Here is a 71,234-nt window from a genome sequence, read left to right as displayed (position 1 = left end):
ACTTACACCACTAGGACATCAATTAGACTTCAAAATTTTAAAACATTGATCGGTTGGAGAATCTCTCTCCTTCTATTATGTTCCGAAGAGTAATAGGATCAATTCTATATGTTTTAAAAGAAATAGAAAATTAAAACATCAAAAGAAATAGAAAAGAGGTAATACATGTCAGTATTGTACTCATAAATAACCTTTACTCTTGAAATATTAAAATAAATAAATTGACATATATAGACTGAATAACTAATAATTGTAATATCACTAACAAAAATCTTACTCTTGAAACAATGGTTACATGTTGGCTATTTCGCAGTCGTCCGTATTGTAGATAAATTCATCACTGGGTGGGGGCAGAATCCAGTCTCTAAACTAAGATCTAGCCATATAAGATTGCAAATCCTCATCGAATTATTCTCCTACAGATGCTATTTAGTGGAAAAACTAATAATTTATAATATTGTATAGAAAAAAATTATTATTCTTTTAAAAATACATAATGTCATGTGACAAAAAAGATTTAAAATACCTATCTTTTGACAAATTATAATTGTTTTTTTACATTTTTTTAAAAAAAATATGATTTTTTTTCACCGTCAATACTCTCAAAAACTAAATAAAGTTATAAAATTAATATTCAATATTTTTTTATCTCTTATTACTTTTTAAATTTATTTAAAAAGGAATTGTTTTATGGGAACAACACTAACTTTTTTATGGAGACAAAAATAAAAATTATTAGACATATTCATGTAAAAAAATTGTGGGCACAATTGTCTCCATACTCATCAATGTGAATCTTTTAGTTGTAATACATTATTAATAATTATGTCAATCATTTATCTATTATTTTTTATTATCCTTTTTTAGGTGTCTATATCCTTTGAATGCTTATTTCAATTTTTTTAAATGATATAGATTATGATAATTTGTACAAATATTTTTATCTTTTTTTCAAATAAGATAAATCATTATATATAGCAAGTCATGTTATCACATTTGTGGTGTCATAAGGATTGATTTTAGCTCCATAATTAATTTATTTTAAGTAATTTTGGTGTTAGATAAAAATAAATTATACGAACTTTTACCACTAATATGTTTTTAAAATAAAACATGTAAATACACATCACATTATTTCAAAATTACTTTTAACTAAATTTAATTCAAAATAATTTTGTAAACTCAAACACAGTATATTCTTATAGTCAATACATTACAAGTCACAGTTCACAGAACTTCAATCAACGGATAGCACTCTGAGGAAGAAGAAGAAAAAAGTAGTAGTAGAAGAAGAAGCAGCAATTGGGCCATTAGTTTATCCCCTTGTGAGAATGTAGACAATGCATCTGTGGTGGTTAACTTGTAAAACGTGCAGTTGTGGAAGACACAAACGTTAACTGATTGAACAGTCACTATCCTTGGAATTATGGCACCAATGTGCTTCAAATTTTGGAAGAGACAGAGACATGAGGAAGAACATCCACTGCGAGTTTGATCAATGTTTCGTCTGCAGAAGGGTCAAATGAATATTCTCTGCAGATTGATGAGTAGAATGAGCCTTCACTTTCACTGCTATTATAATAATAAGGCTCTGGCGAACAAGGCTCATCAGGTGAGTAAAATATGACATTATGAGAGAGTTTAAAGCTCACTTTCTTCTGTGATTTCCCAATCGATGTGGAACTTAACAATTCTTCAGCTTCTTCATTACGGTTCATGTTCATGGGTCTGTCCAAGCATAAACTGTCTTTGGCTTCAGCTATCAATGATCCGGGGACTTGAACTTTACTCACACAAGGGTGCACCTTTTTCTGAGACTTAGATGAACATGAAGATGAGAATTCGCCTGGTCTTATAACGTAGTCTGGCTTCAAACCAGGAGAAGGTAATATCCAATCTTCTAGAGTCTGATTTGGAACCTTCTTTTCTGTCTCCATCTCCTTCTTTCTTTTCAATATCTTGCAAAACCTTCCTTGCATCTTCTCTCTCTTCAAGTTGTTGTCATCTGGTATTTGGTAACACAGCAGAACGCAGAGCCTATTACCCATTGAGATTAGTGAACTGATTCAGCATATCTTTGAGAGTTTATAAAGGGATAATGAGACGGAGAGGCCTAAAGCAAGAAATGGATCTTCACGATCATAATTGCTTCCTGGTTATTATCGGCGTTGTATTTTTCTAAGTACTTCATAGGTTGGGTTATTGGCCAATTACTTCATTCTTGGAATCTGACTTCTTTTTTTTATGGATTTGAATTTTATTTTGGGGCTTAGTATAGCCATATGAGGACAGCAGAAACGTTAGTTCCTATTATTTATATCCAGGATTACAAGAAGACAATTTCTAGGTTCATCCCCCCATCTAAGAAGATAGATGAATTCTAATTTTGACAAAATTTGGTGGTAAAAATGATGGTGCTAAACACAAAAAAGGACAGAATTACCAATAAGAAATGGGTGATTCATTTATGTTGTTGTTCTGTGGCATTGCTGGATAACCTAGATTTTAATCCCTTTCTTATGGGCAGATTAATTCAATTATTATGACATATTGCTGTTAAAAAAATTATTATAATGACATTGTTCATTGCAACGTGCAAACATTATGCGTTCACATTGTTCTGTAACAAATCACTAAACTTCTTTGCTCGAGTGAAAGAAACTTCTTTTCATAACTAAAGTTTACATGGTTCATCAAAATTAAAAGAGACAAATTAGTTTACTTGCTTTTTGAAATATGTATTAATGAATATTAAATAATTATGTTAACAGATTCTTATATCTGATAGAGATAAATTACGAATTATTATTATCTATACTTTGTACCACCATATATATCATAAAATTATATAACAATCGATTAGAAATTACAGCTAATTTTCTAAGAGATAGATGCCCAGTGAGAAGCAACAGCAAACTGTGCATGACATTTAAAAGCGCTTCAAAACAAGTTAGTAATATACTCAAATGAACGTGAAGAGGTTACACAAGACATTACAAGTAGAATGTGGGGACTGATTCAACTAGGAGCCTAACAACAAGCAGGACGGCAAAATTATGTTTTTGGGTTGTCATAACAATTTTAGAGCTAAGGTCTAGGCTCAAGAAAGTAACCAACGGGATAATTATGGTACATGTCCTACTTCTACATCGAAATACATAAATAATCAATCATCATTTTCAAGCCAATAATCTAAACAACAAAACTGAAAAAGAAAAAGAGAAAAAAAAAAAAACCTAAGAGGGACACATGGTTTTCTAACAACTTATCTTGCCAAAATGTATCATCAAAGAGAAGCTTCCTTCTTTCCCCAAGAATTTCAGTCACTGGCTTTTTGGTTTCTCAATCTTGACGTAAGGTACACCCATTAAATGAACAACTTTTGGAGACCACCCACGCTGTTGAGCCCGGCAAAACATCAAGAATGTGTTGGCAAAGTAGGAATTGAAACCCATGAACACATGCCACAAGGCATGACCCTGAGGGTTAATAGGCCAACGGGAAATCTCCTTGCAGAAAACACGATCACAGAACCCAAACAAACTGCCTAATACAAAAGTACCTAAAAATAGCTTTGCAAGCCGCTTGGCAGAAACATCTTGTGTGTAAATGTAATACTTGTACATTCTCGGAACGCAGAGAAGAATGAGAATGATATAATGCACTTTGAAGCCAATACCAAAATGAAACACTGAATGGGCAACTGCAAAAAGAGCACCATACACGAAGAGGAAGATGGGCATTGTACTGCGGTAATGCCAATCTGGAGAGTAGAGGATGTACATGTACAGCAGCACCTCCCATACCATAGGAGTTTCATCGCTTTGCTGTTGCCTGAATTAAAGTGCAACGTCTGAACAATAAATAGTCATCCAAAACAGAAAGACATGGAATTATTGACAAACAAAATAAGCAATTAAACAACCCATTTTTACAAGAGACACAAACTCAAACCTAGTAGCACTTATTTAACAGAAGAAAAATGTTACCAAAGATTAACTCCTAGGGAAAACTGATGCATTTATCAGCAAAACCGTCATTTTTTAATTACTAGGCAACTGGTCCCTGGAATTATTAATTATCTAGTCCTTGAATTATTTAAGTATTAAGTTAGCCCTTAATTTCATAAGATTTGTGTTGCATTAGCCTTTCTTGTATCTCACTTTAGTTCTTAAGAATGAATTAATTGACATTAGTTTTGTGAATTTAGGAACTAACTCAAATACATTAATAAATTAAAAACTAAAGTGCAACTGAAAGATAATTTCAGGACTAAGTCGGGGGGTTGACAACCCAACTTAAATCCCGTTATAAACCCTACCCTTGTTGTATCTAAACCAAATTAAGAAACTAATTATCCAATCTGAATGTCCCAGAATTCAACACCTTATGTATAAGGAAACCTGACAATCTCACTGACGGTAACTAGCTTAGTAGTACTAAAATAAAATGGTTCAACATTCAACATAGCCATCAGCTATTTTATAGCACAGCTTCATATTTATTATTCAAGAACCCCATTGGAAAGTATAGACTTTCTCCAAGCAACAGAAAGGGTATAAAATCTCATCCACATATGCAATCACACAAATATGTGAGAAAAAAAACTATCTCATGCTAGAAAACAATTGTTTCTGAGGAAATAATTTTTTCTCCCTCAAAAGCTCAAGTTAGTTGTGTGTGTGTATTTGACTCCAAAGTTAACCTAATCCAAACATGCAGTCAGTGCATGAGCGGAGTATTTTCTTTCGGTTTAAATTTTGTTAATTATGTTTCACCCTCTCCTGTATCTTCGTATCCCACTTTCTATGTTATCTCTTTACATTCGTAAAATAGAAGGCCAAAAAACCTTCAAGGATTGGATTTGCGTGCTAACAATATTTGTTATATCATACATTTCTTTAAAATTAATTAATAAAGAAAAGGGAGATAGAGTGGGCTGTTGAGTGTTCTAGTATTGTCAAATAGCTGCCATGGCGGCAGCACCAACCTTGGTGTGGATGAAATTGAGCAAACCACTGTCAGACATGCATTTATAAGACCAATCTGTTTGTGTTGTCATAGCATAGGTTCTGAATCTGAACCTGTTATGACACTATTCCTAGAATATGTTTCAAAGTTGTTCTTCTTAATATGTGTCTTTAGAATATTTTTGTTAATGTATTGTTTTATTATAGTTACCATGCTTCCACCTTAGGCCAGAATCAGAATGTCATTCACCATAATTATATTGGTGAACTTTTGGCTTTCAGCCATCTACCATTAGTAACAGTGGGGTGTTCAAGTTCCCTTTATGGTAGTATGGAATATAGATAAGATTTAGTTGCAAGAAAAGGGATTAAATAAATAAAAAAGTGATTTTTGTGAGATCGGACTGTGGGAGAAAGCAACACTAGTTGGTCAAAAATATGAAAAACAATTGAACCATATGCAAATGAAAAGATTTTGATGTATGTCCATATCAATGGTGATAAACAAAAAAAACACCAAAACAAAACACATTCACTTCTGGTTCAATATCTCCAAATGCTGTTAAAACCATGGCAGAAAGGCGTGGCGGATTTCTTGCCAACCACCATAGGCAATTTGTGAAAGGAGACCCACTATGGCAGAATTTTGGCCTTTCACCATTGATAACACTGATATTTCCTCATGACAATGTGTGGCTAGAGTGAGGGGATATATCCCTTGCAAACAGTTCTATAAAATGCCAACCACATTTTGTTTTGTATCATGCAAAATAAACTTGAAACAAAATGAAACCTATCATAAAAGCAAACATTAATTTATGTAAACTACTGCAAAAAGAAAATGATGGAGATACTTACACATGTTGCAGCGTAGCATGGTACAACATGCTTCCAATGGCAAGTGTCATATTTGAAACATGAAGAACACTAAATCTTTTCTCAAACCGTTGTCTTAATGCATTTATAAGACCAATCAGAGCCAAAAGTATTGTTGGAATGTTGGATATTGTATTAAAAAATTCAGCAATGTAAGACGAATAAGCATAATTTATTTCACAACACTCTTTGGTGGACGTGACTGGACCCCAGAAGCTAGATATAGATTCTGCCATTCTCCTCTACAGCCTGATGATTGGTTTATCTATATTTCGGAGCTGCAGAATTAAAAAAATCCTGCAAAGCCATGTAACAACATAAGACAAGCAGTTTTCAAATATCACGTATATGAACATGTTAATTCACGATGAAAGATGAAAGCCAGATAGATCAGCATTAGTGTTATCAATTGCGGATTGTGGAAAATGGCAGAAAGCTAATAATCTGCTATATCATATATCAGAAGTTGCATTACGATTGAAATAGAAGTATGAGTGTAAAATTAGTTCCAAGTGAAGATACGGATGCCATTCTATGACAAAATATCAATAGAAAACCTACAAGGATCTACAGTTAGGTCACTGAATTTACTTGATAACAGTAACTGTGTAGATAAAAAAACAAGAGAGAAACCTCAAAACCGCTATCGAAATATGGAAATGCGATTTATATTACAAACACACACACCGGAAGTCTGAATCTGAAGAGATATTCAGTTTTTAATTAAGGCGTGCACCCTTGACTATAGATCACGCATTAAAATGTTTTTAATTCTAATAGACAACGACGGTGGAGAAAAATAAAAACTCTTAAATGCCAATGCCGAATCCGATTCTCTAGAGATGAACACGGAATCAACAGGAAGCAAGATTAGCTCCTCGGGCAATAAGCAGAGCGAATCTCCTATCGTAAGCGTTCAGAGAGGGAAATGGAATATTAATTGGGGAAAAGCGGCGAAAAGATAATTAGAGTGTATCAAGTGACAAAAGTGAAGAGAGTAATTAGGTCTAGGGTTAGGGAAATTGAGCGAGACAGAGAGAAAAACCAGAAATAGAAGCAAGAGTGATTAATTATGTTATGGTGATAGTTTAGAATGAAAATGAAGCGAGAAATGGTACCTGAAGCCACGAACAGAAAAGAGGCAATGACCGCGAAAGAAACACAGTAAGGATTTTGATAATGCGTGTGCCGTCAAATCTCCACCAATCACAAATCCATACAACCCATCGGAAAGGAACGACACCAACCCAAACCTTACCCTATGCGATGCAATGCTCTACGGATTTTGATAGTTTAGTTATTTTCTCTGCCATGCCGTATTTAATAGTTAGTATCATATAATATATCATATATGTATGTATGTATGTTATATTCTAGCTCCTATGGCCCATTCTATCAGGCCTCCAAATTTCAAAACGGGCCCAAAATAGTCCAACTCGTCTAACACGCTCTGCCGACGACGCATGCTCTCACGTTTCAAACCGCGTTGCCTGAACAGATTCTGGATCTTCTCAATAGTGTGAGTAATCGTATATGTTTTTTACTCTTTTTTTTTTAAAATAAAATAATAAGGAGTATATTTATTGTTAATTTAAATTAGAATATTTTATAATTTGAATTAACATTCAATCAGTAATGATTATATTCATTATTTTTTCACCCTATTTATTTCCAGAAATCCAATTGAAGGAATCGATAAATACTAGAATAGTAATGCTCACTTTTTTTCTAAAATGGAGCAAGACAACATACACCCAAAATCAAATTTAATTGCAAGTTTTCGAATAATATTGTGTAATAAAAATAATTTTATAATATTTATTATCTAAACAAAAATCTCATTACTACATACTCATGTATATGTAAACACACGACATAATCTTCTCAAAATGTTTTACTTGAAATCTTTATTATCTTCATTGCTTTGACCTCAATAATTTTCTTCACTTATATTGGTTATTTGATCTTCATCTTCAACTCCCATAATTGGCCTTCCTTGAATACTTGGTATCTTGAACATAACTTAGAAACTTGGTGATTTTCAACATCATGACTTCTACGAATAATTGAAATTTGACCAACTCAAAAGTTATGTTTCCAAGACTTAGAAAAATCATAAGTGGTTACCAATAATGTGATAGGTGATAAGATGCAATGAGAAGAGAGGGAAAGAGAAATTTTTCTTTAAGACAAGAGTGTAAATTTCATCACAAGTTAACCATGGGCCTTAAGCCTTCTCTCACTTATTAACAAGTGGTGTTTTTTTAATTGATTGTTGACTTTGTAGAGGTTGAGATTAAGTTTAGGTAAGAGAGAATTTTTGTTAAAAGGGTTGTAATTTTTTTTCTTTTTATACTACTATTTAATTTAATTTGATGTGTTTAAGCTATGATTTTAGTTATTTGGGTTTATGGGTTTAGATGTGTTTCCTCGGACAACTAAATCAGTGCAGAAGTTTGTTTAATTTATTTAGGTTGAAACATTCTAACTTGCATTTGTATATCAAAATGTGATCCACTAAATAAAGTAGCTAATGATGTACTATCTAGTAAATTGAATCTAGTCAACAATGCATGTTGATTTTAATATATTCATGACAAAACCTTTTTGTTGTAGATTATTTAATTTTGATATTGGGTCATCATATGACTCTCCGAACTGATTATTTACAATTTCTGCATACTCTTTCTAACTAGATAAAGAATTAGTCAATTGTGACTTAGCAAAAGCATGGCACCATTGTGAGAATTTGCCTTCAAGCCTCAAGCTATTTTTTTTATCAATTAATATTAGTTATTAATTTTTTATTCTTTATTAATGAGAGAAATTTGAACCCACAACTTCTTCTTTCTCTTTTTCTTTCAACCACCAAACAATCTTATAAGTTAGTCTATCCTTATTATTATTAGAGTATAGTCAATGAAAATGAGTCAGTCGCATTTATAAGTTCATTCCTTTACATTCTTACCTCAAATTTTGGAAAAATCTAAGCTTACGAAATAAGAGGCTGAGGCACCAAAGTTTGAATGGTTGCCATTATCCCCATTGCAAAGATTAGATGAATTGATTGAATTGTCACCTTATATACATATGTTGTTCAACAATAATGCTTCATACATGTCTGGCATCTTTTCACCCATAGCTAATATATATATATATATATATATATATTCTTGTTAAAGAGTTTTTCCAATTCTTTGAGAACTGCAGGTTGTCGTGTACCTTCTATATATAATCTTTCTTCAAGAACTTGCAACTAGAAGAAGAAAGAACAATAAGGACCCTGGTTCAAGAATAGTAGCAATTAAACTCTAGCTAGTTGTATCAGTTAATAATTCCAAAAATCCTGATATAAGGGGTTGGGTTTTGTAAATTGGTTTGGGTCTTAACAGCATTTTTCGCTGTGTCTCTTCTGTATGTAGCTTGCATCATTAACGAATTTCATTTTTTATTTTTAAAAAAAATCCAATTAAAAGAATTAAGGAACAACAATGGCAAATATAGGAAATTATATATGAGAGAAAAAGAAAGACCTTCGAATATTTTGTATATTCGGGTTCATAAAAAAGAAAATAAAATGGTGAAATTACGAAGAAAAATAAAGTCATGGCTAAAGCTACTTATTATTTAATCTCGTCAACAATTTATATTTGTATATTCATGTCATCGCAATCTAGCTGTAATGATTATTTTAACTATTTTTTCGTAGTTATCCAATCCTATTTATGTATCCCATGCGCCTTTTATGTGGTATATTTTATGAGTTTAATAGATAAACGTGATTGATGCAAAAGAGTTGAAACAATCTTGTCTCAATTGAACACAATAGTGATAATTATAATATATTCATATCATATATCATATACTTTTTTTCTATGTATATAATTTAAAATAAAATATAATACTATATGCTATTACTTGAAGGATTCAAACTCCTTTAAACTAACATATGTAGGCTATTGCTTCAATATTGTTTTAATTTGATGCTTTTAATTTTGAATAATACTATTTCAATTAATTAATTTTACTGGAGAACAAAAAATAATCACTGAGAGGATGTTGCACACATCATCTGTAGTTCCAAGCCGGAAAAATCACACACACACACAAAAAGAAAGAATGTGGATTCTTATGACAACGCTTTAATTAATGTATTTTCAAAGATTGACAGTAGTATTACAAATTGTTTGTGTAAATTTGTTCGTATCCCAGTCAACCAAATTAAAGTAATCAAGGTTGAAGTACATATGTGACATTACTTGTACATGAAGGTTCTACCAACCAATTATGTTATACATACGAGTGCCACAAAAGTTTTACCAAATCTAAGATTCAATGCATGGGGACACCAATTTGAGATTCATTGAACCTAGTCTCATTTCCATATAACAAAACTGGATCGGTACTTAGTAGTAGTAGCTCTCGGGTTTTATGTGAAGTCACCCACAGCCGCCAATTTTCTGCATCCCATGAGAGAAAGAAACACGCGATGAACATGGATTTGGATGTAAAGTAGTATGAGACGTCCCAATTTGGGTTTCTCTTTTCTCTTGTGATAATTAGGAAGGTTGCCAATTCGATAGCCAGGGGCCAATCATTTTCATTTTTTAATTATTTAAATTTTGGTTTAATGACATATTTTATCATTTAATTTTCTTTGTTTTATAAATTTTATCATCTAAGTTTTTTCTCTCCAAATTTTACCACAATTTTTTTTTTAATTTTTGTATATTTACCAATGTTAACATATCACTAATTAAGTTACCAATTTTTGCAATATATGATATGGTTTTGTTATCAATATAGTGATAAAATGCATAAAAAAGTTTAAAACTTGATGATAAAATTTGCGAAAAATAATCTTAAGTAGTAAAATTGAAAAAATGTAAACTTGAGTGATAATAATTTTTTAAAAAAAAATGGATGATAAATTTTGTAAAATAGCCGGATGGTAAAATATGCAATATTTAAGCCTTAAATTTTAAATGCTTTGATTTAAAGTTAAAATTGAGTTAATCCAATTGAACTTATTTTAATTTGTTTTCAGTTTTTAGATAAGAGTATACAAATATTAAAAAGGTCGTTTTTCTATAATGCTTATACATGATGATGGCTAGTGATTATATATGACATTGAAAAGAGAAAAAAAAAAAAAAAAAACTTTACACTCTCGGTGTATATTATGTTTTCTATAACTTTTTTTTTCCTTACAAGATACTTATATCTCACGTATACTCTTATACTATATATTAGAATCTCTAATTTGTAGAGTGAAGTTATCACTTTTTTCTGTCTCTTAATTAGAAATTATCAACACTTTTTTAACACACTTCCACAACTAGTCAAAAAATACCTCTTTCAATTATCTTATATTACCCTATTTTATTTTTATATGTATAATTGATTTTCTTATCGTCTATCTTTATCAATTTAAAATTAATCTCATATGTTAATACCAAACATAAAATAAAAATAAAACTTATATATATATATATATATATATATATATATATATATATATATATATACTTTTACATTATATATAAATTTCAATTCTCATTTTTAAATAAAAACATATTTAGGAGTTATTCTGTTATCATTATTGAGCCACATGTTTTATTATAGTACTAAATATTGAGAGTGTAATTTTATTTTTTAATCTTTTTATTGTTTCAATTTTTTAAAATTTAGTTTCAAATGTAATTTGATCTAACAACCAGCCTAAAAAAGTCCTTTATCAATCATCTCAGACCACTCTTCTTTTATTTCTATTTGTATACTTAATTTTTTTTATCTCATTCAATATATCATTTTCATCTTTATTTTTAATTTAAATTTTAATATATTTTTTGGAAAAAAATTCGCAATAACTAAAATAATTTTACATCACATTATAAGTTATTTTTCATAAATCCAATAAGTGGTATGTTCAAAAGTATTTTTTTATTCCAGCAAAAAATATTTTTTATTACTAATATTAATTGTAATACAATTTATGTATATATTTATTCTAAAGTTTAATTATTAAATAATTATTTACATATTCATTTTCCATATATATAATAAAAGAAGTAACATATTTTCATATTTTGTACAATAAATTTACACTCCTCACAATTCACCATACATCAAAGGGGTTCGTGATCTAGTTATAAAAATGACTGCACAGTAGCAAATATTCGTAAGATTTATTAACATATATCTATTTTTTCTTTTTATAAAAAAGTATTTTAATGGGACATAGCTCTAATTTTTTAAAATACAAGTAATTTTGCCAATAAAATTGTTCTAAAATAAATGAAAATACGTTACCAAATTAACCAAATAACTTATTTGATTTTTTATCTTTTTTTGTATTTTGGTTATTTATCTTTTAGAAAAGGCATATTAGTCTTTTATCTCTTTAAACTTATTCAAAAGGCTCCTTTTGTTAGTTTAAGAATAACACTTTAATAATAATTAGATACGAATTTTTAGCTATCACAAAATGAAAAATTCAGAAATTGAAAACCTCAAACCCTAATTTTCTTTTTTCCAATTTTGAAACTCAAATCTCAATCAATCTGGACACTTCTTCTCTTACTCTCACTCATTTAATTCAATTATCTTCTATGATACGAGTTTATTTTAGGAATTGAGACAATGTGAAGAAGATCAAAGAGAGAAAAGATGGTTTTGTACATGAACATCTTGTTGTATGTTGTGGAGGTGATGATGTTCAAAACGCATAGGTGGTGGAGGTGAGGATGCTCACAATGCATAGGTGATAATGGTGATGTTTGCAACAATGGAAGAAATCAACACAAAGAAGATCAAGATGAAGATTTGAGAAATTTGAGATTAAAAAGTTTGGAATCATGATTAAAGGTGATGGCGACAAATTTTTTAATAACCAGACAAATGTGTAGAGGGAACTAGAAAGATTGAGACAAGGAGGTTGGGGACAAATGATGCATGTCATAATTGTCAAGAAATATATTGATTTAATTCATGAAAGATGAAGAAGAGACAAACCAAAAAATATATATTTTGTGATATTGTCCAGACGCTCATATTTTTATATTTCTAACGTTTAGTTTTAAATGAACTGGAAGATTATTTTGAATCAAATATAAAAGATAAATGATTAAAGTAAAAATTTTAAAAATAGTATGAAATTAAAATAAAAAATGAAATAAGTCATTTTAGCAAACAAATTTGGAATATATATGTGAGGAAATAAACTATTTTTATGCGGCGAGAATAAGATTAGAATGACAGGTAGTTACGTTGAACAGATTGACAGCGCTTAAGCTTATTGCTGTACGTAACTTGGTGAATAGAAGCCAATGAATGAAACGCCGCCATGTGGCAAAAATGAAAATGAACTTGGACGCTTTGGCCGTTGGGTTCAGCCAATAATGTCGTCATTTGGACTACATTCATGCTGCAATTTGAGACTGGTAGGCACGTGTATAAATAGCGCGTCGTTTCCCTCTTGTCATTCTTACTCCATTCGTCCTTTTCCTTTTATTTACACCACATAGCCCCACCCTCACCCTCTTACAGAATGGGAAGGACTCCGGTCAGGTTTGAGAGGGTAGCGGCGGCCTTTGACGCTGACGTGGCGCGTGTGAGGCTCTGCAATAGCAGCGAGAATGAGCAGCACTCGCCGGAGGACTCGGCTGATTTGTCAGATCTGGTGAAATCGTTCATGGAGAGAGGGGGAGAGGGAGAAGATGCGGTTGGTGTTCGTTCGGATGATGGGGTTGAGAATTTTGATTCTGAGAAGAGGGAGATTTTGGAGGGAATATTTGATGATGACGACGGGGATGCCAAAGAAAAGATTAGAAGAGAAGTTCAACTTGCATGGGGGCTTGTTGCCGAAAAGGATAACTCATCACCCCAATTCAAACAACAGTTGATGTCTCTCCTACGGTACAGAGGTTTTGATGCTGGTCAGTACTATACAATATATCTTAATTACTCGTACCAATTATCATATTCAATTTTTCATTTTGTCTGTTTCATATGCCAAACCACTAATTCTATGGTTTCGTTAAAGCTTTTGTATGCCAAATTACTAACATTTCCTAGTTATTGATTTTTTTTTTTTACATAGGGCTCTGCAAATGCAAGTGGGAAAAAAATACAAGATTCCCAGCTGGTGACTATGAGTACATCGACGTAAATTTTGCAGGAAATCGCTACATTGTTGAAATTTCCCTTGTCACAGAATTCGAAATAGCTCGTTCCACAGACCAATATGCCGCGTTACTTGATGTTTTCCCTCTAATATTTGTTGGTAAAATGGAAGAACTCAAGCAGGTTGTGAGGCTAATGTGCACTGCTATTAAGGGTTCTATGAAAAGCATGAATATGTATATACCTCCGTGGAGAAGAATTGGGTACATGCAAGCTAAGTGGTTTAGTTCTTACAAAAGAATAACGGACGAGGTTGCAACTAACAGGGCATCATCAGCTTTTTTCACTACAAGGTCCATTGGATTTGATGCAAGGCCAGTGAAATCCTACAATTGCAGGGATGATTATGGGACTAAACCTGCATTCAGAGTTTGCCATTTGACTACTGCATTTTATGTGGACAGCCCTGGGATGCAATTATAGTCAAATGCTGCGGCATGTGCATTCATCTAATTGCTTTTTGGTGAATTAATGGTGTTGATAAATGAGTGAGTGGAAGTGCCTTAGCTCGGGCATAAAAAGCGCTTAAGCAAAGATTTTGGTGCAGTGTTCTGGCGGAATTTTGTTTTTATTACTAGGGATAGTATCATAGCAAGGATGATTGGTAGGAGATAATAATTAGTGAAATCAATGTAAAGTAGATAATTGGTTGGTTGGTTGCTCCAAAATGTAATTTCTCTTCAAATTATATATATTAGTGATGGTTGTGTTTCATACATGCAAAGCGGTATGTGGCAAACTAATCTGATTGCGAGAGTTTGTAAAATGTCTGTCTCAAATTAAACTTGCCAAAGCCACCGTGAAAATTTGCCTAGGTATTGCATCTCATGCAAAATAAAAATGTATCTTTAGGATAAAAGGAATATGAGATAACTCTATATCTTAAAACAATAAAAATTTAGATGGTGCGATTTGACAAATCAAATTGTTCGTCCCGATGCCAGTGAATGAACAATTTCAATGTTATAGTTGTGCCATCAATTTGAACTACCTTTACGAAAAAAACTATTTGAAATACCTTTAATTCTGCCATTGTTGAATAAGGTGAGAACTGAGAATACAAGCCACACATTATTTCACTTTCACTTTACATCAGGTAAAACTTGATCTGGTTGCACCAATATGTAGCTTAGCAAATAATTGAGTGTTTGGTATTTTTGTTTGGAGGAAGCTTTCCCGAACCAAGATTTTGACACCCTGTCCTATATATATATATACAAAAAAAATGTTAAGATATGTAATCAAATATTATGTTAGCTGTATTACAGTTTAGGTAATTTGTGTAGCTGTTATTCCTTTAATAGATGAGGAATTATAAAATCCTTATATATATATAACATTATTCTATGAATAAAATACATTAGACTTATTTTTTAAACCTTTCTATATGATATCAGAGTCGAACACTGACATCCTCTTTAATATAGAAATCGGTGCTTCTTTATTTCTTTGAATATTTCTGATGGCTCTTTTTGATAAAAATCAATCAGTTTATGCAACTGTATGTGTCGAGGCAAACCGCCAAGAAGTTATGCTTGATAGTGAGTCTACTATGGGAACTGCTTTTGCTGTTAAGAAGTATTCTAAGAAAGGAATCTGCAAGTGTACCCATTGCAATAGGGATAATCATGTCGTGGAGACATGTTTTAAACTCCATGGTTATCCGGATTGGCATCCAAAAGGCAAAACTACTCCAAGTACCAAGGTAGACGCTACTTCCAAGAGCCATATTTCTACTGCTGTTGGATTTGTGACCAAGTCAGGTATATCCAACTATGCTTTTAATCTTTCTGTTGTTACTAGGGGTAGTGAGTGGATAATTGATTTAGGTGCTACTGATGATATGACTTGTGATCCTCACAAATTTACTAGTTTTTCTCCTAATTGTTCTAAAACTTTTATTATTAATGCCAATGGGGTCTCATTACCTAATGAAGGTGTAGGTAAAATATGCCTCTCACCCTCCTTATTGATTCCTGATGTTTTATTTGTTCTTACATTAAACTGTAATCTTCTCTTTGTTAGCAAATTAACCAAATCACATTCTTGTGTTGCCTCATTTTATCCAACCCATTGTCTTTTTCAGATCATCCATTCCAAGGAGAAGATTGGCAGTGGTAGAGGGAGTGAAGGACTGTATTATCCAGAAAATGTCTCACAACAAACCCATAAAGGAGCATTGGCTTGTCTTGCGAATGAACACATACAAGCTAAAAACAAAAAGGAAATATGGCTATGGCATAAACGATTGGGACATCCCTCTTTTGGTTATCTAAAAAAATTGTTTCCATCGCTATTTCATAAATGCAATATTTCTGATTTTCTTTGTGAAACTTGTGTAAAGGCAAAAAGTCATCATGTTGTGTTTCCTTTAAGCAATAAAAAAAATGATTTTCTTTTGTCATTAATTCACACAGATGTTTGGGGCCCTACCCCACAATCTACGCATAATGGGAAAAAATGGTTTATCATTTTTGTTGATGATTGTACTCGGGTAACCTGGGTGTATTTGCTTAAACATAAAAGTGATGTGTGTGATGTGTTTCGTTCCTTTCATCAGATGATAGCTAAACAATTTAACACATATATTAAGGTCATTAGATCAGACAGTGGAGGGAAATATTTTAAGACTAAATTAATAGACTTAATGAACTCTAATGGAATCTTGCATCAAACCACATGTCCTTATTCACTACAACAAAATGGAGTGACTGAGAGGAAAAATAGACATATATTAGAGGTGACAAGATCACTTTTGATAGATGGTAATGTCTCATCTCATTTATGAGGTGAGGCTATGAGATTTGCAGTTTATTTGATTAATCGAACCTCTTCTAGTGTGCTTAACTTTAGAAGGCCTCTAGATGTGCTGTCTGATCATTGTATCCTTCCTTCCATGCTTTATTTACCACCTCATGTTTTTGGATGTGTTATATTTGTTCACTTACACCCACATCAACGTACAAAGCTTGAAGAATGAGCTATCAAATGTGTTTTTGTTGGGTATGGATCAACTCAAAAAGGTTATCGTGCTTACCATCCACCATCAAAGAAATTTTTATATCTATATGGATGTGACATTTAATGAGCATAATTTTTTTTATGTTGATTCTACACTTCAGGGAGGAAATGAAAGTGAAGTGCACAATCATGATATTAGTATGTTTGATATCTCAGATATAAAATTATATTGTAAAAATAAATTATCGTATGAGGATCATTCCGCAGGAAGTAAGCCAATCCCAAAGATGGACAATTCTTTTTTGGATAATACAGTGTCTTCTGATCATAACCAATTGGCCCAATCTTCTCCACAAGTTCGGCTTGACTCTTCAGAGGTACCTTCTGATCCTATCCTTGATAATACTAATTTAGATGAAATCGATCATGAAATTGATCCTTGTCTGTGTGAGACCACAAACACACCAAACACTAAGTCTACTATTGTCCAATATAATCTTCCGCCCCGCTCTAATCGTGACCAACCTCCAACTAAATATGAACCAAGCCTCCAAGCCAAAGTTAAATATCCCATTAGTAAATATGTGTCATATCACAAGTTATCCCAGTCATATGCATCATTTGTATCTCAATTATCTTCAATTTCTATTCCTAGTAATATACAGGAAACTTTGGCAAATCCTATATGGACCGAAGCAATGGTTGATGAGATGGCAGCTTTAGAAAAAAAACAACACTTGGAATCTTGTGTCCTTACTAAGAGGGAAGAAAATTGTGGACTACAAATGGATATTTTCAATCAAACACAAAGCTGATGGAACTATTGAAAGGTATAAAGCACGACTTATGGCTAAAGGTTACACAGTCTTATGATGTAGATTACCAAGAGATGTTTGCACCGGTAGCCAAGCTCAACACTCTTTGAGAATACTTTTGTCGCTAGCAGCAAACCAAGATTGGTCTCTTCTACAATTTGATGTGAAAAATGCTTTCCTACATGGAGAAATTTTAGAAGAAATTTATATGGATTCCCCCGGCATGACAAAATTCAAATGGAATGAAGGTTTGTAAATTAAAGAAGGCTCTATATGGATTAAAACAATCCCCAAGAGCATGGTTTGAAAGGTTTAACAAGTCTATGGAGGCTTTTGGCTATAGAGCAAGTAACTCTGATCACACCTTATTTTTTAAGAGAGGAAAAGGAAAAAATTACAGCTTTGATTATATATGTAAATGACATGATTGTTATAGGAAATGACCCAGCTGAGATTTCTAGTCTGCAACAATACCTTGCATTTGAATTTGAGATGAAACAACTTGGAAAAACCAGTTAATACACCAATTGAACAAAATCATAAATTCTTTCAATGCTCAAATTCAGCAAGCATAGATAGAGGGAGATACCAAAGGCCGGTAGGAAAACTAATTTATTTGTCCCATACACATCCATATATTACCTATGCAATGTCGTTAGTCAATTTATACATGACCCACGAAAGCTTCATATGAGGATTTTGAGATATTTGAAGTCCATTCCTGTAAAAGGAATTTTGTTCTCAAATCATGGAAACTTAGAGGGAGAAGGGTACACGGATACTTTACTTTTGTAGGAAGGAACCTTGTAACTTCGAGGAGTAAAAAACAGACCGTAGTAGCAAGATCTAGTGCTGAAGCAGAATTCAGATCAGATTTGGGCTTTAAATCAAATGAAACTATTAGTTTGTACCGTGACAATATGTCCGCTACAACACTTGCTCACAATCCCTGTCCAACATGATAGAACAAAACATGTGGATATTGATAGACATTTCACCAAAGAGAAGCTTGAAGCTGGAATAATTTTCTTTCCCTTTGTAAAATCTGAATTGTAGTTGTCTATAATGTTCTCACCAAATGAGTGTCAAGCAGAGTGTTTAATGAATCTCTATTCAAGTTAGGAATGTGTCATATGTCAAATATTCTATTAGCTAATATCAGGCTTCTTGAATTTGAGATTTAAAAATAAATGTAAAAATTGAGGAAATTGAGAAAAGAGGTGGTGAACGGCAGTGTTGTGTTAACAATGACGTTAAGTAGCGCCATTCTGTATCTGTGGCTTCAAGGCCTGGGTGACTCTGGCCCCGCCAACGAACCCATCAAAAGCTTATTCACTTCTTCCCAATTCAAAGACACCAAATGGTCCTTCCCTTCCGCCCCTTCCTCCCCGTCACTTGCAACTGTATGTCTCTACATCCTTCCCTCTCTATAATCATCTTTATTCCCCGCTACCCTTTCCATGTTTAACATTACTCAATTTCTCTATAGTTTCAAATTAATTTTCATTTTGCATCCCGGTTCGTAGATCGGCAATGCTGTGCACAAAATTGAGCTTCTGATTTACTCAATTGTTATTTTCACTCTTGCTCTAATTTTATTTTCTAGTTCCATACCAATTTAAATTTATATGATCACCACTCAAATCTCAACCACCAAATGTTTACCTAATTCCACAGTATTTTTTTTTTTTTTTGGACTTTTGCTCTTTATTCTCAGGTCCATCCCTATGTAATTGAGGTGTTTGGGAGATCATAGCGTACGTAAGTTTAAGGAAATCATTAGGAACTGTTAATTAGAATTTCCGTTCTGACTGATGGTCCTTGCTTAATATTGAATCCGTTTTCTGCTCGGTATCTTTTATTGTACATGCATTCAAATTTTCTATAGCATATTATCATCATCTAAGATGGCATTTGTTGACATCATTACAATCCTGTTTTCTTTTAGATACAATGCTATGAAAATGCCTTAAAGCTTTCCCACTTTAAAAGATAATTAACATATTATTCTGATTTGCTATTTTTGTAGATGGTTCTGTAATGCCTTCAAGGTTTGACATTCTTGAGATTCCTGTGACAGCTGTAAGCATAGCTTTCTATTCTCTCTTGGATTATTTCTTGGATAAGCACTCTTTTTTTGTTTGTTTTTGTTTAATATTAATGTTGTATCATGAACAATCTTGTAGGGAAAATAATAAACGCTATAACAAGCTATAGCTTTTCCTATTTTTTAGAATGCTAGGGGCTTCTATATCTCCTTTTTTTCTCGTTTCCTGTGTTGCAAACTGTTGTCAGAATGTAATTTGGAGTACATATATTACGTTTGAAGCAAATTATAATTTTTTCATTTACAAAATGTGAGACAGTGAGCATAATTCGGTTGAAAGCTTCGCTCTGTTTTTATCATGGCAGTGTTAACTGTTCACCAATTAAAAAAATCATGAAATCTGTAGACTGTTCTTCTGTGTTGCCTCAATAATACAATAACTTAAGTTCTCATTGTGCTCAAATGAAATATATGACTTAAATTGATAAGAATCTTCTAGACTTGGCAGCACAATATTGGTCCAAACTTGAAGCTGCCTTCTTTGTCATATGTACATTTAGAATTTTACATTGATATGTCAGAACTTTTTACATCTGGTCATAGTTATTCTTACAGTCTTTAATTTTATCAATTGTAATGTTCTTTTTGAAAAAAAATCTCCTTATTTGTGGTCCTAATTTAATTGTCAATTTCTGCATTATGCTAGCTACACCCTTCTCTTAACCATGTAATTTTCAGGTCAACTGTCAACAATTGGGTGATTATGAGCATGACCAATTTTTATAATGAATTTTGTTGAAACCATATGTCACTGCATCTTGTAAATGTCATGTAACAAGCTTAAAGAGTGTCTCTTTTCTTTTTTCATTTTTTACTTCAACTGCTTTGGTTACTAAAAAGCTTAGTGCACTAGCTGAGCAACTTGAGTTAGGAAGTTACTCTTATCCTGTTCAGGATGATGTTGATATAATCAATCTATGCTGAAAAACGTTTTGCTTATTTTTGTCAGGATTCTCCAAATGACGAGAGTAGTTTACTTAAAGCTGTTCAAAATGTGCATGCTACTATAGACAAGGAAATAGCTGCTGGCATAAACCCTAACAATATATTTATCTGTGGATTCAGTCAAGGAGGTCTCTCTTTTATTTCCTAACAAACTACACCAGAGGCAAAGCAGGTACTTATCTTCTATAGTAGTAGTATATGTGCCACCTTAATATTTTTTCTCTCGTGTTTCTTTTTTTGTCAAGCTTAGCTATTTTCCGTCCATTTTCTTCAAGAGTAATTAATAATTATTATCATTTTGGATGGGAAAATAAAAGGGTTGCTGCAACCAATTTGGTTCCATACTAACCACCCTTTGGATCCAAGGTTTTCATGGAAATATTGAATTTGACTTTATCTTTGTTCTTTGGGTTTTGGAACAAGATATTTGATGTATGTCCCAACAAAAGTGCACCGACCCAACTTAGGAAACAACATGCATGGCCTTAAATACACTAAACAATTTAGGGGATGTTTGGTTTGACTGTTTTTTATTTTCATTTTCACTGAAAACAGGAAATGGTAATAAAAATATGTTTGGTTGGATTTTTGAAAACATTTTCAGTGAAAATGAAAATAGAAAACAACCAGAAAATGAAAATAATAAAATTTCGTTTTCAGTATTTTCAATTGAAAACAGTAACCTCATTTTGAGTAAAATATAAATGTGATGATAAGGAATGTAATTTTAAGCAAATATAAAAATACAAAAAAGAAAAGAAGTCAATATATCATAAATTTTCAGTATTTTTAATTCCTAAAAAAAAAACAAGAAGTCAAATCAAATATATTTTCAGAATTTTAATCTTTTGAAAATGAAAACAGTTTTTAGAAAATGAAAACAGAAAATGAAAATGCAAACCAAACCCACCCTTAAATTTCTATCTTCATTCACTATCAAGCATGGATGCCAGCTATGTTGGTTTTCCTGATTGGGGCATGTGGTTGTTGATATTTAATTTTCCTTGGAAGAATGACACTTCAGTCTTTAACTGTTCTTTTCATTAGAATTTAGAATCACTTTCATGATGCCCTGAGCCTGACACTAGAATAACTTAGTATCAAAATGGGGTATTTTTAATATGTAAATACATTTGTATAGCCTGTCCTTATAATTTTTTACTCAACTGAATTTTGCGGTATGGAGTTGTCATCTGTTCTATTTTTATTGACCTATTGTATTATATGTAAATAAATATCCACAGACACCCATACTATGGTCCCATGGGCTGGTTGATAGAACGGTAATGTTTGAGGCCGGACAAGCAGGCCCCCCGTTCCTTGAATAAATTGGTGTGGGATGTGAGTTTAAGGTGAATTCTAAGTTTTCAACAATTTGATTATTTGTCCAATAACCCCCCTTCTGGCCATCATCCACACTGACATTTGTTGTGATGGCAGGCTTATTCTGGTCTAGGCCACTCGATAAACAATGAGGAGCTGCGGTATCTTGAGTCATGGATCAAGTCACTCCTACAGATTTCTTTCCAATAATTATTTCAGCCTGGAATAGTATAATCTAAACATAAGCTTGCACCTGTGGAGACCCCAGATCAATTTGTTTATTTTCGTTTTATTCATATGTTTAACGGGAATGGAAATTACCTTAATGTGTATTTCGTATAACGTTGCATACTTATGTCTGAAAATTTTCACGTCAATTTGCAAGTTCACGCTGAAGCTACAATACATGTGCCTATTTGGATTCACGTTCTACTAGCAAGAATGCACAGTGAAACTTTAGACTATTACGTATAGCTTCCTGCTTGACGCAGTCATCAGGTGCAATTTTACTGTGATGCAATGCGATAACATACAAGTACATAGCTTCCATCTTAATGTGTGTCTCCTGTTGGCTGACGCCAAACCAAAACCCCCCTATCTATATGTATTTGGTTGTGTTTTAAACACACATAAAACACAATAAATCTACGCCAACGGAGGTTGGAGAAGTTTCTCTCTTCAGTTTCTGTAATTCATGTTAAATATGCTCTCCCATACCAAATGCACGAGTGCACAACCACATGCTTCAGACCCTGTTTGGTTTCGCATTAGTTCAGAATAAATTTACGTCAACCCTAGATCAGTTTGTGTTTGGTTTGTCGTTAGAGACTTGATTATGGGTCTATAATCGATTTTAAATGTTTTTATATATTTAGTTTTATGTTATAAAAGATTTCAAAATTAATTTTAAGTTGAAACAATTTTGAGTATTTTTTGTGTTGAATAAAAAAATTTGTGTTGAGTTTAACTCTTAACTTGATTCTATAATAAATGTCACTTATGAATCAATTTTAACCAAAATAATTTTGCAAAATCAATTTTATTAATGTTCATCAAAATATGCACCCAGTCTACTGTAGCTTATGCGTATACTGAAATGGAAGTGAAAAAAAAAATCATGAAATGGGTGTAATATTAATATAAACCGCTAGCAAACATGCTATTAGTTTCCTTTAGATTCATATTAGGTCATCTAAAATTATGTTAGAAATATAAATTAATAAGAAATTCATTATAAGTTCAAAATTGATTTCAAATTAAAAAAACCTTTACGGTATGTTTGGCTCAACGTCGTCAACGTGCATGTAGCCTGTTTTTCACGTCAAATTAGAAAGAAAAAAAAACCATGAAATTTACTCTTAGTAACTTTGAATATGACCTGAGTCCAGGAAAAAAAATGAAAAACCAAACACATAATTAGTAAATTTTGCATTAAATGAATATTTTATAGTATTAACTATTAAGTTTTACCACTACCTTTTTTAAAAAAAAAAATCTTTGAACATAAATCGTTCTATTTCAAAATCAGTTTTTAACTCAAATTAATTTTAGAATCTCTTACCCAAAATCCAAATGCTTATTACTATCTTCTTTTCATTGGTGGGATATACTGTTAGCTTTTATTATCTTCTCACCTTTTTTTTCTTTTTTTATCGTCTTTAGTTTTTGGATTAATTTACTTTAAGTTAGAGAGATCTTTGCTTTTTACACAATTATTATTTATGAAAACATGGGTAATAATGATCATGGCCATGAATGGGGACAGATTATCTGAGTTTAACGCAAATGTTGGAATATATGGAACTTTTCTGACTTTAGACGGGTGTGGCGGTGAATAATTCACTCAAATTCACCAAACCATGTAGGAGTAGTAAAAATAGTCAAGATGTCAGTGATGCGGTTCCCTGATATATGCCTATTTCCTTTTTGAGCTTTGCAAACAGCCCCACATGTACATAAGATAAAGCACCTAGTGTTTACTCACTGCATCCGGTGGCCAAATGATTTTTTCCTCACGTAGCAACTATGTAACTAATGCATTGCAGCATTTTATGCGTATTCTCTCTGGTGGGACCAATTCGCATGCCAATTATATCGTCATTGGTTGGACCAAACTATCTTTTATTAAGTTGACTTATTACATAAGATGCTTATCTCTCTTGAGCATACTATTGTTTTAATTTATTTTTTTTATAAATAAAAAAACAACCTTGGAACTTAGTCTTCTTTAAGCCAAGATTTATAGCATAATTGAAGATAGGATATAGTACTAGCTAACCCAATAACCAAACTCCAAGTGCCAAATTTTACGGTATACTATCTACAATTGGTAACTTGAGCATGCAGTTGAGAACATAATTTTGATTTTCTTAGCTCTCGTGAGTGGTAGTGGGTTTTTGTTAGCTTCCTTCATTTGCGTCTTTTCTTATGTTTGGTTGGGCCAACGCCAGTTTAGTTTTAGGAGAGTACGTAGCCAATTGGGCAGCAGAGGGGGTCTCACTACTCTCTGGGATAAATGATAATGAAGACAGATGAAATACCTGACATTGATACATACAAACATCCAAATTTAACGTCAGTACTCAGAAGTGCATCTTTTGGCAATAATGTTGCAAGCATCCAATGCCTTTTAAGCACACTGGACTGGACTGGAGCCACCGTTTTGCACCTTCCACATAGGTTTCATTTCATAATTTACAGTAGTCTCTGTCTCACTCATATAACTCCATGGTTAATACTTGCTTTTGCTTGATAGTTGTGGACTTGTTCGGCCCCGTCCCCACTTTTTATTTTATATTTTAAAAGTGCCAGATGAATCATCACTATATATGGAACCCTTTTGGAGCTTTACAAGATAATCGATAATGTTAACACCTTTTAAATTCGTGGAAAATTCTTAGTAAAGGACTTATAAGAGGAAGCAATCTTAAGTTTCTTGTGTCAACTAATAACAAAAAGTTCTTAATTGACAGGTTGAGTTCAAAAAGACTCGTAGACAGAATTGTTTGGTAGACTAAAAAAACAAACGCACTAATTTTTTCAACTATTTTTTCAGCTATATAGTTAAATTAATTTCTCATAGATAACACGTACGCCGGTCATATTATGTTCGAAGTCGCATAATGTAAATTTCGTCCACTAATTTGGTCATATTACTTGAATGATTTCATGTATAATGATAATAGGTTGGGTGTTTAAAATACTCTTCAAAAACCCTCCTTTTTCTGCTTGAACTATAACTTTTTAACCCAGGCCAAGCATTAACAGATTTTGAAATTTAAAGCAATAGGAGTAATATTTTTTATTTTATTTTATTTTACAGAATAAAAATCAACATAATTGAAATAAAGTTAGGGTGTGTTCGATGAAACTTAAAAGTAATTAAAAGTTATTTGAAATTTGAAAAGTTAGTTGGTAATTTAAAATGATTAGTTAAAAGTTGAGTACACATCATATATATTTTTAATAAGTTAATTAGTGTAATGGTTAAAATATTTTGAAGTGTAGTATTAAAAATAATAAAATAAATTAACAATGTAAATAGTGTAAAGGTTAACATAAATAGTATAATATAAAACATTCAATAAAAATAAAATAAACCTATCATCTATCATTATTAATATCTTGAAGCAAGATAATAAAAATAACAAATAGTATAATGATTAGAATAAACAAGATAATATAAAACATATTTTGGAATATGTAAATTATTCATAATTAAAATTTATAAAAAAAAATATTTAAATATATAAATCTAGAATAATACTTTAATTTTTTATATAAATTTTTTTAATTATTAATATTTTTAAAAAAGATAAATTAAAACACACGGCTGACTAAAAAGATCAAATATATAAATATACAGTAATGCACAATCACCCAGGAGTCAACGAATCTGTCGCTGCGTATTGGAAAGGTTAATTTTATTTCAATTCAACTGAACATATTCCTGCCTATTTTACGCTTACTTGTTCGAATTGAGACTTGAGAGAGAGTGTAAGAGGGAAAAAAAAACAGAAAAGACAGAGAGTTTAAAGAAAATTAATTTATTTTTTCATTTTCTTTTATTCATAAAAGGAAATTTTATGTTCCAAATTTATTTTCTTTTTTTAATTGAAACGCATGTATATCATTCTGATTTTGAATTTTGAATTTTCATGCATGCTGCATAGTCATAGTCAACTGCAATATATTCTCTTCTAAATTAACACTTGCGTTTATTTAACGGTGTAGTTATTCTGAGACTTCTGAGTCTCGGCAACTAGTGTTTTTAGAATATTAATAAAAAAAAATAAATAAATATTTTAATTAAAATTTAAGAAAAAAATATTTTAGCAATATTTTTATTTTTTTATTATTTTAATTACTTAATTAAGAACATTCATTAATATTTTTCTTATTCTCTGTATTGAAAATCAACTTTTCAACGGAAAAGTTTGCGCGTGAATGTACAAACATCAAATTCGACAAATAGAATTTGATATTTTGTTGCTATTGAAATCAATGAGAAATTCCAACGACGGAACTTTTCTTCCCAACCCATCGCAATTTCTGAAGATACGATGATGTCTAAAGTGGTATTATATGTGGCCATTTACTTATCTTGTTTTTAACAATATCGTATTTTTTTTACATAAACATTGTTTTTGTGATACATTATTTATTTCTCATTATAAATCTACATCTTCATTTTTTTATAACAAAACTTTCAGGTGAATTAAATACCGAAAGTTAAGTTGCTTAAGGACTTTAAAGTTCAAATATTTATAAAAATACTTATAAATTATTCATAGTTGATATATCAACAACCAAAATCAAATACACACTCCTTTAAGATAAAATTTTGTTCTTTACTTAGTAATCTGGGTTTTCATTTTTAAATGAGAATATTCTTTTAGAGATATTTTTATTTTCTATGAAAATGTAACCTTTTTTCAAATTAAGTTTTAATTATAATTTTTTTTATTTTTAATTTAAATTCAAAATCTCTATATATATAAAGAATTAATTTATAAAGAGAAAATATTTTTAAAATGTTAAAATATCATATAATAAAGATAATAATAACAGTATTTTAAAAATTGCACCGATAATTAAACTAGTGAAAATACAGGTCCATGGCTTATTAGTTTAACGTGATTAAATCGTATTGGATCTAGTAATAATTAAATTTTATTTTTAATATGATATAATATTTTAAATTTTAAGTAGTAAATAAATATAAATTATGGTAAATTAAGATAGAAATTTATCAATTAATATATATAACTAAAATATATGTTTTATAGGATAAAAAATAATAATAATTAGAAAATTCATTTATATTTATACGAAATTATTAAATATATATTTATTTATCTTAAAAAATTATATATATATATATATATATATATATATATTAATTTAAAATTTAAGAATACTTCTTAAAATATCAATACAAACCTTCTTTTTTTTTTACCAATTTTGTAATTTTGGATCAGTTTAAGTTGTTCTAAAATACTTTGATTTTGTTTTTAAATTCAATAAATCAATCCCTATACTATTTCTCAATTACATCAATCAAATCAACCAATTTTGATTCATTGTTTAGAATAACTCTCAAATAGGTTTTTTCCTACATAGAAAAATGCCTACTCTAAAGCATTTAAGTTTGAGTCAAGTATTTGATTATATTCATTTAATCGCATTCAATTGGATAGCGACAATTAGGAGGTGATTTATTGTAACTGATATAGCGACTATCCCGAGTATATCATGGGCGGTCACATAGAAATTATCTAATGTATCCTCGAACATTTATTCACTGCGGGTATCTTATCGAAGGAATACATGGGGTACTCAAAGCTTGATCAATGTAAGATTGATGGAGTGTATAACCCCTTGACATTGTGTGTGTAACACAAAGAGACTTATGTTATTATAATTAATTAATTGGTGAATGGATAATGAGGTACACAAGTCCTTAATCTCAAGTGCGTAAATGCGAAGAAACTTAAAATTAAGGATCACAACCTAAGTCGGTTTAGGTACTTAGTTGCAAGCTCATCAATGCAAAAAGACTTAAAAATGAAGATCATAACCTCAATTGACTTAAGACCAGAGGACATGATAATTTATTGTTAGATAATAATATAAAAAATATTCAAATTTTCAATACATATAATATAGTTTAAATATGTATAAAAATTATTTATTTATATTGTTTTTTTATAAAAATTGACATAAATAATAATAAAACAAACAGTTTAATCTATCACTTAAATAAAAAATATATATAAAAATTACAATGCAAGAGTCTATATATCCTTCATTATTATAATGGGGGCGAAAAACCCTAATGAAAGTATGTACTTGGGGTTGGGGTAGCTGCAGCCGATAACAACACAGAGAAAGAGAAAGAGAAAATGTGTAAAAATGTTAAAGGCGTTTCAACAAATGTGGAAGCATAGACACTAGACAGGGACAAATGAGAGGCGAGGGACCCAACGCTGCACAAATCAGAAGCGTCGAATCTCGCATACGGCAGGGTAGCAGCGAGAGCAGCATGTACCCGCGTCGCACCCGAACACTCCCATAAAAAAATGTACGAACACACAGCATTTTCATTTCTCTCTCTTAATAGAGAATCAGAATAATAATAATAAAAGCACATCAAGCCTTCTAAGGCCAAACTTTTGTTCTCTTCTCTTCGTTTTCTCCTTAACCATGAAGAAGCTCTACCGTAAAGGAACCGTCCACCCCTCTCCCTCGCCGTCTCCGCCAACCATCTCCGACCACCTCTCCTTCCTCCCCGCCGCCATCCTCACCCTCACTCTTTCCCTCTCTTCGGAGGACAGAGAAGTCCTTGCATACCTCATCTCATGCTCATCCAACAACAACTTTTCCGGCAACCCTCGCCGGAAACCTAAGGTTGTCGCGGACGGCGATCACCCTCCTCTCTTCAACTGCAGTTGCTTCCGGTGCTACATGAGCTACTGGGTCCGCTGGAACTCCTCTCCCAACCACCAACTCATACACGAAATCATCGACGCCTTCGAAGACTCTCTCACCCACACCGCAAAGCCTTCTAGAAAGGACAAGAGAAACAAGAGGGGTTCAAAACCCAAGCCTCCCGAGATGACTCGCTCCGAGTTTCCCTCTTCGCCGCCGGAATCGTTGCCGGAGAGTAGCAGTAGCGGCGCTGGTGCCGGCGAGGTTGAGGCTGGTCAAGGCGGTGACGATGAGGAGAAAGGGTCGGTGAGAAGGTTTGTGAGTTTCATTGGAGAAAGGATTTGGGGCGCTTGGGGTCAGTGAATGAATTTTCAAGGGGAAAGGTGGGTTTAATCTTCACCCTTTCTTTCTCTCTTTTGTTTCTTCTTTTCTTTTATTATTTATAAACTTTTTTTTTTTGCTTTTTGTACATTAATCACTTCTCTGCAATGTATAAAAGGAAAGTGGCAGCTTCGTTTTTTTGTGTTGTTTTTTGCGTTCTATTAGGTTTTCTTATGGTTTGGTATAGTTTCAATTATATCATAGGCATTGACTAACCGGCTTTTTTTAAGTTTTTAATTTCACTCATCAACTTATAGCTAAATGTTCTCTTATTATTACATTGTTTGAGCTGAAGAACAGAAAAAAGAAATCAAACTGTTTCTTTTAATTGCCTAATGGACTTCGTCCGAGGTATGGTGATATTAGTATGCAGGGTTAACCGCTTAGGTTTTTGCAAGTTCCAGAACTTTTTACCCATATACTTGATGTTGTTTGTTGAATGGCTTCATTTAATTTTTTCAAAGGAGGAGGTTTGTAGGTTTGCATAGGTCTTGATTTTTCTTTTGACTTGGTATGCAGAAACATAACTAAAGCAACACACAAAAGATGTCTGGGAAATTTAAGCTATTATTAATGTCTTTTTATTTTCTAGTTTCCTAATGGTGGGCCTTATTGTATATATGATTTACGATTTCTTATGAAAATGATCATTAGATTTCCCGTGTCACGAAGATTTTGTTAATGGAAGTTATAGAACATTTAGGAAGGGACATAACTTGAAAGTTTTTATTACAAAAAATATTACATGCCAATGGGAAAGGTTGTTGCCATTTGGTAAGTGATGCCAATGAAATGATTTACTCCTTGTAGTGGAAGAGGTAAAAAAAACTCAAATTATATAAAGGCTTAATAATGTTTAGTCCATCGAATTAAGAGGTCTATTTCTGAAGTCCTCAAATAAAAAGCTTTTTCTGTTCTTTTTTTTAAAAAAAAATAAAAATCTACAGAGTGGTAGAAATTGAACATATTTATCATGGTAGAGTAGGCAAGTGAGAGTGAAAGATGACACGAGGTGGAATTCTTGCGGAAAAGGGAGCGGCCTGAGATGAGATTTGAAACCAGCGGCGCTTGTGTTGTGTGGTGGGGCGATTATGGCAACGTTGCAGTGCCGGTGTTCACGAAAGCCGCTCATTCGATTACCAAAACTGCCCCGTGGCTGTTGAATCTGTTCGTCGACATATGAGGGTAATGTCGGGAAAACGATTTAAGGTTAAAACAAAAATGAATAATTAAGGTCCTAATAGCGAAACAGGTGTGAAAATGAAAGAGATGGGGACGGGTAGGTGTCGCGAAGAACGAGGTCGGCGAAAGCAAAGGGCTTCGGTTAAAGCAAAATACTCTTTTCTATGGCACTCCACTACAGTCCAAATTTATTCTTTGATTAAAGCCATCTTATGCAAACGTCCTATTTGTTTAAAAATTTGAGAAATATTAATACTTTTTTCATTCTAAAATAGTACTGTAGTACTATTATTTAAGGTTTTTTTTTTAATAAATACTGTGCATTACTAATAATTATTAGTGATTAATGATATGATTGAAAATTGATATTTCAACACTAAAGGTTATTAAATTTGATGCAGTTTGGTTGAAGTAAATTTAGAATAAAAATTACAACATTTCCTTTAAAACTAAAAATAGAGTTTACAAGACCTATATTATCATCATAAAAGTTTACATACTATCCATAATAAAGGAAATGTCTTTGATGTATACATTTTACTATATCAATTTGGTCTTTGTTAATTTAAAAAAAAAATATTTTTTTTCTATCCTAATGACTATCCACTACTTTTTAACTTCTAAATTTTACTTTATTTTTATTTTAAATTAAAATAGGTAAAGAAATACAAAATATCTCTTTTCACTTGTCATCATAAAAGATCTATATTATTTAATAAGAAATTATTTTTATGATTTACGCATAACTAAATAATTATATATTATTTGTTATTCAAACATAAAAATATTATTTTTTTATGTAAAGGGATTTTTGAAAAGTTTAATTAAAAGTATTATTTTGGTAATTTGTAAATCATATCATTAAAAATAATTATAATAAATTTTAAGATTATTATAATAATTATAGAAGTTAATGAGTTTTTTATGTGTGAATGTGATCTGTAATTTTGAATGATATGTCTGCTTTAATTTTTCTAATATTTGATACGTTAATGTTTTAATTTTACAATAATGTTCTTTCATCGTTTAGTTAAGAGCTTTAAGCAAGATTTTTAATTCTGTATTTATGTACACTAAGGGTTGTCTGCTTGTTGTGATTTTAGTAAATGGATTAGTTGTTGAAAAGATTATTATACAACTCATGTCACAGCAAAGATTGTTTACTATTGTATGTCACATTTTGATGAGGGCATGATACAAAAGATTTTCTTTTTAAAAAAATTCAATTCAGAAGTACCATATGTTACTGTTCAGAGGTTCAAAATGAAAAAAAATTGAGAGGTTTTTCTTGACTTTATCCTCGTCAACAAACAATTGGAAAGGCCTTCTTCACGCATTTTGCAACTTTTTTATGAACGTTTTTTTATTTTTAATTATTATAAATGATTAGAGTATTTTATTTTAATTTTCAATAACAGTTATATATTTGAAAATAAGTTACACTCGATTATATTTAAAAGAGACACAAACGATTTTCTTACAACAGTTGTAATAAGACGAAAGGAATAATTAGTTGAGACACTTGGTTAGGGATATCTGAGGGGAATGCGCATCTCCATGTTTTGTGTTCATCCAATAAATAATTAATTGAAGTCTCTAAAGTCCCTTCTCCTTCGCCCACGCCTCTCTATAATCAATGTTTTTCCATCAACCCACTTTGCCACTGTACACGTTTCGCTAAAACTGCATGCATGTCTTTAATTCCATACCCAAAAAGCATTCTCTTTTCCCATCAAACCATTAATTAAATCCTTTATGGTTTTATTACCACCTTTTCATTTAAGTCAACAAGTGGCTGATTTGCCCCTCGACAGACTCACAACATGACAACTGAGGTCTTAGATTGAAAAAATACTTGTTAAATTATAATTGTGGTTTTTTATTTTTAAATTAAGAAATTTAATTTTTATTTTATTTTTAAAATAAATAATTTTGATTTTTTCATTAATTAATTGTTAATGGATATTAACTTTAATACTAACGTTGACATGATTTTTATGTGACAAAAAATTAAATAAAAGTAAAAAGATTTTAATTCTCTTATTTCTACATCAAAATATTTTTTTTTTTTATTTTTTAAAATAAATTATTTTGATTATTCTTATATTTGATCCTCTAATGTCATGCATCATTCTATCGGTTGTTTATCTAAAATCAAACATTGACTTTGATGGGATGTATCGATGTTGATTATATATTTATGTTGATTGTTGACATAATATTTATATGACAAAATATTAAATAAAATAAAAAATAAAAAAATAATTTGATAAGAGTTTAACTTATAAACTTTTATTTAAAGATAAAATAATAAATTATTGAGACACTTACTTTTTTTGGTTAATTTTATAAATAAAATTTTACATGAATAATTAGTGAAGAGTTATTAATTTTTTTGAATTATAAAATTTATAAATTAAAATAAAAAATCCACATTTAAATATATTTAATATGTAATTTTATGTGTATTTATTTTTATTATAAAAAATTATTTTAATATAAATTAATTAAATGTTATATATAATTTTTTTCTTATTTTATTATACTTTTAAAAAAAGTTACCTCAACTAATATATAGATTATTTTTAAAAAATTATTTTATGTAATTTATACAAATTACGTCAATTTTAAATAATATTTTATAATTAAAAATTTATTACTTTTTATAATTAAAATAATTTTTTTATTATTTATATATAAAATAAATTTTTATAATTTACATAAAATAATTTATATAAATAATTTACATATTAGTTTATGTAACTTTCCTGATTTATATAATTGGTATTAAAAAATTATTTATTAAATAATTTTTTGTAGTTAAAATAAAAATGTTAACATGTAAGTTTTATAAAAAGAAATTAAATATTAAAATTTTATCAATTTATATAATTAGAATACAAATAATTTACATAATAAAGTAAATTTAAGTAATTTTTATAATTTTCATATTAAATGATGAAACTACGTTGATTTATATAACTAGAGTAAAAATAATTTATATATTAAAATAATTTATGTAAATAACTTATATATTAATTTATGAAAATTAATCATAAGTTGGTAAAATGAAAATAAAAATAAAATGGTTATTTATTAAATATTTTTTAATTTATAAATTTTAATAATTAAAAATAATAATAATTCTTGACTAATCACACATATAAAATAGTATTTATAAAATTATTTAAACAAAACAAGTGTATGATTTATTTGTTTTAAATAAAAGATCATAAATTTAACTCCTATTAAAATTATTTTTATTTTTACTTTATTTAACTTTTTATCAGATAAACATTATGTTAACAGTTTATGTAAGTGATAGATCAATGACGGAAGAATCAAACTTATTTATTTTAAAAAATAAGAACTAAATGTTTTTATTTAAAACAAGATGACCAAAATTAAAAATTAAAAATTATAGAAAAATCTAAATTACAATTTAACCAAAATTATAATAATAAGTGAATCTTATATTATTTATGAAAATGCATATTTAAAATATTTATATAATAAAATAAAAAAAAGAAGAAAAATGTGAGATAAAATAATGAATACAATTAATAAATAAAGAGAAAAATACTAATATAAAAAAATAAAGAAAATATTATTTATTTTTAATACTACTCTTATTTATTACTACATTTTAACCTAAATATTTAATTAAATTATAACATCTTAATAAAAATTAGTAACTCGATTCTTTATGATAAATTCATTTAATCTTTGTCTGTCTTTTCCTTTTCCTTGTTCAAATTTAGTCTCTTAGTGAAGTGACATTGGATATGACATTTATTAGAGATAAGATATTAGTATCACTAGGATTGGCTATATAAGCCACATTTCTTCTCTAATTTTGATGTTATCAAAGTTTTCTCATGATGATGATTCTGCTTCGGTGATTCCGTTACGAAAGATGAGAAAGAAGATGTATTAGTGTCACAAATAGCGTTTCCAATATTATATGCTACTACTGTCGACATAAAAGGAGAAGAAAAATAAGTAGGAAAAGCTTTAATTTAATATGAGCACACAGTAAAGCTAGATAAGTTGATAAAAATCTAAGGGGTTACATTCGTTGCCCATAATTTGAACTACAATACTACTGTACTTCCTCCGTTCGATTTCATAAGAAAAAAAAAAGATTTCACACTTAATAATAAAGTCAATTTGTTTCAAACTGTGTTATATTTAATTATAAAACAAATATTTTTCTTAAACTACCATTCATTATTAAACACAAACTCTCGTTTAAATGAATAATATTTTGAACATATTCTAATTTTGCTTATATCTGAGAATAAAAAAATTGTTTTTTTTTTCTTATAAAAGAGGAGGGAGTACTAAAATGTTTTGACCGTGTAACCTATAATTAAAGCGTGGTGCATGTCTTAATTGTCTGTTAGTAATTATTGCAGTAATTTGAGTATAAGCAACACCCAATGTGGCAGGAATGAGTGAGATGTCATGATTTTCCAGTGTTGGCATAGTCGTCAAGATTACCCTCAAAGAAGACAAAACTCTTGCTGTTTTCTATCCTAAATTTTGGTTGAGTAATCTTTGACTTCCTTATCAACTTATCATGCTCAATTTTGTTTGTAATAATTTTTTCAAAGCTCTAGTCTCTATTCTTTCACGGCATGCATGACTCTGAATTATTGCCCATCCATTTTTGACTTGGTCAACATTTTCTTTAGACTTTTGCTTAGTCATTAAGGAGTATTAAATTTCCATCTTACAGAATCATGTACTTATTAAAGAGAGAAATAAATGTGTAACATTAAACGAGCGGAATGCTTTAATAATTATGAAATTATATGCACAGGGGCGGTGCTGATATTTTATAGGTGCTAGATACATATAAAATCCTTCCTTTATTGCTTAATTTTTTTTCCTCCCAACAATTTAATGGACAATTAGGCAATTTCCATTGCATAAAAACAGTAACAAAAATCTAAAATTTAAAATATAATTTAAAGTAGCAAAATTTAAAATACAATTAAATGATTAATTTGAATCTCAGTTAATTATTAATCTAATTTAAAATATCACGCTGAAATTAATCATAATAATTACATTCATTTTCAATTTCATGAAGTATTATCACACTAAATGTTTATTATTATTGTTATTAAATGTTGATTGAAAATATTGATTTTAAGTGAATTAAAACCAAATAAATTGTTATTAAGGATACCTAATAATTCACGTACGTTCAGCAACATTATTGTCTCTTCTTGAGAAAAAACCAAAAATATTGACTCATTATGATATATTATTATTCCCGGCACTCATTTTTTATATTATGCATTTATTGATTGGTTGATTATATAAAGGAAAGAAATTTCTATAAATATTTATCAAGGTGGTAGTTCAGTTAGCTAAACAGGTACGTAAGTTGTTATAATTCCGATATAGTTTTTTATTCCTAATAATTTTTTATTATAAATATTTGTATTTATTTTTTATTTCTATTGTTTAGATTTATATTTATTGATTGGTTGATCATTAACACAATTATTTTCTTGTATTTCTATCGACATTATGCTCCGTTGGCTAAGATTTTGAAAATTATTGTAGAGAGTTATAAGCAGAAAATTTTGTCTCTTAATAAAAAATTGGAATAAGCCGAAAGTAGTTGTTACCAGTAGTTTAGTATTTGTGTTTCTTAATAAAGAATTAGAATTTGATACCTGATTTAGAAATGTAGTAACGATTAGAGGTATCGTTTTACTTTTAAATGGCCAACTTGATAGGAAGAGATTAATTAAATGTCAAATGAAAGTTCCATATAAAAAATGTTTACCCAATGAATTATATTTTTTTTATAAATCCCAACGAATTATCTTACATATTAAAAAAATGGTCATGCAATATTTTTCCAAAATGCTAAATATAAACCTAGTTACAATCAAGCTTGCTGAGTGAGCAAAGAAACTTTCTTATTACGGCCTTCGGCCTCAGATTTGATATTTGTTCAGTGGGATGGGAGTGATACAATGAGGCTTTCAATTCATTTTTTTAATGACGATAAGGTGATAACGTAAAAAGACATGGTAGTGGACTCAACTATGATTCTGATGCGCAGATAAAGCCATGTTATTACAAAATAATACAACAATGATGGAAGTTTCTTTTTAGATTTGGTAAATAAACATATAAATAATTTTAATCTTTAAAAAATCAAAATCATGTTATATTTAAAATCAATTAAAATTAAATATAAATTTAACTACAGTAAAAGTAAAATCAATTTTAAATATTTGTTCATCATATGATGTATGCATTATAAAAATATAATTCTATTGGCCATTAGAGAACACAGCGTACATTTATAATTTTTAGATGCGATAACGAATAAGGTTTAGTTAAAATGATATTAAAACCAACATGTGCGCTTATATTTACAGTAAAATGATTCATATTAATACTCATCTGCACAGTACTAGTAATAAAGTCTTATATTCATCCGCATTTTTTTAACAGGCGAATTCTCTTTAATAAAATCTTGCCTTAAATATTTTTTTTCGTTTTTGTATTTTTTCATTTTCTTCCTTATATATATATATTTTTTGTTTTAATCTTTATAAAATGTATCGTCTTTAAAATATTTTAGATAATGTTTATTTACAGTTAAAACATATCTTTTATTGTTCAAAATACTATTTAGTGTATTTTAAGAATGAAAAAAAACATATTTTACAAAAAGATTAAAATAAATTTTATTTTTTCAAGAGTGAAAATGAAAAAATATTATATTCTAAAGGAAAAAAAAAGTATTTATAGCTAAAATCTAATAATACTCATTTACTACTATCTAATTTATTATTTTAAATCTTACTGGAGTACAATCTTGTAGCAAAAGCAAAATTTATCAATGTCACCGATGCCGGTCTAAAAGTGCTACTGCTAGTCGCATCCTATTATATGCAGTCGATTAATATTCTCCTTTTAAAACAGGGTCATATTAGTTTCGGCCTTGTTATAGTATGAATTATAACTTCATAAGAGAAAATAGCCACTGGCCAAAAAAACAAGAGAGAACATAGCCGAAAGTTGCCTTGAATAGTGGATAACAAGGAGGATGTTTGTGCAGATAAGTATAACCGCTAATGTAAATCTCAACAACTAAATGATCCATAAATAATTGATTTTTTTTTTTCATTTTCATATTTGCTACTGGCCTACTGCTAACTAAGGCTATCTTTCATGATACTGGATACTTTTAATATGCTGCGCCACAGATTTTTCAAGATTCATGTGCCCCACTACCCAACAAACAGCATTTTTTCCCCTTTATTATGTATATGAAGCACAGCCTCAAAGAAAGCGAACAGAAGGGTAATAGAAAAGCAAAGCAAGGCGTGCATCTAGTGTAACATGCCACACTTCTGTGAGTGATACTACTTAAATATGAAATTATAATTATTAGTATGTTTGTATTAGATTCAATTTTCCAATCAATTCCAAAATCATGTTAAAAGTCAAAGCAACAAATAATTATTCATGGGTGTCTATCACAACAGAAACTTACTAATTTGGTTAGCAGACAGTTCCAGTTCTGTGCAGTTCTTTTATAGTTAGCTTGCAGGATGTTTAATTAAGGTGGCAATTAACTTCTAAGACAAGAAGAAGGATAAAATATCGAGGAGGGTTCCGACAATTGTGTAGTTGTAAGACTAATGTCAGCGTTTTTGGTGGGTGGAATTTAACAGTTGCCAATGTATTAATGAAGTAGTACTTTGCTTTGCTCTCATATTGTTTGGTGGATGGATGCTGTTTCTGGGTTTGGTTAATTAGCATTTGGTAGTTGGTGGTTGGTGTGCTTCAGATCACGGTTCACTGCTACAGAAAATTATATAATTGCACATTTTTTGCATGCACAACATAGGATAGCACATAGTCGAAGCAATTAATTCCACTGTATAACTCTGTAATTTGTACTAGACTAAGACTAGTTGTATGTTTGCAAATTAAGAGTTGCTCAGATCACATTCGTCTTTAATGAAATAACTCATCCCTTTGACACAACTGAAAAAGGTACAGTTACATAATACAGTTGAAAGAACATATGAAGGTAGCATGTGTAAATATTCAAGTTATATGATATGAGCTTCAATATGGATTGGAAGGAAAACAACAACAATATATACCTTATAGGGAATCAAGCCTGTACAGGTATGGAAGAGCTCATAGGGACGCAACCTTTTAAGCGCTCAATAATGACATTTTTGTTGACTAGGCCTGAATGATGGGTCAGAGGAAGACCCTCCTTAACACATTCATCGTACTTCTCCAGAGTACACACAATGTCACTGAAATCTGGCCTCTTTGAAGGGTTTGCTGACCAACAACGCTTTATCAGATGGGCAAGTGCTGGCTGGCAACTAGCAGGCAGTGGAGGCCTTTCATTCTGCTCAAAATCAGTGCTTATTATTAAATAAAACAACACAAAATACTGCACTATATGCATCTGCTGTGTAGTAGAAGTCGATCTAATTATAAAACATTATCATGACAAGATTTATTGATTTTTATAATATTTATACTAACAATAATTTTTTATAAGTTAACGATGTAAAATTCTTTATACTTGCAACATATAAAAAATAAACATATAATCCATTATGCTTACTAATTAAGTAGGGAGGTCCATAAGGAAAAGAAGGGAGGAAATCCAAATGCTATTGATTTGTCACATTTATGCACCATAATGGAACAACTTTTTACTGATATATTTTCCTACATATTATTATTGGGCCATCTAGGGAGTGTTTGATGGGACTACGGACAGAACACATTCAAGGCCCATCCATTAAGTCAAGACTCATGTTGGTCTGTGGACCCCCTCCCAGAAAAAGTCAAGACCCATGCTTGCTGTTTAATTTTAAAAAAAGCTAACATAAAAAAAGAATAAAAATTGTAAGTAAGATAGAGTTTATGATGTGATTAGTGGAGTGGTTAAAACAAAAGGTGATTTGTGGATCATTATTTTTTTACATACGATTTCATCTTCCGACAATACTAATCAAAATTCAAAAGGAAGTCTTACCAAAAAAAGATAAAGAATTTCAAACGGAAGATAGTACCATTCCTCACGTGGAGTTAACCTACAGTGGTCAAATAATTCCAAGCTTCCATTCCAAGAATGCTACCTTGCTGGCAACAGTGATTTGGCCGGATACTACGTGTATTAACTATGAAAACGTTTTATATGCCTTCCATAATTCGGGGGAAAGGAGGGGGGGTTTAAATGTGACATGATTAAAGTAATCCCTCCAAGAGTTTTTTAGTTGAAATGAATGACCAAGATAAACAAGAATAACAGCTTTGTGTGGTTATTTGTTGATTTTGTTCCACCATAGGATTCACATTTGTCAGCTGCTCCTTAATTGCGTATTTTCCCATACAGTGGTAAGTGGCCTACTTTATTCTACAGAAACTTTCTGTTCTACACGAAAACGCAATGACCAAGTAAACTTTGATAAAACGATTAATTTAGTGGTTACAATTTGTTTGTCACCTTACGTTTCTGTTTTATAGTTACAATAACATGTTATCGAATTTTTTATATAAGCAAATCAACATTTTGGACGGGATTAAAAGAAGAAAAATATCTGAAGTCCATAACACCCGAACTCTGATAAAAGACATTTATGGCTCTGAAACTATAGTCTTTAGTCACAGACTCAGAGCCAATTGAATTGCGAGTCAGTCGCCTAACTATTAACGTTAAGTAAAATACTAAAGCTTAGCTGTTAGCTCAGTATATGATTCAAGAGTGGCTTTCAAAGCATAACAATGTCCTTTCACATTATTACAAAAAATGTGTTGCCTCTTTATGGCCAGTGTTAATAATATACCAGAATAATAGTTTGATTTATCAAGAGGCAAGATGAAGATTTTAAACAGTGTAAGGAGCAGGAACCTTGTTAATAGAAAAAAAAAAGGGGGACAAGAGGCTATATATGACAAAAGCATAAAGAAATATATTAATAAGCACTATCATAATAAACATGATATGTATATATTGGTCAAAATTTAGGTATAGGAATCTGAGATCTGACCTTCTCAGCAACAGCAAAAGCAGCCTGTACAGGGGTCATTCCTTGGAAGGGAAGAAGAGCGGTGGTGAGTTCCCAAAGCACAATTCCAAAACTGTAGACATCAACTTTACGAGTGTAAGGTTTCTCCTTAATCATCTCCGGTGCCATCCAACGATATGTTCCCATGTTTCCCTTGGTCTCCCGACACCGCGTTTCAAGACACGATGTTCCAAAGTCTGCCACCTTAACCCTCATCTCATCATTGAGAAGCAAGTTATTTGACTTCAAATCTCTGTGAATCACACCTTGCGAATGAAGGTACTCCATGCCTCTAGATATGTCAAGAGCTAACCTTAATATAGTTTCTATTGAAAGAGAGTATGGCTCTTTCTTGTTCAGATACATCCTCAGAGTTCCTTGTGACATGTATTCTGTTATGATACAGTACACCGGCGGTTTTTTACATGCTGCAATAAACTGTAAATTAACGGTCATTTAAACATCACACCTTAATTAGTCACCCTTTCATATTATTATATGGATAATTACACACTCCCCTGCAGTTGCAGTTCAACATAATAAATGCTAAATGCAATTGACGAGTATAACCACGACATATAAATATAAATCATACTATACATGTTGCATCCCGTAAAAATACACGACAAAAAGTCAAAAGTAAGGAAATATTTTTTTAGAGCAAGTTGGTGTTTTGTTATTAAGGTAATTTACTAATTAACATTTCAGATGTTCCTCCCTGCCTACCTATCATTCATGAAAACACTCATCTCTTTTCTTTTTTCATTTTGTTTCCAGTAAAGTGTTAATTAAGTGGCAGTGGCCTGTGGGTATTTATTTATATCTCGGCTGAGTGTCAAAGACTAATCTATTATGACACGGAGATTCATTTAAGGGATTCATCTTTCTCTCAACATCATACGCCTAACTAAAGGACATGATTATCTAACACGTCCCTAAAACATGTTGTCAGGGTCCATGGTAAGTTATGTTTGTAGTAGAATTTTGAAGTCAAAACAGTTCAAACACTGCTTTGCTTCAATTCCAAAACCGACACAGACAAAAAGCTATAAAGCAAAACAAACAAAAACCATGGGGACAAGAAGGTATGTGTATGTTCACAGACTCACAGTTGAGTTCTGTAGGGTGTAAGAGCTTAATTACCTGCACTATGTTAGGATGAAAGAGACGTGAAAGTAAAGCCACTTCAGACTTGAATTGCTGTTCGAGCAAGCCTCTCCTCTCCTCGTTCTGTGTGGGAATTCTCACCATTTTGACAGCAACGGCTCTCTGCTTGTAAATTCCACGGTAAATTCTACTGTGAGCACCAGAAGCAAACTTGTTACCTATGAAAAGTTGAGAAAGGTCAGCAGTCCATTCTTCTTGATCCTCCTTTGATGCTTCCCATGTCTCCACATTCTCAGAGTCCAATATCATGGACCATGATTCCAAGCTATCAAATCTTCTTCTCTCCATGTTCTCCAAGTCAGAATCCAACCGGGTTTTGGAAGATGAACAGGGTTCTGGCAGAGCCTTACTCTTGAACCTCCTCAAACGAAGCGCATGGAAGCATGAGCCTCCCATTGAACCTCTAGCAAAGTGCATGCCTCTCAAAGACTGAAACAATGATATGCAGTGACCGATGCTTGCTTTGCTTGTCAAAACAAACTGTCAAAAGGAGATTTTCTTCTGAACGTGTGAACGGATTTCAGGAAGTGCATAAACCGATTCCGAAACATAGGCTCCAACAAAAAACGAAGAAGAAGAAGAAGAATATGTGTCAATATGATGATTCATCTACGAATTCAGAAAAGACCCTTTTGGCTTGTATGAGAAGAAAAGAAAGATGTGTTCATGTCAAGCAATTGCCACACTTGGCTTATCAATTCAAAGCTGTGGAGGGTGAAATTTTTTGCAGGGAACGTTCATGAAGATGAAAATTGTAAAGAGAGAAAGAGAAGAGAAGGAGCAGTTTTCACGGTTTGTTTCTCCAGATAGGACGGGTTAGGAGGATTAGGTCGTGTAGCACCATAAAGATGAATTCAAAGGGTGAAGCCTCAAGTGTGTCTCGTGAGTGCTTGGTTCAAAAGTAGTGCGAGAGAGAGAGAAAGAGAAAGAGGGAGATAGACTTTTTGCTCGATGTAATTTAATTGAGCTACCTTGCTTCTGTTTTTTTGGGTTTCTTTTCTTGCATGCATCATCACATCATCGATGTTAAGTGGCCAAAGTGCAAAGCATGGTAGATTTGAGCTTTGCGTTTTGCTCATCCAACAATTTTGCACTTTTCATTATTCTCATAGTTTGGGATGTGTCCCATATCCCATCCTTTAACTGTAGTAGTACCACATCCTTGGCACCAAAAAAAAAAAAAAAGGGTCATAGAATACATGTACATGTGGCACGTAACATAACGAAAAGATAAAGATTAAAGCGCACACAAGTGCCAAGTCAAGCACCGTTGGATTTGATCCAAATGCAAGTGAAGTGATGGTGATTAAACTGTTAATTTATCTTTCCAATTGACGAGGTACTGAAAGGTACAGAAAGTGTAGTACCTTAATTGACGGATTCGGATGAACTATATTTATGGTATTGGCAGACATTTTTTTCTGAGGACCCTTTATTCGATCTGCGATAATCAATAGAGCACTAAATAAAAAAGATAACAATTTGATCTAGGCAACATTATGTTCTTTAAGCATTTTAATTGTGGATCATCTAAGCTTATATTCCAAACCAAGCATTGGATTGAAATTTTGCAAAGTAAGAGATTCTAAGCGTGGAATCGGACCTTTTAAAAACAATTTGAAAGGCGTCGAATCTGATTAAGATTAATGTGTTGAGAAATAAATTACGAATGTGGAAAACAAAACGTATAAAGATGAATGAAAGATTATTAAGGGAACATAATACTCGTACCAAACCCTCTGTTTCACCGTCCAATGCTTCATTCCAATTCCTCCACATGGCCCAAAATAGTTTGATTCCGATTTCCAATCAATATATAGCGACGAGCATGCCGTTGATGAAGTTTGATTATTTTGTATTTTTCCTCCCCTAGATACAATTTAGTCATTCTGTTTCTTTTTATGAACATAAATTTATCGTTTTATACTTATATTTGCATATATAATTTTAGTAAAAAAAACAATTTCTATCAAATTCACATGTATTATAAGTTGTTTTTTTTTATAATAATTATCTTAAAATTCATATCTATGATAGTTTCTACTTTATTAATAGTGTAAAAAAAAAATATGCTAACAATGTGTAGATATTAAAAGATTAATTTATATTCAATAATACTTTTTAAATATATTTTCATATAAATTTTATTCAAAAAGTATATTTTCAATAATTTTTAAAGGTAGCTTATGCCTACAAAATGTGAATACAAAAATATAGATGAAGAACAACAAAAGATATGGAGTTTTTTTTTTTTTTGACAATACAAAAGATATGAAGTTGTACATGATTCTCCAACAAAAATCCCGTTAATTAAATCTTGATTAATCATATCTTTTCGGTGTCCTGGACATTGAGATTTTTTCTGGTTTGTTTATCCGTGAAACTTGTTCCATGAAACATTGGATGATGATACTTAATTGAAAGGGAAAAGGTCATTGGAAGCCGAGAGAGAAAGAGAAAAGCTAGATGCTCTTTATAATCGTGCACATGGCTAAGATGGGAGACAAAACAATAAAGGATTTTTTTATAAATATATAATATATGTAATATCAACTAATAATTGATTAATCTGAACAATCTAACTCCATTTTGAATAAAGGTGATCAATCATATTTTTTGACGGAAATTATTCATCAATAGAATTATATTGATAAATACTCCATACCAATATTATGGATAAAAAATAACATTTTGAGTATATTAATTCATTAATTAATATATAATAACCTAAACATGCTACAAGATTGAGATAACTAATGAAATACTAATGATTACCCCGTCTATTTCTTTTTTAAAAAAAGTAAAGATACCTAATGCCAATGTTTCGACATATATTATCATGAGAATTGAGAAAGCCTGATAATCACCTACCTTCCTTTCATAAAACAAACTAAACGGATTGCTTCAAAAAAAAAAAAAACTACACGGATGGGATGATTAAAAGTTATTGTGAAGGGTTACATTTCTCTAATTCAGTCTAAGTGTTTATTCAGTGCAATATGCATAGTTTATGTGCTAATAAATGTGTAAACATTGAAAGAGTAAAAAAAAAACAGCAGAGCAAAGAAAAGAAAAATGTACTTTATACGTAATTTATATAACAAATGTAATAAAATAAAATAAGAACAATATTTTTTCTGGTTAGTTCTTTTAATTTAACATATTCAGAAATAAAAGAAATACATTTTAAAAGACAAACATACTTATCAATAATTTTAAAAAATGATTATAATAAACATATTTATCATAATCTTAATCATTCAGTTTTTAATCAATAATTATAACCATAGTATATTTTTTGAAGTGTCTTCTAACTCCCGTCACGCCAAAAAAACTAAGTATGTATTTGTTTTACATAAATTACGCATTTCAAAGCACGTTGAACATAATTTCTATTGAAAAAAGAAAGTTATTGAAACCATGTTACAACACTTGCAGACTGCAGTGAAAAATTTATCTTCAAAAGCTCCCTCGGCATTAAAAAGGAATATTAAAATTAGTTTTTTTAAAAGATGTAATAAAGATTATAGACAAAATTTTAAATTCAATAATAGAGATATTCAAAATTGCATTATGTCTTGTACAATATTAAAATTAATAATTAGATGTATAAAATTAGTTGTCAATGACATTAAAAACAATTAAGCGATACTATGAAATAGTAGAAACAATTCCTATTGATTATTCTCCAAATAACAGTTCCTTTGTACATTTTAAGCAATATGGAAAAAAAATTATAACTAAAAACAACCAAATCGCACTACCAACACCCTAAGGTGGACTACTAGACTCATGGAGGAAGTGCATGGAGTGTGGGAAGCAAAAGGAAAATAAAGAGAGGGTTTTTACATATTAAAAGGTGTATCCATACACCTCAATTTGAAGCATATTAGACAAGGTCAATATATTGGATGGGCCGTGACCCATGGGGTATAGACTATAGACATCCAAACATCAGTAAATCCAACATTTTTAAACAATCTAAACATCAAAATCTCAGCCAAAAAACATTCATCACATAATAACATGTTTAAACATTCTTTTAATTCAATCATAAGGATTTCTGAATTTCTTTAATAACTCTGGTATTTCATATCCAAGCATATCATCGACGGCTTGAATCATTTTGGGCTTTAGTTTCTCAAATTTGTCAATGCTATAGCCACTCAAAACCTCTCTGAAGTGTTCTACATTGGGAAAATCACCAGCTGGTAGATGAAACTCCCTTTGAACCTGTTTAGCAAGATTAGACATGATAAGCATTAAAAAATTAAGGGAAATATGGGAGAAGAAGGGGAAGGAGGAAACCTTTCTAAATTCGTCTTCAAGATTATCTATAAGCCTTTGTTGAGTCTTAGCTTTGCCCATCATTGCAGGCATCTCATTCCTAAGATGACTAATTATATATGCATGAATTTTAGCAGATCTAGCACGTTTCACAAATTCATTGATCTGCACAATTCCAAAAACATCAGATTTTAGAACCAGATATATTATAAACAAGAATTAGGAGGATATAGCATTACTCATAAATATTATGAAAATAGGACCATACCCGACTGTCGCATGCCTTCCTTGGAATATCTACCAAGTCTGCCAAGAGATCATTCTGTTCCTTCTCAAAAAGTTCCTGTCCTAATGGGCCAACAAAGCCTTCGTTTATAGGCTTAACATTAAATGAGCTGCAGAGAAAAGTAGGATAAACTTACTACTAAAGAATGTCAAATTAATTGGAGAAGGGAACAATAGATGTGATGTGAAAGCAATGTGAAACATCGACAAATGCTATGCATTTAGATGTGAGTTTCAACCATAAATTGTTAAGAGAAGACAATAAAATCAAATTAGTCACCAAAACTGATTGAATCTTATGTTCAACTGCAACAAGACAGTGCAATCTTAAATCAATGGTTAAATACTTGAATTGATCCATTGTAAATAAAGCATTAATCATTAGCTGTATTTGAAAGTTGAGTAACGTACCCAATATATACACGCACAACTTCTGGAGTATTCAGAACTTTCCCCAAAGACCACATCAATGCTCCATAAACTCTCATGAGCTACAATTTTAAAATGAGGCATAGAAGTAAGTCAATGAGTAAATAACAAATTTATTTAGATCAGGTTAAATTAAGTTGCCGATACTGCATTACTTGTTGAGTATCAATTTGGTCTGCCTTATTCAAAACCACACGTATCTTGTCATCATGACCACGTAGAGAACCAATTACACGTTTAAATTCATCACTAATGTCAAGTTTATGAGGATCAAATAGGAGAAGAATCAGATCACATTTCGCAGCAAACCAAGAAATAACGCCAGTGAAATCATAACTTCGTTGAGTCCTTTGCTTTTCTCCAGATAGGACACCAGGAGTGTCCACAAATGTTATTTCATCTAGCAGCTGAAAGAAAAAATTACTTCAAGTTCAAGGATTAATAAATGACAAAAACCAGTTGTCAATGGATAAAAAATGAAATTGAAAATATATAGAAAACTCACTGGATGTGGCATTTGAGAACACTGGAACTTCGACAAAAATGAACCACCAAAAGTTGTAAGGCCACTAAACGGCATATCAGCATCAACAGCTATTGTATTTCCAGGAATACTCCTTTCATCAGGACCAGACTACAAGTAAAATTATATTCAGCTTTGAACCTCCATGAGCGCAAGCAAAGCACAAATGAAAACAACAAGGGAACAAATTAACAATTTTCAAAGCCAGTACTAGAAAAAAGAAGATTATGGTACCATGACAACAACAAATCTGTCAGTTGTAGGCTCTGGTCCAATGTGTGCTCCTGTGTGAAGAATTAAAAGGTGACAAATGATCATTAAAGTAACTTGTATCCCTCGATCCTATACTTTTTGCATGAATGATTTCAAATAATGCATCTGGTACATTATCTAAAAATTAACCAACCTGGATAATCACATCTTAGTAAATGTTTTATGAAGGTTGTTTTCCCTGTGGAATATTGACCAAGGAGCATGACCATTGGTTTAGCATCAAAATCACTGTTGGTCTGAAAGACAAACCAAAACCATTCTTAAACTTAATATAATCACATTTGCATGAATAAAATGTCATTTTAATTGATATTAACATGTGTAGTTCACAAAAATTCCATATTTTATTTATATATTGGGTGTATATGTCACTAACCAATAATGGAGATACAAAATCATTGAATCGATAGGTGACCTCCAATGGCTTAAGCCTCTCCACATACAATCTCTTCAAGCCATCAATTATCGATGTAACTGCACTGAGAGGTAACTAAAATAGACCAAAATTTTATGATCAGAATATACCTGGCAAACAACTGAAATAAAGCAAGGCATATGTAATATAGCTTCAAAAAAATGAGTTCATAAATTCTCCAATACTGCCTTGTATTCATCAACTGATTCGTAAAGGCAATGAATGTATGCAAGATGAATTGCTATCAATTATGAATGCATTTACCTCTCAGAATAATTCGAGCATTTATTCTTTAAAAAAGCATTCACTAATTAAAAGGTGTCTTTTAATTTTTGCACAAGAAAAATAATTATCATTAGTTCATTACAGTCTTCAAATGAATATACAAAATTTAAAACATTTTTACATGTTGGTTGTTCACCTGTAAAACCAAAGTGACTTTTCGTTTCTGCATTTTTAAGAAAAAAAAAAAAAAAAGCAAACTACTTATTCTTGTCAAAATGCACATCTATTTGGGGGACTTACCTTTTTTACAGATTTTGGAGCAGCCCATGAATTGAGTGGCAAAGGCTGAGGTATAGCAGTCCCTACATTATCAGTAAAACAATACAATCAATATTAATGAAACAGTACAATGTCATGAATGTTGGAAAAATAATTACATGTCTAACCAAATACATCAGGTTGGGCATTTACTGTCAAACTCTTTGTTTTCTGAAAAAAAAAGAAGGAAAAAACATTAAGAAAAAGAATCAGCAGCAATAATATGATTTAATTGATAAAGACAAAGTAATATAAAAAAAATGCTTACTGCTATTAGAGCATCTAGCCCTTCCATTACGGGAGATTTAATATTTTCCTTGTCAACTGAAACCAAAAGAAATGGAATAATCAAATGCATTGAAAAGAGTGCATACTGAATATTACAAAGTATGCCATATAGATAAAAGGGAAAATAGTCTCTTTTAATCCAATAGATAATATATATTCATATGGCATCAATATTGTAAACCATTATTACTCAAATTGAGACCAACACCCTCCCTGTTTAGGTGGCTCAAGAAGTTTGGTAGGTTATCCATTTCTATAAGTATCGAGACCAGCAGATTCTCAGTTCTGTTTGCTCGGTCGATGTTCCTTAATATTTAAACTTATAGGACTTGAGAAATAAAACCTCAATGAAGTGATGGAACTTTCTTTCTTTCACGTATCTGACATATCAGTTAATTCAGCCTTGAAGTCACACACTGAATTGCAAGTATAATGCCAAATGATTCACAATTGACACATAAAAGAGGTCATGAGACCTCACTTCAGGCATCCTTACAAGTTACAACCACACATTGAACCCGGATCATGGTTCACAATGAATAGAGGAAGCATCTGACAAGGTAAAGATCAATACAAACAAATAACAGGCACGAAGGACATTAGGTAAGTGAACCTACTTTCAGTTTTAAGGATATCTGAGTTGATATCGTGTCCCACCTGTGCCAGGGCAACGAGCTGTTTATTACAAGAAACATTCAATTTTAAAGTCAGATTCTGATATCAGATGATCCATATTAAACAGCCATAGTCAATATTTCAAAACCCCAAACCTGCATTGCCATAACAAACTCTTGAAAACCCAAATATCCTTGTCTTTTGGCATCAGCAATAGCCCAAACCTGCGGAGGGCAAATAGAGAAGCAAGGATGAAATTTCACAAAAAATCGTCTCATAATAAGAGAATGGCATAAAAGGAAATTCAATTAACCTAACTCAACTAATGAAGAATGATTATAACAGGAAAAAGCATTATCGTCACATAATAAGAGAATGGCATAAAAGGAATATATACCTGCTTGAGTTGAGAGCGAGATAAGTTGGAGAGAGCAAAGAATTTGGTTGCATCATTTCCAGTGATGCGGCCATCTCCGTCTACGATCAAAGACAAAAGAATGAGTTGTAACCGAAAGGAAATGGAGAATGAAATGAAGCGAAGCAGCAAAACCTGAGTCGGCTAAGTTGAACCAGTCCTGGTAAGTCTTCAATTGCTCTTTCGAACACGAATCGATCCAATCGGAAACTGTTTTCATCTTCGGAACTGAAGAGTTTGATTTGAATAATCCCTGAGCGACCAAGGGGTTGAGAGGTCCTTTCCTTGCTTTTCAATTTTTCGAAATCCAGTCCAGGTCCACTTTAATTAATTTGCTCCTCATGGGGATGGGCCCCTTAATTTTACGCAACACAGATCCATAGAATACCTGAATTTACGCAACTCTTCCTTTTCATAGTTAAAGTTCATGTTTAAATTAATTTTATGAGTCTATATAACTAACTATATGGCATCTATTTTCTTGTGAAACAAAAAAAAAAAGTCATACAACTCACATAAATACTTTTACTAAAAATGTTATTGAATATTTTTTTTCCTCACTTAATACAATGGTAAACTCACTTGAGGATAGCTTGTAGTCTTGTGCACACTTCTACATGCTACTTAATTCATCAAATGATTAGCCTTGGTCATTATAAAAGGAATTGAAACCTATCTATCTTTTAAGTATGTGATTTTGAATTTAGTCCTAATATTTTTATTATAAAAAAATGTTAAAAGAGAAATTCTACTTTAAGTACATGTTCTAAGAAATTAGTCTCTTAATTATCTTATCTTATATGATATGATATATAAATATTTGAGAAATAAAAAACAAAAATGTCAAACAATATTTTAAGATTTTTTTTCACTTGCATCAACCAGCTAATAGATTTGTTTGGTGAACTATTTACTTATTTTTTTTTTCCACTTATCTAATAAGTTATAATTCATGTTATATAAGTCACTTTTAAAAGTTTGTTTCTAGCAAATTTGACATTGAAATTTTTGTATGACAATTATAACATATGTTTTCTCACTTATTGTGATGGCATGGCAAAAGAAAACTTATCTAAATAAAATTAAAAGAAGAGACACCAATTTGTATAGAAAATTGAATTGATATATGGGTAAAAAAAATTCTATAAAAAGTTAGTGAATAACACAATAATAAATAAAAGTTTTACACCAGTGTAAAACAATTTCCATTAATCCACAGTTGTAAAGAGTTACATATATAAAAATGATAAATATCGCACAAACATCATAAACTTTGTGCATACAGAAAATCGACGGCACAAACGAGTTTTTTTAGTTCTTGAACATAGATCATAAAGTCTGATGCACGAAAAAGAATGAAAATTTCCACTTAAAGGTTTAGAGCTCCCGTGTGTCAGAGCAAACGGCAACCCGAGTTCATTGGCTTTCACTCGAAAACAAACAACAGCAGCACTGCATAAAAACCATGAAAGGTAAAGTATTATGAATTTATTCAGTCTTTGACATACAATAATATGAAAGGTAAAGTAGTTACTATAGTTGAAATTGAATCCTGAAACGGGAACTTTTGCAAAGCATGGCCACAACATATTTAATTTCAATATTACTATATTTTGAACCAACGATTTTTGTATATGATGAAGTAACATTACCTTAGGTAAAAAGGAGGAAGGTCTGCCACATTGATTCCGGATATCAGAACGGTTGTTTGGCGATGGTGTCTTACTAGGCATGTGGCCAGACGCAATTTGCTTTTCTTTTCTTACTTCGCTGAATATAGCAGTATATCCTTCTCCTGATTTAGGGTCTGTGACATCTCAAGCACCAAATTCCGGTACTATTGTTGCTTCATGGTTCTGTCCCACACAACACAACCCATAAACATGATTAGTAAAAGCCTTTAGTTTTAGATATCAATAACCATGAATATTGTGCAAGGAACCATTCATATTAACAAAAAATTTAAGAGAATGAGAAACTTATACCACGTGGTCATTAAGGGAATGGCTTCCACCTCTGCCTTTAATATTTCGATTTGATGAAGAGAAGGTACCAATGAAATCTGACTTCACTCTCTGAATGACAGAGTAATCGGAATTGCTTCTTTCACTGTTGACTCTGCCGTGTAGCTACCCTTACTCATGTGGTGGGAGTGACGTTTAGTATTGCTTCTCCCCTCATCATGGCTTATTTGTTCTAGAGAACTTGTACTATAGGAGCGCATACGAGTAGAAAGCCTTTGCTGCTTCATCATTTTTTTCAACTCCTCTTATGATTTTAGGACTAACAATTTATAAAAGTAAAAACAACATTCAAAATTAATTGAAGTCACTTAAATTAAAATTATTAAAACCTAAAATTACTTAAATTATTTAATTATAATTATTAAATACAAAATGAAGGAATTAACCTTTAGGATTGTAACACCTATTCCGACAGTCTGAAGGGTGACATGAAACTATGAAACTTGATGACATCACTTATTATATGACAAAAAGACGCTACTTTGACTTATTCTACCCAAATCTGAAGTAACAAAAACCACTGATGATAAGTAAATAGTTTGAAAACCAAGATGGTCAAATACCTCTCTTTTTGGTGTTGCATCCGGTCTTAAAGTCAACCTTTAGATATCCAAAATGATTTGTTCAAAAGGGTGTGAGTGCTATCATTCGGGATAAGATTGAGAATGTTATGGGGGTTAGGTGTTCGAATTCTCTGGGCAAATATCTTTGGTCAACAGCTTATTGCTGGGCATGCTATTGCCAATGATTTTAATCATATTGTCCATAAATTTCATATGCGGATTTCAGCGTGGAAAGGGAAGCTATTAAATCGTGCAGGCAGAGTTTGTTTAGCCAAAGTCTATAATCTCGTCAATTCCTGTTTATTATATGCAACCTTATTGGCTTCCCAAGTCCACCTGCTATTTAATTGATCAATCGTTGGGCTAAGGATGTAGTTTCAAGGAGGTGGTGTATGGTTTCCTGGAAGGAGATGATTAAAGCCAAGGATCATGGACGTGTGGGTTTGAGGGATTCTATCCAGGCAAACATTTTTCTTCTTGGAAAGATTATTTGACGTCTTATTCATGCTAAATATAAACATTAGGTGCCTGTGTGAGCCACAATTACACGAGACATGGCTCCATTCTCTCAGCCTCTAAGGCTTCAGGAGACTCTTATACGTGGAGGAGTCTAGTTCGAGCTCTTGAGCATTTGCGTGCAGGTTTTACAATTAAAATTGGTGAGGGAATTTCTTTTTTCTTTGATGACTAGCTCGACATAGGGTCCATTGCCAATATGGTGCCCTACGTCCATATAACTGACACTCAGCTCCACATTTGTGATGTTTTGTCGGATGCTGGATAGAATTTAAATGGGGTCTTTTCAGATCGTTAGGAGCAGAGGGGAGGGGAAGAAAACTACACTACTTGGTTTCGAGGACCAAGACCTCCTTACAAATTAAGTTTCTAAATTCTTCTCTTTCTGCCTTATTCATTGATTTTTAGAGCTTTTATACACAATTGCATGTCTATATTCCCACTACAATAACAGTTATAATAACCACTACAATAACCGCACCCCCACTACAATAACCGTTACTAGAATGATAACTACCCCTATGACAGATTTCCATAGCAGAGCATCTTCTTCCTAACATTCCCTAGTCCATCAAAAACACATTGTCCTCAAGGTGTTGGGTGTAGAAAACAGAACCTGGATCCCAAATGAAAATGAGTGTAAGAATTAGTGCCTGAAGATGATTATGGAGACAGAGCCCTTTGGCGAGAATGACGAAGATGAGGAGGAGGAAGGGGTGGTTGAGATTTGTGTCCCTGACCGTGGCAGCACACACAACAAAAAGGGAGAAGTGGATGTTAGAGGGAAGGATGCCACGACTAGAAGACTTTGTGTGGGACCGATGACTGGCGATCGGGAGGGATTCGAAGGAGAGTGCGTGGTGCTTGTTAACGGGAAGGTGGAAAGTTGCCATGGGAAGGGGAGGCAACGTGGTTTTTGCTGTTGGTGGAGGCGGCGTGGTTTCTGCTGTTGGTGGAGGCGGTGTGGTTTCTGCTGTTGGTGGAGGCGGTGTGGTTTCTGCTGTTGGTGGTGGCTTAGCAGAGGAAGAAGATGGGTTGATTATCTTAGGAAGCAGAGGCGGCATGGGTGGTGACTTCGCAGAGGCAGAAGATGGAGAGGGTTGTTTAGGTACCATGGTATTCAATATCCGAATAATGACATCAAGTTTGGAAGTAATGGAAGTTTGGTCTGCAGCAATGGAAGTTTGAATTGCAGTGAGTTTGGCCATGGCGGTCTCGAGACGATCCACATAGGCGATGGAAAGTTCGGTGTCCGCCATTGAAGAGTGGCAGGTCGGACCAATTATTAGGAGCAGAGGGGAGGGGAAGAAAACTACACTACTTGGTTTTGAGGACCAAGACCTCTTTACAAACTAATTTTCTAAATTCTTCTCTTTCTCCTTATTCATTGATTCTTAGAGCTTTTATGTACAATTGCATGTCTATCTTCTCACTACAATAACCGCTATAATAACCACTACAATAACCGCACCCCCACTACAATAACCGCTACTAGAAGGATAACTACCCCTATGACAAATTTCCATGGCAGAGCATCTTCTTCCTAACATCTTCCTAGTCAGGAGAGGAACCAGATCCTGAGTGTGGGTGTTCCCACTATCAGATCTGGTGAGGATACTTTTAGTTGGGTTGGTCACTGCTCTGAGAGATATACAACCAACTCGGCCTACAAATTGTTACTACATCTTAGTAATCCCTATCCTAATTCAATTTGGGAAAGGATTTGGATTTTTCCTTTGGCAGCTTCTTCATGAAGCCCTTCCCACTAATGATAAGAGGCTTCGTTGTAATCTTTCGACTTTCGGTGCTTGCACGAGGTGTTAAGCTCCTATTGAGAATATCTTCCATGTTCTAAGGGATTGTCCTCATTCGCGAGAATTATGGTTAAGGATGGGTATTAATTCTATGACTCTCCTTACCTGTGCCAATAGAGTTTCATGGGTAAATCGTATCCTGTCTCATAAGGATGTGTATCTTCTTGTGGCAATCATTTGGTGGGCTTGATTGTGGAGAAACAATGTAATTTTTCTGTGTAGAAGTGCATCTGCATGAGATGTTACCCTATTTGATGCGGGAAGGAATTAGAAATTAGAAATGTAAACATTTATGAGTAGATTTAAACTTAACCAAATCCAGTATATGCTACTCATGTGTGTTTTAATTTTGTTGGTGCACGACTTCTAATACGTCATCACAGACCAGACGTGAAAGCATCTTATCAAAGATCCTCTTACCTTTTTCTTTTTATTCTCTCTCTTCTAAAGTAAACTCAACTCACCATGCTGCCTGCCTCCTAATATTTATCTATTAAGACCGAGAGATCCCGTGAATCAATTGCTCCTCGACGTAACTAACAACATCAATCGCCTCTTTCACTGTTCACGATTTTCGTGCCAAAACCATGAAGCTTGACTGCTCTAACGGCCAGGCTCCTCTCGCCGCCGATGTTTCTCCGCCGCAGGAAGACGGCTCCGAGGAGGAGATATTCGTGCCGCCGCTCAACTTCGCCATGGTCGACAACGGCATTTTTAGGGCTGGCTTTCCCGATTCCGCCAACTTCGGATTCCTGAAATCACTCCGTCTCCGTTCCGTAATGTGAGCTTCATTTTCCGTTCCTTCATTTCTGACTATTGTTGAAGGATCCGTATATGTAATAGTATTTATTTTTGTGCAGGTGTTTGTGCCCTGAACCGTATCCCGAAACGACTTCGGAATTTTTGAAGGCCAACGGAATAAGGCTTTATCAGTTCGGGATCGATGGCTGTAAGGTTTGTATTATTCCTTTTGTGATCACCGTTTCTGAGAATTGAGATGCTTCTTTTTTATGATTATTTTGCTTTCCGTTGCCTCACAATTAACTGGAGTTACTTGATTCGAACCTCTTGCATATTTGTATGATACTTTTTCCAATCCAATTTTGTCAGATTTCGTATAATTTTTTAATGTTGGTTTCTATTATTATTTTGATCAGTCGCTGCACAATTCAAAGTCGAGTTCGAATATAATAAGATGTTTGTCAAAATTACTTTGTTGAGATAGCATGAATATCTTGAAGACTTCCTCTTATGATTATAATTTATAACTGCTCCTTCAAGGTGCTGTATAAAATCAAAAGCATTTAGGATAACTAACCGATCGCAAATCACCCAATCAGGAGCATGCATGTGCTTGCAACTGCAATATGGGCTGAGAGGCTGTGTGCCTTCACTTGTAGGTCTCAGCGTGGTCCTTTTTACGCCTCACGCTGGTTATTCTATTGCAACAGTTGGTTGTGACGACTGGAGTAGAGTTGATTTCTGTTCTTTTGGCTTAATAGTTATTTGAAATGGCTGTATTTAAATGTCCTATGCTAGTAGAGAGTATTGGACTTCTATTACATGTTTGTAGGGCTGGCTTCTCTTAAGTTTCAGGCTTAATTCCATTTTGAAAGTGAACTCTTTGACCATGAAAACCTCACAAACTAGAGCAATTGATGGTAACTTTCAATTGAACTAAGTAGGGAACCGCTGGCTAGTACAGTTTTCTTTGTTTCTCTGAAATCTGAATTTATAGTGAAAGTTCATTTAGATTTTACTGAAAATCCTTTGGAAAAATTACTTGATTTTACTTCTAGTGTAAGAATTTAGGCAAACTATACTTGGTAATTTCATGTTCTAAATACTGCTCAATTTTTCTTATAAGATTGATAAACTATTTTGTGGATAAAACTTGTTTAAACACATACCTAATCCCCCTCCCTACAAGGTCCTTCCTAGAAAACCAATGTTGATACTTTTGTTTGCTCTTGCACAGTTGCACTGTCAATTGGTTGCCATGTTACCACATTGTCCTGGAAAGAAACCATTTCTATAGTACATGTTACTGCTGTAATTAAATTAGTTCTTGTTGGTTTTAGCTTGTAATTATGTTATTCTTTTCTGTTTTTTTTTTTTTTTTTTGCTGTCTTTTGCCATACATCATTTGTAGTTGTATCTATTCCCTTTATTTTCTTCTTCAAGCTAATCTAGGGAAAGTTGCAGACTCTCTTCCTTTATCCTAGCTAACATCTCATGATCTTATTGAATTCAAGAACAGCAGCCAGCCCTTTGTCCTGTGTTTCAAAACAGATCTAGAATCAATTCTTTTCTTCATCCTCTGTCATAAAGCTATTTCAGAATAAGCATACGAACTATTCATTGCCCTCAGCAAAGTCTTGCTTCATTTAAGATGTTTAGCACAAATTAACCTTTTACCTCCGCGTACCAACAAAACATTTATATTAGCTGTATAAACCTCATACTAAAACCAGATTTGGGAACTTTAAAAGAGAATCCAGGACTTTCTAGAAAGATGGCTTTAAGATGCTTTTGTTCATATGAATTTGATCTTTATGTCTAGAGCTTGTTTAACGTGGCAAAATTTTTGGGATTGAGGAATGGCTTACACAACAGAGAAATTTAAACTGATTCTATTTCCAATACATTTTACATGCTATCACACAAGGTGTGTAGCCTGGCCTCCTTAATTGGTACTCCGAGGTAGTCCACGAATTACTTGTCCATTGCAGACTCTTATTTTCCTTTGGAATCAACCTTTAGCAGGAGTTTGATGGTGCCTCCTATGCTGGATTTTTTTTTCCTTCTGAAATCTGTCTTTATGCTCTAGGGATGCATTTATCTCCCTTAAAATTGAATGATAACAATCCCCTTTCCCCATCAATTGCCTTCTTCTGCCTGGATATCAGGCAAGGCTGGAAAAGCAAAAGATCGAGAATATGATGTTTTAATTGATATCTTGAAAAAAAAAAACATAGTTCGGCAAATTGATTCAAAATTTCAAATACTGTGGGCAGGAACCCTTTGTCAACATCCCAAATGATACAATTCGTGAAGCTTTGAAAGTAGCCCTCGGTATTACAAAATCTCAAACTTCACTATTCTAATAGTACATCTTGTTCACTGATATATTGACCTAATTGGTGCATGTTTTTGCTTTCTCCAGATGTTAGGAATCACCCCCTGCTGATTCATTGTAAACGAGGGAAGGTATACACTATTTCTCTGTTCTTTGAATCTTTGTTTTTATTAATATTTTGAATTATTGATCTCCAATTGTTCAGTGATTTACCATGAACAGCATCGCACTGGTTGTCTTGTGGGATGCATAAGAAGATTGCAGAGGTGGTGTCTATCATCTGTTTTTGATGAGTACCAAAGGTTTGCAGGTGCCAAAGCTAGAGTGTCAGACCAGAGGTTCATCGAATTGTTTGATATCTCTTGTTTGAAGCACCACCCACTGTCATTTTCATGCTCCAAAAAATAGAATCTGAAATAATGGTGTGTTCTAGAAAGTTGCTGCTTCCTCCCATGGAATATTTCCATGATGAAGTGAAGTATAATGACTAGTCGTTTATTTTTCTTCACCGAAAATTAGAGCAGGAATAGTAGAATTTTTAATGAGATATTCTGCTTCCTTACGTATGCTGTGTCGTGGATTGGATAGTAGTGAAGGTGAAGGGTTGGAAATGAGCCTGAGGCTTTATTCGTGAAAAATAAAATAAAAAAATTGCTTACGTTTGGTTCTTTTACTTCAACGAGCCAAAATTTTGGAAGCAACTCATATAAAGTGATCAAGTATTTATGCCTTGATCGAAACCCAGAAATTCTTAAGAAAATACCAAGAGAAAAATAGCCAGAAATTAATATTTTTTAAATTTGGTTACTATGAGAAATAGCCAAGAGATAAAATGTATAAAGTCTTTAGCATAATTTTCTTATTTCATGATCCAAGAAGAGGGAAGAGTGAGAGAGATAATAATTTATGTATGTAAACCTTTATTGTGTAATATAATTTTCTTAGAAACGCAAAGAAGTAAACCAAGTACACATTGCTGTGAAAAAAAAAATACTGAAGTTAAAATGCGTATCTATGGTTAATTTATTTAATATGAACACTATTATTTTAATAATAGCATTTTATATATATTTCATGTGCAATTTTAAGTATAAATAATTTTAAATTTGATAATATATGATTAATTTAATAATGAGTAATAAGCACTAAATTATTAATGACTATCTAACCATAAAATTGTTTTTTTTTAATAAAAAAAATTCAAAATGACTTCGTTTTGATTAAAAAATACTAATAACTTAGGCAAATGCATCTATGCAAAATAATTGTTATGTTCACTTTAGTGACTAAGAAAAACTCTCATTATTGATTAACTCTTAAGATTATATCTTTATTTTTGTTTTCAATAACCTATAAGGAATCCTCACATTGATATGTGATTTTCTTCAAGTATCCTATGCCTCAATAGCAAAATTACTTTTGAATTGTCATGTTCACTTCAATGGCTTAGAAAAATTCCCATTTTTGTTAATCGATTAATTCTAAGAGCACATCTTTATTCCTTGTTTTTCATAACTTGTCAGAAATTCTAAAAAAATTTGTTACCAAGTATCTTATGCACAGTAATATGATCATTGCTCCATCACTCCTGTGCAGCTGAATACACCTAATACCCATAAATGTAACAATGGTCTCAATTCTCAAACTCAGCAAGAAACGCTTGAAACGATACTCTTTGTCCTATAAAGCAACCAACTATGACTACCATAATCAAACCAAACGAACCAAAGCAATTAAGGCCACAAGTGCATCAGTGTTTGAACAGAGTCCACATGGATATGAAACTCCATTGGATTCAAAGTGAAGAAATTTTGAACACTTACACGTCCTCTGCACCTTTTATATATATCAAAACACTTAGGACTTTTGAATCCAAAAAATTCACCGAAACACCAAAACAATAAATCGGGCGGAGAAAAATAAGGAAAAACAAAAACGAAATGTAGACGAGGAACAATCGATTCGCCAATCACAGAAAGGGCGACCGAAACGATGACTCGCCCAATAGGTTTGTTATACCTCAATGTTCAAACGATGGCAGAGACACTTTCAACAGTCTCGTCACTCTCATAGAAACCATCGAGGCCTTTCTTTTCTTTTCCACGAAAATTAAAAACAAACAATTGAAACACATATCATAATTAATCTCCTAACCCTGTTTTCCTTCTCCGCCGTCGACCTGTTATTGAGGGATTGATAATCTTAGGCTCAATTTATAGAGGGGTCAATTCGATATAAACCCTAACCACTGGACAAAATTGCCCCGCCTCCTTGGCTTATTTACGAAAATACCTCTAAACCCTAAATAATAGAAGGTCAACAAACAACAAGAGATGAGATGATTCATCAGATCAGAGGGTTGAGGATAACGAAGATACGGTAGACCTACATCTGATAAGAAGCTTAACTATCTAGGGTTTCAGACACGCCGAGTGTGAGTTCTCATTCTCAATCAAATACTACGTTACCATCCATATTCCATAACACCTTTTCTTTAATATTTAATCACATACGCACGCTATCTTCTTCTAGACTCTTCCACTGTCACTTGCTGTCGTACGGCTTCTCACTGGTAAGTGTAAACTCTCTTTCTCCCATCTATCTGTTAATCTGGACTTAGATTCATTGCAACGATAATTTTAGTTTGCGTGGATTTGAATTTGAGCAAAATAATTGTGCGTAGGGAGGACAATAATATGGGGAAATCAGGGGGTAGAAGAAAGAAGGGTGGTTCCAACGCCAACCAAGGTGGTGGCGTTGATAATTCGGGTTCAGGTGCGGCAGCCCCAACGGCTAACGGTGGGGTGGAGGTGAAGAAGGCGAATGAGCTGAAAGAAGAAGGGAATAGGAGGTTTCAGAATAAGGACTATGCGGGCGCTCTTGAGCAGTACGAGAGTGCTCTTCGTTTAACCCCCAAAACGCACCCTGACAGAGCCGTTTTCCATAGCAACAGGGCTGCGTGTTTGATGCAGATGAAGCCCATTGATTATGAGGCTGTCATTGCCGAGTGCACCATGGCGCTCCAGGTCCAGCCACGCTTTGTCCGGGCACTTCTCCGCCGGGCACGGGCGTTCGAGGCCCTTGGAAAGTATGAAATGTCTGTGCAAGATGTACAGTTCTTGCTGGCAGCTGATCCTAGCAATCGCGACGCATTGGAGATTGCCCAGAGATTGAGGACTGCATTGGGGTCGCGCCAGGAGGCCCAGCAGGACCTCCATAGTCGCCCCTCCCCAGCTGCCCTTGGTGCTTCGGCTGTCCGTGGTGCCCCTATTGCTGGATTAGGGCCTTGTTTGCCGGCTCGGCCTGTGGCAAAGAAGGGAGCGCATTCGGCAGTTGGATCTGTTGTGTCGCCCAATAATAACAAACCAGACAAGTCACAGCCAGTTTTACCAACTGAAAATGGTTCTGACACCAAGTCCCAGTTGCCAAAACTGGTATTGAAGTCTTCAAATGGTTCTGCAAAGCCACCTAACCCTAAAAAGGAAGATCACAAGGAACTGTCATCGACCATTCATGGGCAGCGTTCGGATGTTGCAATTCGGTGGAGACCATTGAAGCTTGTTTATGATCATGACATTAGGCTTGCCCAGATGCCGGTCAATTGCAATTTTAGAGGACTAAGGGATGTAGTAAGCAAAAGGTTTCCTTCGTCAAGTTCTGTTCTGATCAAGTATAAGGATTGTGATGGTGATTTGGTTACTATAACCTCTACTGATGAACTCAGACTGGCAGAGTCTAGTGTTGATAGCCATCTTGTGAAAGAACCTGGGGAAGATAAAAGTGATTCTGTAGCAATGCTGAGACTGCATATTGTTGAAGTCAGTCCAGAGCAGGAGCCACCTTTATTGGAAGAAGAGGAAGAAAAACCAGTTGAGAATGAAGGGGGCATGGGAGAAGAGAATGGATCTCATTCTTCTCTCGGCGAATCTGTCTCTGAAGTAGCTGATACCGTCAAGGTTGATAAGACTGTGAAGGATACTCCAAAGGAAAAGCCAGGAACCACAGGAGATACTGAATGCAAAGAAGTGGAGATGGATGATTGGTTGTTTGAGTTTGCTCAGCTTTTCCGCTCTCATGTTGGTATTGATCCAGATGCTCATATTGACTTGCATGAGCTTGGGATGGAGCTTTGTTCTGAGGCACTTGAGGAAACAGTTACTAGTGAGGAGGCTCAGGATCTATTTGACAAGGCGGCTTCAAAGTTTCAGGAGGTGGCTGCTTTGGCTTTCTTCAACTGGGGTAATGTTCACATGTGCGCAGCTAGGAAGCGGATTCCCCTGGATGAGTCCGCTGGGCAAGTGGTAGTGGCAGAGCAGCTTCAAGTGGCTTATGAATGGGTCAAGGAAAAGTATTCTTTAGCAAGAGAGAAGTATGTGGAAGCATTGTCGATCAAACCAGACTTTTATGAGGGACTGTTGGCTCTGGGGCAGCAACAATTTGAAATGGCTAAACTTCATTGGTCTTTTGCTCTTGCTAAGAAGATAGATCTATCAGGCTGGGATTCTAAGGAGACACTTCAACTTTTTGACAGTGCAGAGGAGAAGATGAAAGCTGCAACAGATATGTGGGAAAAACTGGAGGAACAGAGGGCAAAAGAGCTAAAGGACTCAAATGCAACCAAGAAAGAAGAATTATTGAGAAGAAGAAAGAAACAAGGTGCTACTGAAGGTGAGTCCTCCAGTGTTGGAGGTCAGGGTGAAATATCTGCAGAAGAAGCTGCTGAGCAAGCAGCTGTCATGAGATCACAAATTCACCTCTTCTGGGGTAATATGCTTTTCGAAAGATCCCAAGTTGAATGCAAATTAGGAATGACTGGATGGAAGGAAAACCTGGATGCTGCAACTGAACGCTTTAAGCTTGCAGGAGCTTCTGAGGCAGATGTTTCGATGGTTCTAAAGAATCATTGCTCAAATGGAGATGCAAAAGATGGAGATGATAAAAAGGTTGAGAACCCACAGCACAATAAGACTGTTAAACCAGAGATCAACAAGGCTCATCAAGTATGAGATAAATGGTGTGACTTTGAAATCTCTTTTACATCTGTTCAGTTGAGTCTTGAAAGAAGACTCTGGACAAAGGATATGCTTGTCATTCAGAGTTCAGAAGGGATATCTAATTTTTTTGAAATAGAAATTGAAAATTTAGGGTGCCTTAACTAGATGGTTCTGCTCTTCTTTTTCTTTTCTCTGAAGTTCTCAGTGATCTAATGAAGGGAGATTATTTTTTAACATTATTTACACAATCATTTTTGTCCCCCGCTTTGTTGGTATTGCCGGTGCAACATAGTTGAGGTTTGCTTACTTGCTCAAATCTTGACATTTGTTTTGTTAGGTCTTATTTATATGTTGAATGCGTTGCTGGGTGTATAAGTTATAACTTGGAAGTTTTGTAGGGTTATGTCTCGAATTTGTTTGGATCATTGACAGAGCTTATGTCATAAGCATTTGAGACAGTGAGTGGAATTGTTGTAATTGGTAGTGGCATTGAAGAAAAAGTTTATTTTGATAAGTTTCACTTTGTAGCTGCCTTATAATATGCTAACATGACTTATAGGAGGTTCATAAGTCATTTTCCTAAACTTAGTAAAACCAATACCTTTAATCCTTTTACGGAGTTGCTTTAGAAACTTCATATTAGTGCCCAGAAAAGTATAAGCAAAAGTGAAAAGCAATTATAGCAAAGGAAACAAAAGGTGATCCTCCAAACCTTGAGCAATTATAGCAAAGTGAAAAGATGAATGCAAAGGTAGTAAGATTTAATTCTACGTTCTTTACTAATTTGATAATTAGTTCTGATGAGAAACTAGAGGTTAGCATATCGCCATTGTGGAATTGATTTCACCTTGGCAACCATGCGCAAAGAGTATCCCATGTGACCTGCTTTGTCATTGTCCAGCAGCAACATGATTAAGTGCATCCACATGTAAGATCATTGCAGGCCAATTAACTTGCCAGTATGTCAAAGGAGTCTGGAATTTTACCACTCAAAAGGTTATTGTTTGAGTTGGAGGGGTTCTAGCATATTATTCCCATGCTCAGTGGTGATCTGGCCAGAGAGTTTATTATAACTGAATATTTAATGCATTCTGTAAGGATGAGAGGGCACCCAACTCACTTGGAGTACAACAACGAGTTGGCATTTATTTGTAGTTCTTTAAATCGCAAGATTTTTCCCACTGATATTGGAATATTCCTGAAAATAGAAATGTGAAAGAAAAATGCTAACTATATGCTTTTATGAGTGAAGTTTATTAAAATAAAAAGCCTGTTCTGCATGATTTAGTGATTTTAAATAAGTTATACAAAGTATGTTAAAGAATGTATTGTTAATATTTCTCATTTTAGAATAATTAGTCAATGAGAACCTAAGAGCATTTCTAAAGGTGCAGTTAAAGTGCAGGTTTTTAACTCACTTTTCGTGAATCCTACCATGTCATATTGTATTTAAGAACTTTTAAAAGGTTTTGCAAGCATTGCAAACTTTATCCTTACAATGTCTGTTAGTCCAAGTATGACTTGAGTGGAGAATAGTAGCATTGACGAATGACAAACATATTGGTTGTCACAAATGCCTAGGTCAAATTTCTTGGTTGTGTGATTGATGATTGTGTTGTGTGGTGACATGGGTTTAGATAGGTAAGTATGAATACCTTCCACGTTTTAGCTTATAGCCCTTTGATTACGTTACCATGTTGGTACTAAAAAAGTCGGCACGTTTTTTCTGTTGCTCGTAATGGGAATGCATCTGGTGCAAAACCGCAACTTATGAGTGACTCTTGCAATGGGAATGCAAATGCGGTCCTGCCCAAGATTCTTCTCTCTAGTTCGAGTTAATTCAATTAAAAACAGAATGAAAATGGGTCTCGGTGCCCATAAATTCAATAGACAACCTTACTCTCCCTGTCTTCTACGTTGTTTCATTCCCTTCCCTTGTTTTGTTCATGCCTTGCGTGCTCTAATTTTTTGTCAACATATTCAACTGTATACTGAGTAATTTTAGCAGCTTTGGCCGGGAAGTAGGCAGATTAATGGTCCTTCAATCCAGGGTCGACCCAACAATAAACAAGATTTAAAGTATATTTTTTTTAAAAAAAAATATTTTAAATATGTTAGACCTTTTTATTAACATATTTTTTTTATTAATATATGAGGTCTTTTTTATTTTATAAATATTAATAATAAATATTTTTTCTTAGTAGACCTAAAGCGTAAATTTTAATTACTTGCGTCTACACTAATTCAATTCTCATGCATGGTCCCAATTGATCATTTTATCACTAGATAAAATTGTCCATGCAGCTTTTATAAAATCAGAGTAAACATTGAAACCATAGTCTATTATTAGTTCTCGAATCAACTAAATTGACCTACCTTTTTTCCAACTCTTATCGTGATACTGTTGGAAGCCATTCGGGGTTGGTTTTACAAATCCAACGATTATGCTTTCCTACCTACTTTGGATTCTTAATATTATCAACATTCTAGTTTGGTTGCTTTCCAATGTCAAGGGATTGATAATAATTTAATGTACTATTTTATTGGGTGCCGTTTGGTTTCTCTCAAGGAGAAAAACCTCAATAAAGCACGGAATTTTCTTTTTAAGAAAATAAACAGTAATGGCGATAGAACTTGACAAGGAAAGAGAAGGTAGAGACTGATTAATGTACCTGTACTGCCTATAACACACCTATTGAACTCACCGGCGGATGCCCGTGAGTGGGTGTGGGGCAATTGTTCCTACAATTTTTTTTTATTTGTATATGTATAATAAAAAAAATTCCCCCCAAAAAAATAAATATTGTTCTATAAGATATTTTTTTAAAAAAGGAATGTATAAAATATAAAAAATAAAATAGAGAGAAAAAATTAATACTAAATTTGCTATTTAATCTTTTTAATTTTCAGGTTTAATTACTATTGTTGTTATCTAATTTATTTTTTAAGTTTAATTCAATCATCTAATTTATTTATTTGGTTCAGTTTGATTGCATGATTTTAGATGACACTAATAAATTATGTGTTTAATTCTCGATAAATTAACAAATTTTTTTTTAATAAAATTATTTTTGCACTGAATCTCAAATAAAACAAAAAAAATAGGTCATTGTTATTTTGTTTTAGTCCTTTTTACATATATGTTTTTTTTCATTTTTATCCCTATAATATATATAGATCATTTGTTATTAGTCCTTATTAAATATATTTTTTTCAAAATAACTAATACAAAATAAACAAAATTTCATAAAGACTAAAGGACTAAAATAAAATAAACAGAAGTAAAAACAAAATTCAATTTTATTAGGAATTTAATACAATTTTTTTTATTAGAGATCCTAAATGAGATTCGTTAATTTATTAGGAACTAAAAATATATTTATGTTTTTTTTAACCAAATTAACATCATTTCTTATCCCAACTAATAAAAATTTCTACCCATCCACCACTGATTGACCTCATGACCTGTATGCAACATTAAAACCATGGACGTATGAGGGGGGAATGGAGAAAACGTGATGAAATTTGGACGAAAATAATCCATAAAAATAAGAAAACGTGTTGTTACAACACTGATTAAGGAATAAAATAGAAAGTTTTATATGAAAAATATTATTCATACTCTTCACCTAATTTCATATACAAAACCCTTTTATTTACTAATTCTTAATGGTACTAGTCGGGATTATTTGGTTCAAAGACGATGGGAAAAGGAGAGAACAAAAATCTTGATTAAACCATTCTGTTTGGCTTAGAGAAATGCGGGAAATGATTTTTTTTTTTATAATCGGGGGAAATGATTTTAATGAAAGGGAGGAGAAATATTCTTTTTCCTATTTAATTAATAAGGAAGTGAGGAAATTTAAAAAATTAATTTACTTTTATATCTCTATAATTTTAGATTTTAAAACAAAAAAAAAATATTTTAATAAATATACTTGAAATGTATTTTGTTCCTCTCCATTCCTTTGCCTTAGAAATAACTAATTAATGACTTTTACGAAGAAAAACTAATTAATGACCTAATTAACTATGTGACAGTTACTTTTTTCTTAGGTTGCCCACTTGGTAAATTCTCCAAATGTTTATATCCAACATATCCCGTCTGTGAGATGAGATGATCTAAGTACATATTTGAGTTTTTCTTTCCTTTCTTTTTAATTCAATTCATATGGATATTGAAGTTTGACCCAATTTTGTTAATTTTTTTTTGTCAAATGTTAGTTATTAATTTTTGTTGAAATTCTAGTGCAAGGGATTCAAACCCAATTTTCTAAAATACATCCATGTAAGAAATGCTTAAGGAGAGTCATCAAACTAAATTCTTGAAGAAATGTGGAATTACAATAATTATACGATATCTTCAATTTCACAACCCAAAATAGTAAAGGAAAAACAAAACCTCCACTAGTTGTTATGAAAGGTACTAGTTATATGCACTTTATAACATTAAGGTGCTGGTAGGATATGTCGATAGGTAGGTAATTTATTTATTTTTATTATTTTTCTATTGTATGACAAGAATATTTCAAAGCATAATAAGCCAAAGAAGAATCATGAGAGAGAGAGAGAGAGAGAGTTCCTTGTAAAATGGCTAAGATCGGGTTACTTTCTGATAAAAGAAGTGCATCAATACATGACACCAACTTAACCATCACATACATACATTACACAAATAAACTACCATATCAAGCTAATGTTTTATTTTTAAACTACCATAATAAGCCAAAGAAGAATCATGAGGGAGAGGGAGAGGGAGAGAGAGAGTTCCTTGTGAAATACACATGCTGCATAACGGCGCATCCATAGCAAAGAAAGATACCGGTAATCTCAGTTAACATATATATTATAATTAATATAATGCTTCAATCTGAGGCTTAGACCGTTGCTATGGGGCCTAAATTAATGTTGGATGACTCCGTGGCCTTCATAGCTTGAAATCTTGGTTCTTTGGCCTGAAATTTAAGGCCAGCATAGAGCTTCATGTAATCATCAAAAACAAACTTGGGATAAACTTGGCTAGTCTCATCTTCCTTCACCAAGGCTGGTGCTGGAGCGATCAATGCATCATTGCCTGGATTGTAAAACGAGGCTATGGACATTCTGTTACCATCCGTTTGAGTAATCACACGGTGCATCACACTCTTGTATTTGCCATTGGTGATGACCTGTTTTGACCAAAAACAACAAGCTGTTAATCAACAAAGTTAATGTTACATACATTCTTTCCCCCCAACTTATGCTATTTACTGTCACCTTTTCTTTGAATATGTATTTTAAAAGTTTGTGTATTATCAATCAGAAAATATTTTTAATATAATTTTTAGTATAATTATTACTCCCTTCCTTTTTACCTAATTATAAAATTCTTTTCTAATATTCGTTTTTCTCTTTTTATAAGATTATTTTTTAATTTCTAGATACATAAATTATTATTTTTCCTACATAATCTTAATTATTGTATCTCTATATATTAATAAAAAACAATTAAATGAATAGAAAGATAAAAAAATAATAAATTTGAAATGATAGTATAAATAATCGATAGATTTAGTATGATTAATAAAATTAACTATTTTCCTTAAAGATTATAAATAACTTAAAACGATCTTATAATTAGAAATAAAGAGCATAAAAGTCAATAAATTTTAGCAATTACGTGTCATTGAATGAAAATATTAAAAAAAAAGACAATATCAATGTATATATTATTTATTGCATGAAATTTTAGCCAAGATGTAAGATTTTGGTAAGGTGAAAAATGATGAGTAAGATTAAGAAAACAGGGGATGGGTATATATATAAAAATAATATACCTCAAGTTGGTCTCCAAGGTTGATGACAATGGAGTGGCGCATTGGGAGGACATCAATCCAGTGGCCATCTTTGAGGAGCTGTAATCCACTGACCTTGTGATCTTGGAAGAGTAGAATGATGCCACCAGCATCTGTGTGAGCTCTGAGCCCCTTTATCAGCTCTGGCTTCGGACAAGGAGGGTAGTTGCTAACTTTGGTACCAAAATTTGGGCCCTTTGATCCATAGAACACCTTCTTCAGATACCCTTTCTCTAGCCCAAGATTCTCACACAGCAAGTCAAGAACTAGCTCTGCCAGTTCCTCCAGTTCCACAGCAAAATCCTTCATTACCTTCCTGAAAAAAAATGCCCACAAAAAATAAATTGGTCTCTGAAATGAAACACAAAAGAATGACTCAAACAAGTGGAAATAGAGGTTTTATTTATTGGTGGTGTGGAGCAAGACCTGTAATCTTCATCAAGATCAGGGATCTCTGAGATGTTAGAGGCAGGAAGGTGGCGCAAAAAGAAAGTGCTTTCCCAATCCAAATCATTGATTTCAGATTGAGCAGACTCCAAACCTTTGCTTGCTACCATTTCTTTGAACCTTTGCTCCATACACTTTTTGTAGTGCTCTTTTGTCATCCTCTCCACGGTGTCCATCAACTCTATGGATATCCCATGGTTCACCAACTTAATAAAAGAAAAACAAGGAATATGTTAGCTTTTCATTTTGAAACAAAAACATCAATTAAGGAGAATAGATGTTGTTTAAGAGTACCTCAAAGAAACCCCAGTTCTCACAGGCATCTTTGATTATCTCCATGGTTGCTGATCTCTCTTCATTATTAAGGTTCCCCATGTCAACAACTGGAAACTTCTCCATTTCTATCTTTTCTCCTTTGTTTTTCTATATATCTCACCCTTAATAGCCTATGTGACTATATGCTGTGAGGGGAGTCATTGTCTGGGGTGCAATTTATAGGCCCCCGACTTCAGTGAGAGTGCCTAAGGAACAAATTATTTAATTTAAAATTATAAAACAGAAAAGGTTATGCCAAGGTTAGTGCTCTTCATGGGTACCATGATATTAAAATTCTTAAGAAAATCAGTTAAATACATAAAATTTGTTTTCATCTTCCTTAAAACATTATAGGTGTTGTAATTCTATTCTCTGTTTAGGAGACAACTCTTTCTCCTCTTCCTTTTAGGTATTGTTGTATTCTCGTAGTTATTTATAATTAAAACATGAAACAATTGATAAATAGTTTTTTCTATTAAATATATTTATAGTTTGTGAAAATATTTCTTCTAAAAAATAATAGAGTGATAATTTGATAATATAAATTCATTTGGTTTTTAGATAAAATATTTTAATGTCATAATTTGATTTTCTTAAAATACACTTAAAAGTATAATTTGTTAAAATACTTTTTTATATATAATTGAACATACTTTATAAAATCTCATATAACATGCATGTACGCGCGCAGACAACTATTTAATTACATACCGTGACATCTTTTGATTCTTGAAATAATTATTATGAGAATATTTTCAATTGTGTGATAATGTAGGTACGATTAAATAGTAACGTTTTCCTTTGTTAACGAAGTGTGCAAGGAATAAATATGTATAATAATATGAAAATCGGTGAACTTCATAGTTAGTAGGATGTGAGTTACCCCTTATACTTATCTTCAATTTTTATGGGGAAAAAATCAGTGAACCCAGATATTCTCTAATTTCAATCTTGTCAAATTTCAATCGAGTGGTAAAGACTAAGTTCATAAATTAAATATTGTTTACAAGATCGAGTTTATTAACGGTAGGTATGAAGCTGAAATATTTACGGCAAATTATGAAGGGATCATTGATGTTTTCACCATGTATTTATTCTGTAGTGCCCCACTTACAAAGAATAAAGAAATTGGAAAGAGAAAACGGATAAATAATGGGAAACAAAATCTATCTCAAAGTTCTAAAAGACAGTCGTGGAGTATGTGCATGTTCACACAGAATGTGGCCATGAATCATGATCCTCCCTCCCTAGGGAGTTAATTTCAGTCATATATGCATCCTCATTCTTGGTAGGAAATGATGGGACCCTACTTCTTCTTTGGTAGCTGTTCATCCTCTCTTGGTTTCATATATTATACATACACTCATGAATCATATAACGTAACAATAGCATCCCAGAAATTGAAGTAACATATAAAAGATAATTATCAATTAGTGGCATTGTCCTCAAGTTCTATCTGAAAATATTGTCCGTGCATGAAGCTCTCTGTTGTTAACAGAAAAATGGATATATCATATCAGATTAATATTATATGCCAAAAATAATGTATATACACGTTATACTTTTGCTAGTATAGACTATAAGTATTTAATGCAAGTACATTTCAAAAGAACCTATACCAATTGATTCAAGCTCTCATATAGATTAAC

General features: G+C 32.4%; 8 protein-coding genes, 1 non-coding gene and 1 pseudogene across 9 annotated transcripts; 5 read left to right on the top strand and 5 right to left on the bottom strand.

Moving 5' to 3' along the window:
* Positions 1-2,899: 2,899 nt before the first annotated feature.
* LOC100787107 (alkaline ceramidase 3-like) lies at positions 2,900-7,186 on the bottom strand. Its single transcript, NM_001255609.2, has 3 exons — positions 6,965-7,186; positions 5,829-6,143; positions 2,900-3,834 (listed from the first exon to the last, which is right to left on the bottom strand). The coding sequence occupies exons 2-3, from the start codon at positions 6,080-6,082 to the stop codon at positions 3,324-3,326; spliced, it is 765 nt and encodes a 254-aa protein (NP_001242538.2). The 5' UTR covers positions 6,083-6,143; positions 6,965-7,186; the 3' UTR covers positions 2,900-3,323.
* Positions 7,187-13,329: 6,143 nt separating this feature from the next.
* LOC100800496 (uncharacterized) lies at positions 13,330-14,744 on the top strand. The gene is made up of 2 exons (XM_003528654.5): positions 13,330-13,783; positions 13,948-14,744. Exons 1-2 carry the CDS (start codon positions 13,396-13,398, stop codon positions 14,451-14,453), a joined length of 894 nt encoding a protein of 297 aa, XP_003528702.1. The 5' UTR covers positions 13,330-13,395; the 3' UTR covers positions 14,454-14,744.
* A 4,175-nt stretch (positions 14,745-18,919) lies between these two features.
* On the top strand, positions 18,920-22,696 carry LOC106799389 (probable carboxylesterase SOBER1-like; annotated as a pseudogene).
* Positions 22,697-28,805: 6,109 nt separating this feature from the next.
* Positions 28,806-29,630, top strand: LOC100786562 (uncharacterized). Its single transcript, XM_003529609.5, has one exon. The coding sequence runs from the start codon at positions 28,887-28,889 to the stop codon at positions 29,472-29,474; it is 588 nt and encodes a 195-aa protein (XP_003529657.1). The 5' UTR covers positions 28,806-28,886; the 3' UTR covers positions 29,475-29,630.
* Positions 29,631-38,674: 9,044 nt separating this feature from the next.
* LOC100799437 (serine/threonine/tyrosine-protein kinase HT1) lies at positions 38,675-43,238 on the bottom strand. The gene is made up of 3 exons (XM_003528653.5): positions 41,903-43,238; positions 40,742-41,197; positions 38,675-39,087 (listed from the first exon to the last, which is right to left on the bottom strand). Exons 1-3 carry the CDS (start codon positions 42,341-42,343, stop codon positions 38,839-38,841), a joined length of 1,146 nt encoding a protein of 381 aa, XP_003528701.2. The 5' UTR covers positions 42,344-43,238; the 3' UTR covers positions 38,675-38,838.
* A 2,530-nt stretch (positions 43,239-45,768) lies between these two features.
* LOC100786047 (EH domain-containing protein 1) lies at positions 45,769-50,383 on the bottom strand. The gene is made up of 16 exons (XM_003529608.5): positions 50,135-50,383; positions 49,982-50,061; positions 49,740-49,808; positions 49,587-49,644; positions 48,950-49,005; positions 48,810-48,852; positions 48,664-48,725; positions 48,100-48,213; positions 47,857-47,959; positions 47,685-47,734; positions 47,433-47,561; positions 47,083-47,334; positions 46,910-46,989; positions 46,482-46,608; positions 46,235-46,378; positions 45,769-46,159 (listed from the first exon to the last, which is right to left on the bottom strand). The coding sequence occupies exons 1-16, from the start codon at positions 50,217-50,219 to the stop codon at positions 45,974-45,976; spliced, it is 1,638 nt and encodes a 545-aa protein (XP_003529656.1). The 5' UTR covers positions 50,220-50,383; the 3' UTR covers positions 45,769-45,973.
* Positions 50,384-54,861: 4,478 nt separating this feature from the next.
* LOC100785520 (probable tyrosine-protein phosphatase DSP4) lies at positions 54,862-58,653 on the top strand. Its single transcript, XM_003529607.5, has 5 exons — positions 54,862-55,697; positions 55,777-55,870; positions 57,934-57,991; positions 58,083-58,126; positions 58,218-58,653. The coding sequence occupies exons 1-5, from the start codon at positions 55,504-55,506 to the stop codon at positions 58,401-58,403; spliced, it is 576 nt and encodes a 191-aa protein (XP_003529655.1). The 5' UTR covers positions 54,862-55,503; the 3' UTR covers positions 58,404-58,653.
* Positions 58,654-58,808: 155 nt separating this feature from the next.
* LOC100784987 (protein CLMP1) lies at positions 58,809-63,223 on the top strand. The gene is made up of 2 exons (XM_006584026.4): positions 58,809-60,567; positions 60,679-63,223. The coding sequence occupies exon 2, from the start codon at positions 60,692-60,694 to the stop codon at positions 62,999-63,001; it is 2,310 nt and encodes a 769-aa protein (XP_006584089.1). The 5' UTR covers positions 58,809-60,567; positions 60,679-60,691; the 3' UTR covers positions 63,002-63,223.
* LOC113002213 (small nucleolar RNA snoR111) lies at positions 59,936-60,066 on the bottom strand. Its single transcript, XR_003267757.1, has one exon. It is a non-coding gene; the product is annotated as a small nucleolar RNA snoR111 (small nucleolar RNA).
* Positions 63,224-67,568: 4,345 nt separating the features above from the next.
* On the bottom strand, positions 67,569-69,747 carry LOC100784459 (1-aminocyclopropane-1-carboxylate oxidase). The gene is made up of 4 exons (XM_003529605.3): positions 69,565-69,747; positions 69,250-69,476; positions 68,806-69,139; positions 67,569-68,157 (listed from the first exon to the last, which is right to left on the bottom strand). Exons 1-4 carry the CDS (start codon positions 69,667-69,669, stop codon positions 67,867-67,869), a joined length of 957 nt encoding a protein of 318 aa, XP_003529653.1. The 5' UTR covers positions 69,670-69,747; the 3' UTR covers positions 67,569-67,866.
* Between the last annotated feature and the right edge of the window lie 1,487 nt (positions 69,748-71,234).

Source organism: Glycine max, chromosome 7 (assembly GCF_000004515.6).
Source record: "Glycine max cultivar Williams 82 chromosome 7, Glycine_max_v4.0, whole genome shotgun sequence".
Classification (NCBI taxonomy): domain Eukaryota; kingdom Viridiplantae; phylum Streptophyta; class Magnoliopsida; order Fabales; family Fabaceae; genus Glycine; species Glycine max.
This window is presented reverse-complemented; position numbering and strand designations above follow the sequence as displayed.

Bases quoted from the DNA above. Each gene is read 5' to 3' on its own strand.
- LOC100787107 (NM_001255609.2), bottom strand. From the start codon at position 6,082: ATGGCAGAATCTATATCTAGCTTCTGGGGTCCAGTCACGTCCACCAAA. The intron at 3,835-5,828 runs GTAAGTATCTCC...ACTTTAATTCAG, and splicing joins CATGCTACGCTGCAACATGT to GCAACAGCAAAGCGATGAAA.
- LOC100800496 (XM_003528654.5), top strand. From the start codon at position 13,396: ATGGGAAGGACTCCGGTCAGGTTTGAGAGGGTAGCGGCGGCCTTTGAC. The intron at 13,784-13,947 runs GTCAGTACTATA...TTTTTTACATAG, and splicing joins GTACAGAGGTTTTGATGCTG to GGCTCTGCAAATGCAAGTGG.
- LOC100786562 (XM_003529609.5), top strand. From the start codon at position 28,887: ATGAAGAAGCTCTACCGTAAAGGAACCGTCCACCCCTCTCCCTCGCCG.
- LOC100799437 (XM_003528653.5), bottom strand. From the start codon at position 42,343: ATGCACTTTGCTAGAGGTTCAATGGGAGGCTCATGCTTCCATGCGCTT. The intron at 41,198-41,902 runs GTAATTAAGCTC...GTTAATTTACAG, and splicing joins TTCATCCTAACATAGTGCAG to TTTATTGCAGCATGTAAAAA. The intron at 39,088-40,741 runs GTCAGATCTCAG...GATTTTGAGCAG, and splicing joins CTTTTGCTGTTGCTGAGAAG to AATGAAAGGCCTCCACTGCC.
- LOC100786047 (XM_003529608.5), bottom strand. From the start codon at position 50,219: ATGAAAACAGTTTCCGATTGGATCGATTCGTGTTCGAAAGAGCAATTG. The intron at 48,726-48,809 runs GTTAGACATGTA...CTGATAATGTAG, and splicing joins TGCCCAACCTGATGTATTTG to GGACTGCTATACCTCAGCCT. The intron at 46,160-46,234 runs GTTTCCTCCTTC...CTTGCTAAACAG, and splicing joins TTGAAGACGAATTTAGAAAG to GTTCAAAGGGAGTTTCATCT.
- LOC100785520 (XM_003529607.5), top strand. From the start codon at position 55,504: ATGAAGCTTGACTGCTCTAACGGCCAGGCTCCTCTCGCCGCCGATGTT. The intron at 55,698-55,776 runs GTGAGCTTCATT...ATTTTTGTGCAG, and splicing joins CTCCGTCTCCGTTCCGTAAT to GTGTTTGTGCCCTGAACCGT. The intron at 58,127-58,217 runs GTATACACTATT...TACCATGAACAG, and splicing joins TTCATTGTAAACGAGGGAAG to CATCGCACTGGTTGTCTTGT.
- LOC100784987 (XM_006584026.4), top strand. From the start codon at position 60,692: ATGGGGAAATCAGGGGGTAGAAGAAAGAAGGGTGGTTCCAACGCCAAC.
- LOC100784459 (XM_003529605.3), bottom strand. From the start codon at position 69,669: ATGGAGAAGTTTCCAGTTGTTGACATGGGGAACCTTAATAATGAAGAG. The intron at 69,477-69,564 runs GTACTCTTAAAC...TCTTTTATTAAG, and splicing joins AGAACTGGGGTTTCTTTGAG to TTGGTGAACCATGGGATATC. The intron at 69,140-69,249 runs GTCTTGCTCCAC...ATTTTTTTTCAG, and splicing joins GATCTTGATGAAGATTACAG to GAAGGTAATGAAGGATTTTG.